This window comes from Pygocentrus nattereri, chromosome 7 (assembly GCF_015220715.1).
Source record: "Pygocentrus nattereri isolate fPygNat1 chromosome 7, fPygNat1.pri, whole genome shotgun sequence".
Lineage (NCBI taxonomy): Eukaryota > Metazoa > Chordata > Actinopteri > Characiformes > Serrasalmidae > Pygocentrus > Pygocentrus nattereri.
Genome location: NC_051217.1, coordinates 44249582 through 44321670, shown reverse-complemented (window position 1 = coordinate 44321670; position 72089 = coordinate 44249582). Strand labels below are relative to the sequence as shown.

Sequence of the window (72089 nt, the reverse complement as noted above, 5' to 3'; positions counted from 1 at the left end):
GTTGTCGTCCTCTCCTGCTTCCACACGTCACGCTAAAACAAGACGTGTCACATGTTTCATGCCGGTCAGACAGCCCTTTCCTGTTAAAGTAGGTGGTTCTTTACTATGTTAAGAGTCTGGTGTCCCCAAACTTTTGACAGACAGCGTGTTAAGGAGCTTTCCCTCATATTTGATTAAAAATCCCTAAAACAGTAACTTCTTTCGGTTCTTCGTCATTTCAGCCTGCTGTTGCAAGCGATTGGAAAACACTGGAAAACAGTGGAACTGGAAAAATGTGCAATTTTATGACGTATATCAAAGCCATATATGCATATATATGTATGAGCAGCGTTTGGGAGCGATGAGGAGGCGGACGCATGTGCAATCAGAAGCGAGATTCATTATGGGCAAATCCGGGGTCATGGTCAAAACAGTCCAAGTTCAATGAGCCAACATGAAGAGAAAGGTGGGCAGACATAACGTAAAAATAACACAGGGTAAACAAACAACGGAGAACAGAAAATCCAACAGAGGCTAGCAGGAAAAACACAGGGCTTAAATACAACAGGGAGAACGAGGGATAACAGGACACAGGTGGAAAACACAGGTGGTTACTATCAGGGGCGGGGTCTGAAAACAAGGGGGCAGGACCGGGAGGTAAGCACAACAAATGCACGTGGACATTAAAAGATAAAAGTTTAACAAAATAAAGTAAAATAAAAATAATGAAGCATTCCACTTTTTCAAAAGGTGCTTCTTCAAGGGTTCTTCAGTAAAACAGCCCAGTATAGAACCATGAACACTCAAAGAACCCTCATTATGATTAAGGGGTACTTCATAAAAGGGTTCTTCAGATTGATGGAGAATGTGTGTACGTGTGTCGTTCTAAATAGAACCTTTTTGAAAAGGGTTCTTTATGGCACCAAAAAGGGTTCTGCTATTGTTATGATGTCAAGCATGCAATGATGTAAGAACCTTTTCTTTGGTGCCCTTTTCAAAAGAGTAGTACCATCTAAAGCACATTCTCCACCAATCCAAAGACCCCTTGAATCATGCAAATGTTTCTTTGAATGTTCATGCTTCTGTAAAGAACCCTTTTCTTTACTAAAGAACCCTTGAAGAGCCATCCTTTTTTAAGAACATACCTCTTAAACACACCACAAAGCCCCACACAGAGATACATCGGTATTCCAGACTCCGTTTCCGGATTAGAACCAAACACCTATTAACTGCCCTTAAAACCCGCACGTACTACAGGGATCCCTCCGACTTTACCAGCTTCTCTATTCTCCTCAGACAATCCAGCTACAAGCAGCCGGAGCATGGCGGTCAAAACCAGTCGCTCTAATTAATGTTTACCAAACGGAATCAAAAGCCTGAGTTTAAAGTAAGCGGGGCAGCTTAGGGAGAGCCAAACGCGTCTCGGAGGAGAAAAGATGAGTTTTAAATCTTTCCAAAGTCAAGGTCACTGTTTTTTTCCCACTTTTCTCCACGTTAGCGAGTCTGAAAGGGCCTTTGAGCGGCAGATCGTTTTAGTGCATTGTGCTATCAGCTTTCAATGAATCCTCTGAACCAAAAGTGAGTGATTGGACTTTTTTTCCTCGAGCTGTTCAAAATGACTTTTTTAAATGCTCCACACTAAACAGCAGCTTCGACGTCTTCCTTTGTGCGCTTTTTAATTTTCCACCGCTGTATTTTAGCTTCATTTAAGATTTGTTGGAGGTGGTGTTTCTTCTGGGTGGTGGTTGGAAGACGACAGCTAAAGCAGGGTCAGAATAGCAGGAAATACATTGGCATTAAAAGTCGAGGGACAGCATGAGGTCGGAGTGTACTGTAATGTTGAAATTAATGCTGATAAAATATTTATCTCTAATCCAAATAGATCTGCTCAATGTATTTCAGTGTGGAAATTGGTGTAGTGTAACCATGGAAATTGGTGTAGTGTAACCATGGAAATTGGTGTAGCATAATGATGGAAACTGATGTAGTGTAACCATGGAAATAGGTATAGTGTAACCATGGAAATTGGTTCAGCATAACCAAAGAATTTGATCCAGTGTAACCAAGGAAATTAGTGTAGTGTAACTTATGGGTATAGCATAACCATCAAAATCTGCTTAGTGTAATCATGGAAATTGATTTAGGGTATCCATGGAAACTGGTATGGCATAATGGGTGCTTTGTAACCAGGGAAATTGGAAATAGGAAATTGTTGCAGTGTAACCATGGAAATTGATGTATTTTAACCATGGAAATAGGCGTAGTGTAACCATGGAAATAGGCATAGCTTAACCGTGAAAACTAATGTAGTGTAAACATGGACATTTGTGTAGCTTATTCCAGTGGAAATTGATGTAGCATAAACACGAAAATGAATGGGTGTAACAAAAACATGAAAATGTTGGCAACCACTGAAATATGCTTAGTGTAACCACGGAAACTGATGCACCCCCCATTTGATGCACATTAAAGGTGTAGCTGTATTGCAGATGTGGGGAAAAGTTGGAGGCACTTATAGCAAATGTTTTGTTGTTTTCCTGAATCTCCTTTTAGGTTGAAAACTTTGACAATGTTCTGTAAAGCTTGTCCAGCCTAGCAACCGTTGCTATGAAATAATGCATTTGTGTCCAGATCATGGACAGCTCGATTAGAGGGTGAGGTTTATAATCTAATCCAGTTATTTTATTTGCATTATCTTTCACAGAAACTAGTGGGCCTCCAAAAAAAAAGCAACCTCTCTATGCACAGAATTTCCTGTGGAGAAAAAATCATATCATCGTGTTTTTCAGTGTAAAAGCTACAGCGAGGTTTTAAACATCTCTCAGAGGAATGCAGCTCAAAGCACCTGTAGACAGAGAGAGAGAGAGAGAGAGAGAGAGAGAGAGACAGAGAGAGAGTTTGATGTTCAGGGTCAAGGGGAAAGCTTGTTCTGCAGCAGCTCTCTCTCTGAACTCACCCCTGCAATTAATACGCTGTTTTTTTCTGCTCTGATCCCTGGACATGGTCTCCTGGGTCACGCTCAGAGCCGAGCTTTGATACTCTGAAAGGTCACGGGTCTGATCTGAATGCAGCCGGCCGCTGTAAACAGAGCCGAGCAGCCGCACACAGAGGAGAGAGAGACAGAGAGAGAGAGAGAGAGAGAGAGAGAGAGAGAGAGAGAGAGAGAGAGAGAGAGAGAGAGAGAGAGACAGAGAGAGAGATAAAGAGAGAGAGAGAGAGAGAGACAGAGAGAGAGAGAGAGAGAGAGAGAGACAGAGAGAGAGAGAGAGAGAGAGAGAGAGAGAGAGACAGAGAGAGAGATAGAGAGAGAGAGAGAGAGAGAGAGAGACAGAGAGAGAGAGAGAGAGAGAGACAGAGAGAGAGATAGAGAGAGAGAGAGAGAGAGAGAGAGAGACAGAGAGAGAGATAAAGAGAGAGATAGAGAGAGAGAGAGAGATAGAGAGAGAGAGAGAGACAGAGAGAGAGATAAAGAGAGAGAGAGAGAGAGAGAGAGAGAGAGAGAGAGAGAGAGAGAGAGAGAGAGAGAGAAAGAGAGAGAGAGAGAGACAGAGAGAGAGATAAAGAGAGAGAGAGAGAGAGAGAGAGAGAGAGAGAGATAAAGAGAGAGAGAGAGAGAGAGAGAGACAGAGAGAGAGATAAAGAGAGAGAGAGAGAGAGAGAGAGAGAGAGATAAAGAGAGAGAGAGAGAGAGAGAGAGAGAGAGATAAAGAGAGAGAGAGAGAGAGAGAGAGAGAGAGATATAAAGAGAGAGAGAGAGAGATAAAGAGAGAGAGAGAGAGAGAAAGAGAGAGAGAGAGATAAAGAGAGAGAGAGAGAGAGTGACAGAGAGAGAGATAAAGAGAGAGAGAGAGAGAGAAAGAGAGAGAGAGAGAGAGAGAGAGAGATAAAGAGAGAGAGAGAGAGAGAGAGAGAGAGAGAGAGAGAGAGAGATAAAGAGAGAGAGAGAGAGAGAAAGAGAGAGAGAGAGAGAGACAGAGAGAGAGATAAAGAGAGAGAGAGAGAGAGAGAGAGAGAAAGAGAGAGAGAGAGAGAGAGAGAGAGAGAGAGATGGCATAAGATGAGAGTTAGTAGGAAAGAGAGAAAAGATGAGAGAGAAGCGAATGAGAGTGAAAAGAGAGAGAGAGAGAGCGACAGACGTGTGGCCTCGAGTCACATGACTTGGACACGAGTCCAACTCGAGTCACTAAACTGATGACTTGTGACTTGACTTGACAGCATCACTAAAGACTTGCGACTTGACTTAGACTTTACCTTTACTGACTTGGACTTGGAATCGGACTTGAGCTTTAAGACTTGAAAAGACTTGTCAACCCTATTTTAACATAACAAATAAGTAATGTTGAATTACGTAACTGGGTCATTTTGTATTACACGCACCGGCCACTTTATTAGGTACACCTTGCTCGTAAAAGGTTGGACCCCTTTTGCCTTCAGAACTGCCTTAATTCTTCGTTGCAGACTTTCAACAAGGTGTGTTATGGGTTTAGAATGGGATGTGATTAAAGCTCCTGTAGGTGTAATGTGTACTAATACCTCTAAATAGTGCAGTGTTTCTCAGCCTCGGCCTTCGAGGCCCACTTCCCTGCACGTTTTAGTGGTTTTTCTGCTTCGACACCAATGTTAACTCAGTAATGGGTTGGTAATGAGGTGATTAGTTGGATCAGGTGTGTTGGGAGAAGGGAAAACAATGAAATGATCTAATTTCATATGTAAACTATTTTTGTTATGATAAATACAAACTTTAAAAACATTTATGATTAATGTCAGTTTAATATACTAATAATCAACTGCATCAATTGTGTTAAATATTGAAATGATGGTACATCTGGTGACTTGACTAGGACTCAAAGTTTAGGACTTGGGACTCACTTGTTACTTGCAACTTAATGACTTGTTCCCATGTCTGGAGAGCAAGAGTAAGAGAAAGAAAAAGAGAGAAGATAGAGAGAGCGGAAGAGTGAGAAAGCAGATGAAAGAGACAGAGACAGAAATGACAGAGAATGGAAGGGAGGAAGGAAAGAGAAGAGAGAGAAGCAGAGAGAAAAAAGAAAGAAGCAACGTAAAAGGGAGAGAGAGAACAGAGAGAGAAAAGGTGTAAGAGATAAAGCAGGAGACAGAGATGACAGATAGTGAGAGAGAACTGAAGCGAAGAGGGAAAGAAAAAAGAGTGGCAGCAAAGAGAAAAATGAAAGAGAGGCAAAGCAAGATTGCAAAAGAGAGAGAGAGAGAGAGAGAGAGAGAGAAGCAGACAGCAGAGAGAGAGAGAAAGGAGAAAGATATAAAGAGAGAGAAAGAGCATGTGAAACAGGTGGAGATAGATGGCAAGAAAGGATGAAAGAGACGAAAAAAGAAAAGAGAAAGAAAGAGAACGAGTTGCAGGGAGAAAATGGGACAGAAGAGGAGGGTGAGAGAGAGAGAGAGAGAAGCAGAGAAAGAGAATAGCAGAGCAAGAGACAGAGAGGGAGAGAGAGGTAGAGAGAGAGAGAAAGGCAGAAAGAGCGAGACATAGAAAGAAGCAGAGAGAGAGAGAGGCAGAGAGAGAGAGAGGCAGAGAGAGAGAGAGAAGCAGAGAGAGAAGCAGAGAGAGAGAGAGGCAGAGAGAGAGAAGCAGAGAGAGAGAAGCAGAGAGAGAGAGACAGAGAGAGAGAGAGGCAGACAGAGAGAGAAGCAGAGAGATAGAGAGAAGGAGAGAGAGAGAAGCAGAGAGAGAGAAGGTAGAGAGAGAGAGTAGCAGAGAGAGAGACAGAGAGAGGCAGAGAGAGAGAGAGGCAGACAGAGAGAGAAGCAAAGAGAGAGAAGGTAGAGAGAGAGAGTAGCAGAGAGAGAGACAGAGAGAGGCAGAGAGAGAGAAGGTAGAGAGAGAGAGTAGCAGAGAGAGAGACAGAGAGAGGCAGAGAGAGAGAGAAGCAGAGAGAGAGACAGAGAGAGGCAGAGAGAGAGGCAGAGAGAGAGGCAGACAGAGAGAAGCAGAGAGAGACAGACAGAGAGAGGCAGACAGAGAGAGAAGCAGAGAGATAGAGAGAAGGAGAGAGAGAGAAGCAGAGAGAGGGAAGGTAGAGAGAGAGAGAGTAGCAGAGAGAGGGAAGGTAGAGAGAGAGAGAGTAGCAGAGAGAGAGACAGAGAGAGGCAGAGAGAGAGAAGCAGAGAGGGAGAGAGAGACAGAGAGAGGCAGAGAGAGAGAGAAGCAGAGAGAGAGAGAGACAGAGAGAGGCAGAGAGAGAGAGAAGCAGAGAGAGAGAGAGACAGAGAGAGGCAGAGAGAGAGAAGCAGAGAGAGAGACAGAGAGAGGCAGAGAGAGAGAAGCAGAGAGAGAGACAGAGAGAGGCAGAGAGAGAGGCAGAGAGAGAGGCAGAGAGAGAGAGGAGGACAGAGAGAGAAGCAGAGAGATAGGGAGAAGGAGAGAGAGAGAGAAGCAGAGAGATACAGAGAAGGAGAGAGAGAGAGAGAAGCAGAGAGAGAGGCAGAGAGAGAGAGAGGCAGAGAGAGAGAGAGACAGAGAGAGAAGCAGAGAGAGAGAGAGAGAGACAGAGAGAGGCAGAGAGAGAGGCAGAGAGAAGCAGAGAGAGAGAGAGAGAAGCAGAGAGAGAGAAGGTAGAGAGAGAGAGTAGCAGAGAGAGAGACAGAGAGAGGCAGACAGAGAGAGAGAGACAGAGAGAGAAGCAAAGAGAGAGAAGGTAGAGAGAGAGAGAGTAGCAGAGAGAGAGACAGAGAGAGGCAGACAGAGAGAGAAGCAGAGAGAGAGAAGGTAGAGAGAGAGAGAGAAGCAGAGAGAGAGAGAGACAGAGAGAAGCAGAGAGAGAGAGAGAAGCAGAGAGAGAGAGAGAGGCAGAGAGAGAGAGAGGCAGAGAGAGAGAGAGAAGCAGAGAGAGAGTGGCACAGCAGGAGATAGAGAGAAGGAGAGAGAGAGAGAGTAGCAGAGAGAGAGAGAGAGAGAGAGAAGCAGAGAGAGAGAGAGACAGAGAGAGGCAGAGAGAGAGAGAAGCAGAGAGAGAGAGAGGCAGAGAGAGAGAGAGGCAGAGAGAGGCAGAGAGAGAGAGAAGCAGAGAGAGAGTGGCACAGCAGGAGATAGAGAGAAGGAGAGAGAGAGAGAGTTTTGTCTCTCCACTTGACATTCAGCATGTTTGAGTGGTCAGCTGAGTGACCCGTTCAGTCTGCAGTCCAGCGGGTTCAAGCGCTTCATGACTGATCGATGTAGAATAAGGAGGAACTCGGAGAGCCGCTGAGTGTGAATGTGAACGAGCTCTCCGCTCAACAAAGCCTCCACAGGCCCACAGCTAACAGCAAACCCCTAAACAACATCCAGTTCACAGTCAGTCGCTGCTTTCCATGTGACTCTCTACTGTTACGCAACAGACACCCGGGCTGTCGTCCAGTGTGACCTTTCACACACAGGAGACTAAAACCATGAATTAATATCACTCATAACACTTTCGCCAACATTCAGGCTTTGCTAACCTAGAAACACAAACGCAGCACAGTGACAACAACATCAATAACAACAACAACAAAACAACAACAACAACAACAATAATAATTGTTGTTGTTCTTGTTGTTGTTGTTGTCACACCCACATACTGAATAATATAAAACTAAATGTAAAATGTATAATACTTCATACAGTTATGTACTTGTTTATTTTTCTGTAAGTTATTGATCTTTTTAAATTATGTTATCGTTAATGTTGTGTAATAAATAAATAGTCTAAAACAGTACATGTAATGGTACTACTACTAACATTACTACTACTACATTTGATTATGTATTTATTTATTTGTATTTATTTATTATGTTGTGTTTGGTTTAATTCTTTTTTTGCATTTATTTTTCTGTAATGGTTATTAATCTGTTTTCATGATATTATTATTATTGTTTTTGTATAATGAATAGCTGACAATACATGCAATACTACCACTAGTACTACTACTACTACTACTACTACTACTACTACTACTACTAATAATAATAATAATAATAATAGTTTATTTAGTTATATATATATTTTTTTCCAAGCAGTTTGTTTCATTGTATTATTATTATTATTACCATTATTATTATTACTGTTGTTATTATTATGATTATTATTAGTAGTAGCAGTAGTAGTAGTACTATTTTTGTTGTTGTCAAATATACAATGATATTAATAATACGATAATAATTCATTGACTTTGTTCATGTATCTCTCTGTGAGTGGTGTAGATGTAGAGTCTGACTCAGATTCACAGAACCGCTTTGTCTTACTGTATAATTACGGTGTATTCCTGTCTAGATTCCAGTCCTGCAGACTGTATAAGGGGGGGTATAATTCCGGGTTTGTGGTCAGTAATTTCTTGGAGCTCTCTGAGCAGCAGTCAGTGAAGCGAGCAGAAAAAACCCTGGGCCTGCTGTTCAGAGCTGTGTACACAATCAGAGAGCGAAAACAATCACCGAAAGAGAGAGGAGGGTTATATAGATACACCTATAATAACAGCTTTGACCTTAGAAAAGACTAATAGTAGCCACGAGCTGTTTTACTCAGTGTGTGGCTTTTAAATCACACACACTCACACACACACACACACACACACACACACACACACACACACACACACACACACACACACACACACACACACACAGAAGACTCTCCGTTTGTTCTCGGCACACTCCGGGCTGGACAATGGCTGCTGACATGATGTGAATAAGCTAATCGGGGGTTTGTTAAAGAGCGTGAACACGCGAGCTGAGCAGAGGCCTCTTGGTGTTAATAGAAGAGTGTGTGTGCTGCAGAGGCAGGCCTGACCCCCGCGTGGCCAGCTGCCCCCATACACACCACACACACACACACACACACACACACACACACCCAAGTGGAGAAGGATAATAGAACGTATAGAGTAAGAACAGACTCATGAAGCGTGCTTGTTCATTAGAACACTGACAGACCAAGCCCACCATCAGCCGTCGTACAGCGTCAGGCAGTCATTGAGCATTGGTGGAGAGATGTGTCCCCCGAACTGTTGGTTGTAGTCTGTTCTTATCAGCGCTACTTTGGCAGACTGAGTATGTTGAATAAACGTCTGATGTTGGGTTTCATTCCGTAGCCAGCGTCATGTTTATACGCTCTAGTCTGTTTACCTCTATGGAAGAAATGAATCGCCACTATTGCACCCTGAGATAAAGAGGAACGTTGCAAAGCCAGCGCGGTTGGTTCTAGTTCAGGGGTCGACAACATGCAGCTCTGTTACTGCCTGTTGCGGCTCCACAGCAGAATTAGTGGTTGGTTAGTGTAGTGGGCAACACCTCTGCTCCCTACGCCATAGGCTGTGGTTCAATCCCCGTCTGGGAAAATACCCTACACTATACCAGTAAGAGTCCTTGGGCAAGACTCCTAACACTACTTTCGCCTACCTGTGTAACAATGATCCAAATGGCATAAATGTAATTAGATTTGTAGGTAATAATAAAATAATCCTCCTTTACAGTAAAATATCTGTTGATCGTTCGACACAGTTTTAACAATAAATGGTCTAAAACGCTGGAGTTAAGGTAGAACTGCTAATTCACCCTGAAGGCTGGCGCCTGCTGGTCACCATGGCAACACAGACGATTACACAATCTGGCCAAGCTAGTATCTAACATAGAGGCAAAGAGAAAGATTTAAGACGAACATCTATAAATTGGACATGAAACTTATTTGCATGTATAATCTCTCCAGCTGGTTTCCTGATACGTTTAATCTGCAACGAGAAACTGTCAAACACTAAAGAGCTGCAAAGCTGAAGTCAACTTCTCTATCAAACAGATACGTTCTAGCACTTCAGGCACCATTTAAGGTGGAACGGGAAAAGTCGAACGTTCACAGACATTTTGCAAGAAACTATTCCACCTCAGCATGAAAGTTTCCTGCTGGAGATGTGAGAAAAGCAGCTATAGTTGAGCTAAAAGTCTGTGTTCGCGATTTCATTTGCGTTTTAGTCTGTATTAGCTCTTTAGCACATACTGACACATATTTACAGCCAAGATGACAAACGTTACTTCAATCAATGGACATAAAATGTTGTGGCTACCCCTGTTCTAGTGAGTTCTTGTCCGTGCTATTTTGGGTTTTTTCTAATGTTATATAGACCTCTGAAGTCGTGTCATCATTCTGTAGTTAGTGCCTTGCCCATATTAGGAACTCCAGGTCTAAGTTGGTTTTCTCACTGGGAAAAATGAAAGCCATTTTTGAAAATCATCACTCTTCCTCCGTGAGGTGTTACAAAGTCAGTACTAGTCAAAAATTTTGAGCGATTGCGAATGTTAAATAGCCCTGTAGTTGGAATCATGCCCATATAGTCGTGGGCTGGAGGTTAGGGAACTGGTCCTGTAACCAGAAGTTTGCCGGTTCGATCCCCAGAGCCGACAGTCCATGACTGAGGTGTCATTGAGCAAAACACCTAACCCTCAATTGCTCCCCAGGTGCCGTGGATTGGGCTGCCCACCGCTCTGGGCAAGTGTGCTCACTGCCCCCTAGTGTCTGTGTGCTCACTAGTGTGTATGTGGTGTTTCACTTCACGGATGGGTTAAACGCAGAGGTGGAATTTCCCTGTTTGTGGGATCAAAAAAGTACCACTTATATAAGGAACTTTGTGTTGAGATGCTTTCTTCTCTATGGGAAAGAATACAGAATACTGAAATGTTCCAAACCCAAAACTCTTTGTCATGCACACATTTTCCCAGAATATCCCTGAATCCTCTGATTTAAGAGGTTGGCAGTATATGAATATTGCTACACGCATGCTACAAACAAGCTAGCACTAGTGCACACTGAAATAACATTGCATGAAAGTCAACTAGTACATTTATTAATAGATAGATAGATAGATAGATAGATAGATAGATAGATAGATAGATAGATAGATAGATAGATAGATAGATACTTTATTGATCCCGAAGGAAATTTAGCAGACGCACAACACTGTACAGTAACCGTAAACAGGGTGTAGACATATAACAAGAATAAATATCTACAGGCAGATATACAAATAGAGAAAATACAACAATCTGTGATAATATCTATAACCAGGGATGAGAGATGCAGTGCAATAATGACTGTACAAGACGTTACAGGTAACGGCACATAATGACCACTGAATGAATAAATGTCTGCAGCGTGGTCATTATATGCCATTACCTGTAACGGCATATAAAGCTACTATATAAGCTGCTAAAACTGTAGCCTAAAACTGCCCAGGCAACTAAACTACCACATTTGACAAAGGGGGGGGGTATTTTGGTGAGGTTGCCAGTCTTATGATATCAATACAAAGTTCTGCAGTACCTCATTGTTTGATGGATCCAGTGATATTTGGGAAAAAATGTAGACAAGTCAAAATGTTTTGACTTTTTAAAGCTTTGGTTTACCACTGAGTACAGAGTACAGAGCAGCAGTGAAGGCTATAAAATTTTCCCATAGAGAAAAACAACATAGACTGTAATTTCCTTATTTAGGCATAACACAGAGTACAGGATGACGACGCATCTTCCGAGGTCCACGGTCTTCACCCACAACAGAAAGCTTTCTGATTGGCTGTTTACAGAGTCAGTATTTAGAATGTAATGCAACTTTATAAGGAAAGTGGGTCCAATGACCTCATAACTGAAACAATTAGATTATTAATAACCCCTTAAACTGGATAAAAGTATGTTGCATAGCTGCAAACAATAGTAGTAGCTGTGTTAAAGCTTGAATTTTCTCCATGTTTTTAGATAACAGTGAGTTATACAGTGTCAGAATCCACATGTTCAAGTCCAGAGATAATTAAACCACTCCGCCCTGTTTGAGGCAAGTGTGATGATTTATGCATACAGTTAGCACTATGCTAATAAGCTTGTATTACTGGCTACATACACTATATTTTCAAAAGTATTCGCTTGTCTGCCTTTACAAACGTATGAACTTGAGTGAAATCCCATTCTTAATCCATAGGGTTTAATATGATGTCGGCCCACCCTTTGCAGCTATAACAGCTTCAACTCTTCTTGGAATGCTTTCCACAAGGGTTAGGAGTGTGTTTATTTAGTTGGGCCGAGCCCAACTCCTGAAACACAGACCCCACGCCATGATCCCCCCTCCACCAAACTTTACACTTGGCAAATGCAGTCAGACAAGTACTGTCTCCTGGCAACCGCCAAACCCAGAGTCACCACTGCATTCCACACTTTGCATTGCGCTTGGTGATGTAAGGCTTGGATGCAGCTGCTCAGCCATGGAAACCCATTCCAAGAAGCTCTCTACGCTGTTCTTGAGCTGATCTGAAGGTCACATGAAGTTTGGAGGTCTGTAGTGATTGACTCTGCAGAAAGTCGGTGACCTCTGTGCTCTATGCCCCTCAGCATCCGCTGACCCCGCTCTGTCATTTTACGTGGCCGACCACTTCATGGCTGAGTTGCTGTCGTTCCCAATCGCTTCCACTTTGTTATAATCCCACTGACAGTTGACTGTGGAATATTTAGTAGTGAGGAAATTTCACGACTGGACTTGCTGCACAGGTGGCGTCCGATCACGGTACCACGCTGGAATTCACTGAGCTCCTGAGAGCGACCCATTCTTTCACTAATGTCTGTAGAAGCAGTCTGCAGGCCTAGGGGCTCGGCTTTATACACCTGTGGCCACGGAAGTGACTGGAACACCTGAATTCAATGATTTGGATGGGTGACTGAATACTTCTGGAAATATAGTGTATATTGGCCTCATAGCTCAAGAGCAAACTCAGACATGAATGTCTTGGCTGACTGGCTACACTTGATTTACAGAAACTCTGTATGTTAGATTTTCCCCAAACTATCACTTTAAATAATAGCATGCACTGTAACAATTGCTGTCCTCACATCGAGAAAACTGTCCAGGTTGAATGAGGTTAAGGTCTAACTGGGGTTCAGCCATGCCGACTGGCTACCTACAGTGTCCAGAGAGCACTCTAATCTTTCTTGACCGCCAAGAGAGAGCAGTGGAGATGGACTTGGCTACCAGCCCGTTATGCGCCGTGATCTCAGATAACTTTTACTGTGTGTACGTGACTCAAAGAAATAGGCTATGATTGAAAATTGCACACAGAACTGTGCAGAACCCAGAAAAAAATTACCCAGAAGGTTCAACAACTAATTCTGATATCAGCTGTTTTGTGTTCAGTGTGTGATTCTTCACCTTCATCACAGCTTCCATTCTCTTCAGGAGACTCATTTTCAGCTCCTCAAAGAATCTGCAGACACGCCTCCAAAGCTCAATCTGAGAAGCTGGTTGATGATTTTCTGAAGTGATCAAACCCATTCAGTGGTGCTGAGGTCTGGACTCTGGGGTGGTCAGTCCATCATTCAGCTTCTTTGTTTGATGTGCCCGTCTCCTTTTCTCAGTGAGGTTCTTCTTGATCAGCTACACGTCCTTTCAGACCCACAGTGCTGAGTGGTCTTCTCACAGTGGACGGATGGACAGAAACCCCTTTGGATGTTTTCAGATCTGAAGCAGCTTGATGTTCTCCTCTCTCTCAGAGATCAAGGCTTTCAGTGCTGTTTATCTGATCTAATGTCTATCAGGTCTTCCAGGTGGCTGTTAGGAGTCACATTTTCTTTGAAGCTTGTTTAGGTTTGTTTGTTGTCATAGCACAGATAACGAAACTTACCAGCTTCGCATAAAAGCAACTGAACTGAATTGAATCAAACTGAACTGAATTGAATCAAACTGAACTGAATTGAATCAAACTGAACTGAATTGAATGGTCTCACTGTCTGACTGAAAAAAACTGACTTCATTGAATTGAATGGATGTGAATTCATTTTACTTTAATGTATTCATTTGAACTGACTGATTGATTGACTAACACTTTGATTCACTGATTCATTGGTTGAATGTAACTTAATGGAGCTCATTCATTTGATCTGAGCTTACTTTTTGAATCACAAGTTCTTAACCATTCAAGAGATTTTCTCATCCTTTATCTGTGGATTGAAATTATTCATTTAAAATGATATTGTTTAATAATAATGTGCCTGTTTTCAGCAGTTTGATTGGCTGTTTCATGAAACCTGTTTTCGAAGCTTTCAAGTCCTAATAAAAATGACTCTAATTTCATTTTGAGCACCTAAAGTTTTAAAGAAACGTGTTAGGACTAAATACGTTAATGTTAAGCATTACACACACTGGCAGAGTAGTCCTATTACAAATAAGCTTTCAGTGCATAGAAAGAAAAAGAGAAAAAGAGAGAATGAAAAAACAGACATTCAAAAGCCGGTGTTTGGGCCTGGTGGGTGTCTGTGTGGAGGTCAGATGTGGATGGAGAATCCTCTTTGTGTCTCTCTATAGGGGACCATGGCTAAACTGTCCAGAAACACCTGCTCACACAGACGGACACATCCTCATCTCACACACCTACTGCGGCCTGCAGATCGAACCAAATACAGCTTACACTAACAGGTGACCTCAGATCAGCGAGGTCCAGCCCAAAGCACCTCCCATAAATAGCTGGATCTGGTCGGAGAACAGCATAAAAAGGGGCTTCCTCTGGTCAGGAGGTGGCTGTCACTTCCATTTTACAGTTGCAGGGGTCCGTAATTGGGGAACAATGCGCCGACTGATCAGCAGCTTTTGAAAGAGAAGCAGCAGGCCCTCCTAGAGAAGCACCAGCCTGTCCATAGTCATTATGATCAGATGGTTTGGAAGAAAAAGGCTTTATGATTTCAACCTCCACCAGCCGGTTCCAGAAAAGTTCCCTAAATCAGAGAGACAGAGCTTAAACACGTTCAGATGAGATCGCTGAGGTTCTGCTGCTTGTTGTGCTCACATTGAAAAGTATTAAAAACTTTTTTTGAACCTGTGTAATATTGAGGATCTTATATTGAGCAACCATCATTTTTATTATGCTATGTTCAATGACAACATACAGTATACAATATAGATTTAAATATAAATTTAAATATAAATAACTCACCAAATTACAACCCTATTTCCACAAACGTTGGGATGCTAATGTTATTCTTGATGTTTTCTCAGTCATGTTAGATTTGTCTACAGATCTGGCCACCATTCAATTCTTCTGCTAGACCTGGCAGACACCAACACTGCCCCCCATCAGATAAGAAGCACTTAAAGCTTTCATCTCTGAGAGAGAGGAGAAGATCAAGCTGCTTCAGATCTGAAAACATCCACAGGTGTTTCTGTCCATCCTTCCACTGTGAGGAGACCACTCAGCGCTGTGGGTCTGAAAGGATGTGTAGTTGATCAAGAAGAACCTCACTGAGAAAAGGAGACGGACACATCAAACAAAGAAGCTGAACGATGGACTGACCACCCCAGAGTCCAGACCTCACCACTGAATGGGTTTGATCACTTCAGGAAATCATCAACCAGCTTCTAAGACTGAGCTTTGGAGGCGTGTCTGCAGGTTCTTTGAGGAGCTGAAAGCGAGTCTCCTGAAGAGAATGGAAGCTGTGAGGAAGGTAAAGAGTGACATGAACATCTAAAGAACCATTCGCATGGTGAAATGGTTCTTCAACTCGATGGAGAATGGGTTGTACATGGCTCTATGTAGGACATTTTTGAAAATGGTTCAATATAGCCCCGAAAAGTGTTCTTCTATTGCCACAAGCTGACAAAGCAGAACCTTCTTTGGTGCTATAAAGAACCATAAACAACACATTCTCCATTAATCTGAAGAGCCACCTTGCAAAAGCAGACAAATGAAGTTTCCATGAATGCTCATGGTTCTCGACAAAACCCTTGTCTTTACTTAAGAGCTCTTGAAGAACCATATTTTTGATTAATAATGTGGTGGGTGAAGGTGGAATTCAGTTAGTATGTGCTGTCAGATGTGCTCGTCCAAACGTGGCTCAGCCAATCAGACCGTAGAACCTATATGCACTGCAGTCCTTGATATTACAGTGTTACAGATGTTGAGACTTTGTGAGCTTCATTAGTGATAATTATAATCCAGGCAGTCAGTAATAATGATGTTTTGAAAGCGAAATCCATGTGTAGGCCTCTGCTCAACCCCCCACTGCTGCTCTCCCCAGCCCACCAGACCACTGCTCCCCCACCCCCACCCCCCACCCTGCACGCCCCGCTTCGGTAGAGTCCTGTGCTGCTTCGATGAGATTGGAATCGATACTTTTTGCACTGTCATTTGTCACATATTTACAAGGCTGAGAAGCAGTCCATTCTGAGACAGGCTAATCTATCAGTCCAGCTGCTCTCTCTCTCTCTCTCTCTCTCTCTCTCTCTCTCTCTCTCTCTCTCTCTCTGTCTGTCTGTCTCACCCATCGACTCATCTCTCTTGACAGATGAGGATATGAGAACCCCTAAAAATGGACAGAACCCCGAAGCGTACATGTCTCTTCACCTCAGACCATTTTTTTCTCTGTTGTTCTATAACTGACCGAATCTCAAACACATATTAATCACCATCTGAACTGTATGAAAATATAATTACAGTTTGACCCCGAGGAGCTACAATAACAGCCATTCTTTTGTCGCCGCTGACAAGAGAAGCTCAGTCGTCTTTCGCAGATGAATCATGACTGGACAGGGATGAGGAATGCATCAGTGCATTGCAATGCACCAGCCTGAAGGCGGCGATTGAACTGCATTGATTGTGAAATGTTAGATTCAAATATAATCAATCAATCAATCAATCAATCAATCAATCAATCAATCAATCAATCAACCAACCAACATTTAGTTAAACACAGATTACATTGAGTGTGACCCTCACTGACAAAGTAGCCAGACCAATACAATAATAATAATATTAATAATAATAAGTAAATGTAATAGTAAAAAATCAATAAAATCAGAAAAAAACATTTAAAATCACCAAAACTAAAAGGATTTCATTAAAACAGTTCAGGTAGTGATAGAATATTAAAAATATAATTTAAATAAATAAAAGAATAAAAAATTCTCATGATATTCAATGAAGTAGACCCATTTTTTTTGGCCGAACACTTGACTGTAGGGCAAAGTTCATGAGGCTACATTATGACATAAACCTACACAGGTGTTTATAAATGGCTAGAATACGGTTTTAGAAATGTTCATCTATGTTTATGTCATAAAAGACTTATGTAGGTGCTATGTAGCCTCATATTCACCCTCCCACAGTAAAGTGTTACCATTTTCAAACACAGAAATCCAAAGACAAAATCACAGAAATCCTGGAGTCTGGTTTTTATTATAGTTTATTACTTTCCTCTAGTTAAATTTTATGCTCAGTATGAAAGAAAAATACCGTTTTATTTGAAGGCTACCTACATAGAGGCTACATAACACATGCATAAGCACTGAACCACATATTTATGAAGCAATGTTTATTATTCATGACCAGCTTATGCCAGTAACCATGGCAACACAATACTTGAAGGGTGTCTTCATAACACAATCGTAACATCTCACATAAACAGTTCATAACATGTTCATGAATGTTTGAATCAACATTTATAAAGCATACATGTTTTACATGATATCAAAATGGTCTACTGTGTCAATTTACTCACATTGCTTTTCTTTATCAAAATAAAAGTCCCCTTTTTTATTTTGAAAAACTATATTATTTTAAGTGAAGCACCTCATTTCTGGACAGCCAACATAAAAATGACCTCGCTTTACCCCTCAGGTCATTAAATGCTTTAGCACATACATTTCGCCTATACTGTCCACTTCTTTTTAAATATTTACTTTTCTTAAATTATTTTGCAGTTTTTTATTCTTTCTCCCTTATACTTTATACATTAATTCAACAATTTGTACTGTTTTTGAGAAAATGCTATTTATTCTTACACTGTTAGAAAACAAGGGACCATGCAGGTACTTGATTCGTTCATTAAGGTACAAACAGGGTAAACGCTCCCTCAAAGGTACAGCAGTGGTTTTAAGGTCTTAACGTTTTTCCCAGTGGAAAAGTAGATATTCGTATCTTTTTATAAACTAATGTTTTAAAACAGAACTATTATTAAAAAGCCTGGAGGCGAGGCGGGGTGTGTGGAGTCAACACAACTTAGAAAATATCATTTCAGGGGATTATGGTTCAGTTATGTTCCCTGACTAAAAAAAAAAAAAAAAAAAAAAAAAATTTTCCCCGACTAAAGGTGCCGAGATGTACCCCTGAGGAGACCACCCCAGTGACAAGAAGGGAACTGCCCCAGTGACAGTGCCATACCTTTTTTTCTGAGAGTGTATTGAGAGCACTGCTGTCCCAAGCATTAGTTAACGTTTTAAAGGTTATATTTTGATGTTCCTCCTCACTTATTGCCCTGGAGAAGGCATAAGCACAATGATAAATGGGTTATTCCATTAAACCGGCACTCCTTGAAGCTAAATTTTGCACTGTTATCCCAAAGATTAAAACATTCAGTTCAGCCTTTACCTCTAAAGTGCTGGACGTTAACCAGACTGAAACACATGTTATGTGGATCTTTTAAAGTGCTGTGCAAAGTAGCTGCCCAACATCTACATGAAATGGATTATTATGGCCCTGGAAAGTTCCTTCATACAGAGATTCAGTCGTATGATTGTTTACAGCATATTTATGAGAAATTCACTGTCCATATAGTAAAGTGAGACATATACTTAAAAAAAAAATACATAAACAGAAGGAAAAAGAAGTTGAAAGTACAGGTGAAACGTACCCAAATGACCAAAGGAGTAAAGCAAGGTCAATTTTTATTTTGGCTGTTCAGAAATGATGTGTTTTACTAGAAATAATAAAGTTAAACAAAAACAAAACAAAACAAAACCTTGTATTTTAAAAAAATGTCTCGCTGTAAAATTACACAGTACTTCATATTAATGTCATATACACTTTAGAAATGCCCAATGAAGCATTCATTAACACGCTATGAGGTGTTCATTTAAGATGTAATGAATCTGTTATGTTGATGCCTTTTAAGCAAATTGTTACTGTAACCATAAGACAGAAGATGCTCTATGAAGTAAATGCCATCGCACTGACATAAGCGACTGCTATGAAGCATAATACTCAGGTCATGGAACTTAGGAAGATCTAGAAGTTTATATCAGCTCTATGCGAGTTATATCAATACAGCGTCATTGGCTTCAGCTTATGATGATGTTTTATAAATGCTTTATGTAATGCTTATGCAGGTGTCATGAAGTCCTTATGTAGGTAGCTTTCAAATAAAGTGTTGCAAAAAATAATTCAAGGTCAGAATCCTAATTTTATGATGCACTGCATTGGGTCAGAGATGAAAAAGGACATAGAAAAGAGTCTTTTTCACTGCACTGCACAGCTTCCATTCAGAACCAGAAACAAGATCTTGAAGGTTTTTCCGAGATACTTTAGCGACATAATAAATTTTTCCGCACGTTACAGGAGACCTGTGGTGCACATTAGCGAGAAAGCCTGACTCGATTTTACTCGTCCAGCGGAGGCAGACGGCTACGCGTGGTAAAGGATGACCACTCGGGTTTTATCAGGTTTGCTATCACTCAAGATGATAAACATGATCTCTCATTCAGCCTCATTACGGCTCCGTTTGCACTTCACATTCAACCCCATGACATCACCTCTATAAGCCCTCACAGCACCTCAGTAAAGGCCCTCCTGAGATGAATCGGATTTTAGAGGTTTTCTGTTGGGTTTTTTTCCAGGAACAACTCAAGAAAACTATTACCCTGTACTTCCACTCACTGGCCACTTTATTGGAAACACCTACCTTATAGCTCTACTATATAGGTGTACAATTACAGACTGTAGCCCTGCACAATTTATCAGCACCGCTCTACCCCATTCATCAGTTTCTGACCACAGGACTGCTGATGACCAGCTATTATTTGAGTGGTGGGCCATGCTCAGCGCAGTAGTGATGCTTACATATGGCATTAACTCTCTTAGGTCGACAATGTTGTAAACATCAATGGATGTTGCAGAAAAAAACAGAAAAAAATATTTTTGGAATGTTGTTTGCTAGAGATGGATTATTTGGCCGGGAAGGGTAACATTGTTCTGGTCGGGAAGTCGGGAATACAGTCTCCAACTGGTCAAGGAATCAAAAACACAGCCTCTGATTGGTTGAAAAGTCAGGAACAGAACCTGTGATTGGTCAAGGAATCAGGAATGCAGCCCAGTGTTTGGTCAATAAATCAGAAACACAGCCTTTGATTGGTCAACAAGTCAGGAATACTGCCTTTGATTGGTCAGGAAATCAAGAACACAGCTTCTGATTTGGAGACTGGTCAGAAATACAGCCTGTGATTGGTCAAGGACTCGGGACCACAGCCCCTGAATGGTCGGCAAGTCGGGAATACAACCTGTGATTGGTCAAGGAATCAGGAATGCAGCCTCTGATTGGTCAACAAATCAGAAACACAGCCTTTGATTGGTCAAGGAATTGGGAACACAGCCTCTGAATGGTCAGCAAGTCAGGAATACAGCCTTTGATTGGTCAAGAAATCATGAACACATCCTCTGACTGGTCCACAAATCAGAACCACAGCCTCTAATGGGTCACCAGATTTGACCTAAGGCATCAGTGGACGGCTAACAGCCCAGATAACAACAACATTAACTCTTTTCAACAGGGAGAAATGGATAGAAATGGATACATAATCACAGAAGACATTCAATCATTATGGATTTACTTTACAACATCTCCAAAGTGACAGTTCAAGGCTGGATTACAAAGCTTCTGAAAGGGATGCAATTGCACCAGAACCTTCACTGAAATGGCAAAATGCTAGCCATCCAGGTAAAAATGAAAGTGAGTCTGTAGCATGCAGCATTCTCAAGATGTCTATTCTTTTATGTACGGTGTGCTTTGATGTTTCATCATTTTCACAACATCATTTACCTGAGATTTATCACTTGGCCACGTGCGCTCAAACTTTTGCATACAACTGTATATCATACATTGCCAAATACAACCCCATTTCCAAAAGCATCGTTCCAGAAACAAATCCTCTGAGCTACAGGCCACTCAGCTTATTATCAGCGACAGTTGTAAAGCCAGTCTTCATGATGGTGTATGAACCAAATATATCCACTATTCCTCCTCAACACATGTCCAAACCATCTCAACCTGGCCTCTCTGGCTTTATCTCCAAACTGCTCCACCTCCACCGTCCCTCTGATCTGCTCATTTCTAATCTTGTCCATCCTGGTCACTCCCAACGAAAATCTCAGCATCTTCATCTCCGCCACCTCCAGCTCAGCCTCCTGTCTTTTAGACATCAAACAAGGATGTAAAAACATTCCACTTTCAAATCTGCAGCAGTGTCTCCTCAGTTCCCAAACGCTGACAGTGTTATTAAAAGGAGACGTGATAAAACACAGCGGGGTGAAACTCATAGAGGTCTATAATAACCTTCATTTGCATTGATATTTAAATATGACATGGTATAATAAAATGAATACAAAGACATTTAACATATTACATTTCCATTTTCCATGAAAATGTTTGAGCTGACCTTTTCTCGTTGTTGTGGTGGCAAAAAAATGACAACAATGTGGCGAAATGCAAAGGATACATTCAAAAAAAGCAACAAAAACTCAACAATAACTACTTACAAACACAGACGTGCTATAGATTAAAACGTTCCACACAACTTCTCCACTGTTTCAGTTTAACAAGACCTGAAAAGAAACATTTCTACTTCTAAACAGAATTTGTGACCGTCTTAAATGGTGAATATGGTCAAACAGGATAAGTGCAACTGACAGTGCAAGCTGCAGCGAATACCAAGGGATCTGCCCAGTGACTTCCAGTAAGTGTTAGATTGGAGGAGGGGGGGCAGCTGATGAGAGTGTGTGGGGGGGTGGGCAAGGCATTAGAAGATCCCCCATTAACGTTAGTTAAAGGGTCACATGACCCTCTGATGGTTTCACACCATTCAAACGAGGAGGCAGGTGGTTTCTGGTAGTTGTTCCGCCGTTCGAACTGAAACACGCCCCTGGGTCTCTTCGGGGGCGACCGCAGCTTTTAGTCATTACAGAGAGAACGGAAACCATCCGGGACTTAAACACAGACAGAGTCGCTGGGAGATTTACAGGAAACTTTGGCGCCTATCAAAAAGAGACGGGACTGTGCTGCCAGAAAAGGGCCTTGAGTAGTTTCCTAGAAGAGGCATCCATTAATAATGGATTTGACGTTCTGAGCTTCGTGACATATAGATTTTTCCTGTTGATGTGAGCGGCGGGTCCGGCCGTGTTGTGAGTTTAAGAGCCTGTGGTGTCAAGGAAGAGAGAGAGTGCTGAATTTTAAATATCGACTAAAGGTATACAGCAGTCTTGTTGCAACAACGTGTCGGACAGGACCGATTTCATCCCACGTCTCTAAGCCTGGCTGCCAAGTCCTCTGCGAGATATTTAAAGTTTAACCAATGAACCGACTGACCGGTGCACACATCTGTGCTCAGATACACACACAGACACAGAAAAAGAAAGTCACACCTAAAGCCTGTGGGAGTCTCGCCATAAAAGCAACACCGTTTAGCTTAGAGAACAAGTTTTCTCCATTTAAGACATCGATTTTGTCTATGACACATGTTTTGTCCCTGTTGTGATAAAATGTTGCTATTTTATGGCCTTTCTGTTTCATATCTGATGCTGGACAAGCTAGAGAGCCTTAAGCGAATCTGCTACGACACGTTAAACCTATAGATTTTAAATATTGCAGACAATTCTCAATAGGTCAGAGGACAATCGAATCTGAGAAAGGGCTCTTTGTGGACACTGTGGTCATTACAGTGGAGTCTGGAATCTGTATCCCTTGGCTTACATTGAGATTTCTAAAATTCCTTTGAACTTTGGCAATCCTATACCAGCATATCAGGACAATGGACAACCCCATTTATCTTTACCTGTATATTTATGCCAATTAACCTTATACGGGAGCGTTTAGTGCAGACGTAGCCGCTGACCCTGCCTTGCTATATTGAAATGTCATGACTTGGAAAATGTCAGCCACTGCCGTAATAGCTATGATGCACTCTGTCATCTGGGAGAATTGGATGGTTAAACTGACTTCGGGCCGACATGCGCTGCGGTTGAGTTTGTTTTAAATGAGCCTTCTGAAGGCCGTCTCTCTTCTCCTCTTCGCGGCTGGGTAAGTAAAAGGCCTCTGTCGGCTGGTTAAACCCACAGACAGTTCAGAGGGTGCGTTCGTTTCACTTGAAGAAACACGTCAAAGGCGAGGACGGTATGAGAACCAGGAGGCTCGAAAACCTCTTTGCGGTGAGTAACGTAATGGCTGAAAAGTTACCCTGAGCTAACAAGTCCAATAAAAGCCAATTACCCACAATCAAGCCGGGAAAATACTCCACAGGCAATTTATGCAAGTGTCTCTCTCTCTTTCTTTCTCTCTCGCTCTCACTCTTAAACTGCAAAGTCTTTTCAAGCCATCATTTGTCATCATTACATGACAATGCAGGCAGCTGTCTCAAAAGCCATTACCAAAATTGCTGGAGATGATTTCTAGTGTCCTCTTCACAGGGTACTGAGAGAGAGAGAGAGAGAGAGGGAGAGGGAAGAAAAAAAATAATTTCCCCCAATGGAGACACTTGCCCCCTTCTCGGCAGGCTCTCGATTGCAGCCCTTTATAAAGACAGAGGAAAATGAGACCAATCTCGGGAAGAACCGAGGAGCTTCCTGCCCGGCATCCTGGGCGCACAAACTCAGGCAATCAAAACTTTCTGCTGGCGTGACAGTGGGATATCGAGGCAACAGGCCAAACTGGGTTATTCTTTATGACAGCCTTTATGAAATTGTGTCCTGGAGAGCCACAACACCGCAGACTTTAGTGGTCACCCTGAATTTCAGCCCTTTTGTCAAGTTTATCCCTGTTGAAATGGTGATATATTCAGAATTTGAGCCTTTAAAACTTGTTTAAAGCTGCTGCCAGAGGAGCTATGATGCATGCATGACCACCAAGGCAGAAGGGTAATCGGCGGAATTCCCAGTCGACCTGTGGCGTTTTGGGATAGTTACCATGAGCTAATGTATAACTCATGCATAAAAACAAAGCACAGTGACTACATGCTGCAGGCTAACTCCAAGTGTTTATCTGTAGTAATTTAAGGTTTAGTGGATCCCGTCTCAAGGGGCACAGAGCAAGTTTGCTGATTGAGTCTCGTACAGTGAATAGAGATTAGATAGAGATGAAGGGAGCTTATTATTCTAAAGTTCTCTGAAGTTATTCTCATTATTATTATTTATTATTATTCTGTGAAGTTCCATTCAGAGGCCTGGGCGGGCACTTGGGTTTGACTGCAGCGCCACTTAAGGTGAAACAACTGCCCATCCTGTGCTGCTGCTTCATCTGTCCAGATTGGGTGCCCACTGCTTGCCAGCCTTCTGGACCAGTTTGACTACCATGAAGCATCCTGCTGTACAACGCTGTGCAAACCTCACATGCATCAACTGATTTTTGCATTATTAATTGTAGACATTACTTCTCCCTGCCATACTATACTGGTGGTCAAACCTTATTCTCTGCTGTCATTGTTTGCTATTTCGTGTGGACCGGGGAAGATGGGTTCCTCTTGTGAGTCTGGGTTCCTCTCAAGGTTTCTTCCACTTGTTTTTAGGGAGTTTTTCCTTGCAACTGTCACCATCGGGGATGCTCATGGGGGCTTAGACCCGGCTTAAACTTCGACTTGACTCAGATAAGAAAATTCAGCATGATGGTATCGTTTTCACACACAAGCAGCACTCTACAGCGTTTATCAATTTTTTTGTAATTTACATATATGAAATTGTAAAAAGGGGGAAAAAAGGGAAAAACTCCAAAAAACTAGGTGTCTCCAAGGACGCAAGAATGAAAAGCTACTTAGGCTGGGCCCATCCTCCACAATTATTTACTCGATTTGAAGCCTGATTTGCCCCTGAGTCTGAAGCAATTCTCAGGTTGGGATCTCGATCGGACGCGACTGATGGTGTGGATGATCTGATAATGTGATTTGAGAAACGGGTGAATATTTAGCCCTCTGATCAAACTCTAAAGTCCCTCTGATATTATCAAGCATGTTTGATATTTACGACTCAAAATGTTCATGAGTCCTGCAGTGTGAGAAGGTCAGAGATTTGCTGATTCAAACAGCAGCCAATCAGAGAGCTAGAAGAGTGGAGAAAACGGTGCACCACCTGAATAGTGGAGCGGAGACAGAGGAGCTATCATGTTAGGAATGCTGGATCCAGGCGTCAGATCACTCTCTTTACAGCTTCAGCTCGGCTGCCAGCTTGTAGTGAAATATATAGTCCTCAATTTGTGCTTTCACTATGCAGAAAAGCACAAACATGCCCAGTAAGTTCAGCTTTGTTTGTGTCATGTGATCTCTGAGGATATCTGGGAGTTTGAGTTCTTATTCATCGTCTCTATATGTGTACTATTCTCTTTCTTATTCTCCAGGACCATTATTCAACATCTGTTGCTGGGTTTTAAGACACTGGCCAACAGCAGCTCTGTGGTCAGAAACTGACCATTGTTGAAGGACTAGAGCCCATGTGTAAAACACAAAGCCTGTGACACACTTCTATACGGCCCAAGAAATTATTTTTATTTTCTATTCTTCTTTCACCTTGAGATGCACTACAAGGGTGGTTACACAAAAAAGAAATCATGCCTGGTATCTGGTTCAAGCAAATAGGCAGTTTCAGAAATCTACCCAAAACAAATGATTTTTCTTTAGAATTATTTTTGAATAAGTGTTAAATGGCTATTTTGTTGTTGCAGATTTGGTACATATTGAATAAACAATGGCCAGTTCAGGTCATGGCAAAATTAAACAAAAAGTTAAAATGAAAACACAGCTGATCTGCAGATTTGCTGAGATTTTTTTAATATGGCCCTTTTAGTGGTTGAGTTTGACACCCCTGGACCAGAGGATGGACCAGTTTCTAACTGTATATATAAATAAAGTGGAGCTACCAGAGAGGAGTTTCTAATAAAGGGGCAGATGAGTTTAGTCTCTTCATTCTTATCTATTTTTTAATATAATTTTGTTGTTTATTACACTGTTATACACAATAATATGCATATCGCTCAACAAAACCATGTATCTCCATTTTTGTCATTTTCCAGTTTTTGACATAGTTTGAAAATACCTGTTGCTCTTTACATTGTGTGTAAATTTCATGATGTACGGACTGAAAGAAACGGCCCAAAATGACTTGGACAAAACTCTGGTACTGATTTTGGGAGAGACCCGACAACCACCCCCCACCCCACCCCCCCACCCCCCATCGCTGACATGCAGAATAGCAGCACAGTTCATACTTTCCCTTCGATTGGCTCCCCCTTCATTTCGGGCGATAGGCTCCGGAGTGATTTTGGGACCCGCTGACCTTGGCTGAATTCCATGTCAGTGTTTAAAATCCTCGGCTGCCCAGCTCCCCTTTTGACAGATGAATCCAAACAAGACCATCTCCAGCTCGCCGCTCACTCTGGCCATTGGCCGGACGCTCTGCGGCCAGCCTACCTGCCTGACACCTAGGAATCATGATGAATCGCCCCCCTCCGCCGGCCCAGATTGTTTTTTAACATTTAATTCAGTTTCTTCCTGTGCTTGGATGAACAGGGCCCTGCGTTATGGATTTCTGGCCTAATGTACTTCAGCAGGTAGGGAGAGCCGGGGGTCTGGGCTAGCTGGGAAATTATGGAAGCTTGGATCAATACTCAAGGTCACAACCTCCCAATGCCCCGTGTCTCTCCCCCCAGTCGCCAAACATGTCCCCCTACGCTATCCGGCCTTTGATTCTGAGTTTCAGCCTCTGACCCCTCCTCCTCCTCCTCCTCCTCCTCCTCCTCTCTTAAAGCGATGGCTCATTTTGACAAAAATCAAATGTACAAATTTTCCTCCAAAAATTCCAAAATGTCTTTGGTGTTTGAAGTTTGCTTCTTAAAATTTAAGACTGGAGCAACGAGGCTAAAGTAGCTAACGAGCGATGGAACACCAGTTTTATGATCATGCAGTGTCCGAACGTCGTTAGAGATCATTAACAACTCAGGTATGCAGGAATTCACCTAATTGGTGGGGCATCAGCTTCCAGTACCTGTTAGACACATTAGTCTTGTAGCTCCAGTGTTGGAGAGAAAGGGAGAGAGAGAGTGGGGGGGGGAGAGAGAGAGAGAGAGAGAGAGAGAGAGAGAGAGAGAGAGAGAGAGAGGGAGGGAGGGAGAGAGAGGGGGGGGACAGAGAGAGAGGGGGGAAGAGAGGGGGAGAGAGAGAGAGAGAGAGAGAGAGAGAGAGGGAGAGGGAGGGAGAGAGAGAGGGGGAGAGAGGGGGGGAGAGAGAGGGAGGGAGGGAGGGAGAGAGCGAGAGAGTGAGAGAGGTTGGGGTGGAAGGGGCAAAAGGGTAAAGTGAAAGAGGAGGGAGTTAAGGTGATAAAGAGAATAAGGGGAGCGAGGCAGAAGGATAAATAGTAGAGTAGGAGGGAGAAAGAGAGAGAGAGGACAGGAGGAGTAAGAGGGGTAGCAGTAAAGTGTGAGATAGGAAGGGGGAGAAATAAGAGGAAGAAAGGGTGAGTGTTAGTAGATGAGTGAGAAAAAGATAAAGTGAGGCAGATAAAGGAGAGGAGAGGAGGAGAAGGAGGGGTAGCAGTGAAGTGTGAGAGAGAGGTAAAGAGAGGGAGACAGAAAGAGAGGGATATAAAAGGAGAGATGTTGTAGAAGAGTGAGAAAAAGACAGAAAGGAGAGAGAGAAGGAAAGAGAGAAGGAGAGAAAGGGAGAAGGGAGATTAGGAGTAAGAGGGGTAGTAGAAGTGTGTGAGAGAGAGAAAAAGAGAAGGGGTAGAGAAAGAGAGGGGAGCTAGAAGACTAAGAGATAAAGAAAGGGAGGAGTACAGAGAGAGGGGTGGAGAAAGAAACACTGGGAGAAAGAAAGAGGGAGGAGTAGGGTGAGAGAGATAAAGACCAACTGACAGGAAAATTGGAAGGAGCTTCTTTCTTTCTTTCTTTCTTTCTTTCTTTCTTTCTCCTTTTCTTATTGCTCTTTCTTTCTTTCCCTTTTCTTATTGCTCTTTCTTTCTTTCTTTCTTTTTTCTTTCTTTCTTTCTTTCTTTCTTATTACTCTTTCTTTCTTTCTTTCTTTCTTTCTTTCTTTCTTTCTTTCTTTCTTTCCCTTTTCTTATTAGTCTTTCTTTCTTCCCCTTTTCTTATTACTCTTTTTTTCTTTCTTTCTTTCTTTCTTTCCCTTTTCTTATTACTCTTTCTTTCTTTCTTTCTTTCTTTCTTTCTTTCTTTCTTTCCCTTTTCTTATTAGTCTTTCTTTCTTTCTCCTTTTCTTATTACTCTTTCTTTGTTTCTTTCCATTTTCTTATTAGTCTTTCTTTCTTTCTCCTTTTCTTATTACTCTTTCTTTCTTTCTTTCCATTTTCTTATTAGTCTTTCTTTCCATTTTCTTATTAGTCTTTCTTTCTGTCTTTCTGTCTTTCTTTCTGTCTTTCTGTCTTTCTTTCTGTCTTTCTTTCTTTCTTTCTATTTCTCATTATTCTCTCTTTTGTCTAGAAGTCCACTCTATGTTTATTATAAAGAATCCAGATGTTTGTGTTTAAATGCAGGATTGTTTATTCACACAGATCATAAATGAAACTCTAATCATCTTTTACCTTCCAGAAAATAATGACAGCCTGTCTTTAGTCTAAACAGCAGCGTGAATTCATTTAACTGATATGTATCTGTTGCTCTTTGTCTGCTCCTTCTCTTCTTTCTTAAATTGAGAGGCTTTCTGGCAGAGCGAGAGAATGGAGAGAATGGGGGAGGGGGGTGAGAAAGAGGGATCCTTTTGAGTGACACTAAACCTGTTAAAACCTTTAGCAATCAGCGTGGTGTTTTGACAATGCGGGTAAACCATCTAAATTACGGCACGTTTTGTCCTCCATGCAGCCTCAGCCAGCTCGCTTTTCAAAGCCGCCCGCACGCATTACTCAGAGCTGTCAAAGCGGCCTTTCTTCACCACACACCCTCATCATCATCACCATCATCATCGCCGTCATCATCATCATCATCATCGCTGCTGTTCGACAAACTTTTTCTTTCTCTTTTTATTCCCCCCCCCTCCTCCTTTTCTTCACGGCTGCGATTCTTCTGCGCATCCATTGCGGTGCGAAATTACCCTTTTATTTTGTTGTGGCCGTAAAATTACGGGGCTTGGTGGGGGGAAAATTGGGCAGTGTTTTCTGTCGAGGAAATCAATTTTCTTTCTCGCCATATATGATCAACGTGTCAGAGGCGTGGAGGGACGGGATAATGACAGAGTCGGCCTCCAGAAATGGCCACTAATGCAGGGGAGGGGGGCCAGAAATAACACCTCTGCCTGACCGTCCACTGCGCCGGACTCATGGCCGAGATGCCGTGGCCCCGGTGTCATGGAAGAGTCCGTCCACGGGCCCAATTTAGCCTCCGAAATGTCCGAAAATGATAGCGGCCCTGAAATGGGTGCTTTGTTGAGGGGCTGGTGATGGGTCTTTTGTTTGAGCCGTTTGGATACCTTTCAATCAAACGGCTAATGGGGTTGAGATGGGGCTCTCCCTGAGGCGTTCTGGTGAACGGTCTGTGTGTGGGGGAGTCCATCACCGGCTGAAGGAAGCTTCCGGAGCAACCTTGGTTCTGGTGTTAATGGTTTCTCTCCCCATTAAGCTGCTGTTTAGAGACTGGTCAACACGGCCCTGATGGCACCCTGACAGCAGAGAGCATTCATTTAGCACACACGCACACACACCACCACACACACACACACACACACACACACACACACACACACACACACACACACACACATACATGGACAAAAAAGACTTGCATGTACGTTCACACATTCACAAAGATACATGCAGACCACCTTAAACTGATTCTCTCCGTGTGACGGCATTCAGCTGTCGCTAAATCGCAGTGTTTATAAGATAAACTGTCCACCATCCACTCTAAACTCCAACGCAATAACATGTTCTGACTAAATAAAGCAATGTCAGCTTAAGCCTGACATACTAAAGCCACACTGGAAATTCTAGAACCATGTACATTCACACTGACGAGTCATATAACCCCATGGATCATTCTAATACTGAGAAATCTAGAGCCTCATTAAAAGTTCTGCAACACCACTGAGAAATCTAGAACCACGATGAAAATTGTAGAACCACACTGAGAGGTTCTATATCCCCAGGAAAAATCCTAAAACACCAAGAACCATATGTACATTTCTATTATTAAACAGATAGTTCTGGTCCTGAAACCAGATTAGCTGAGCTGCATTCGAAGCTTTTTTAAAACCCAAAATATACCACAGCTCTGACCGCCTCACAAAGACTGAGCTCTGTATTACTGCACCACGGCACAAAAAACCCTTCTGCTGTACGTAGAATAATCTTTGACTCCAATGCTGATCACACGGAGCACCAAATGTACTTATAACCCATTTTTTGTTTAAACGGAGGGGCTGACAACTTATTTTCTTTACTAGAACTAGGCTGGTCAGCTAGCTAACAGGCTAACAAATGGCAAACATGCTAAACAACTACAACATTAATATCACAGGATTAAATTAAAGTACTATCAATATGATTTATAAAAGGATAAAAGAATGTCACCTGAATGTCTTACACGTTTCAAATATGCACGTTTCAGTCAGACGTATCATCAAAACCAGGCTGAATCCCAAACGGCTCTGGACTCCCTAGCGAAACGTTGTGCTGTGTGACATTAAGCTCAGAAATTTTAGCTTCTTCTGTCAAATAGTGCACTGCTTGGCAATTATGAATGTGGATGAATGACTGTTTTTAATGATATTTTGCATCGGTGGGGTGCAAGAGTCAGTATTTAAATTCCTATGTAGTGCACTATGTAGGGAGCAGGGAGCCATTTTCAGCCCTAGTGTGAGAAAAGTGGCATCATCAGACCGGCAGAAGACTTGCGGTGGTAATTTGAAGACCCAAAATTTCTTATAAACTGAAAGTTTTTGCTTTACCCATTGCTGTGTTATCTGTAGTGATTGACTCTGCAGAAAGTCGGTGACCTCTGAGCACCACACGCCTCAGCATCCACTGACCCCGCTCTGTGGCCGACCACTTCGTGGCTGAGCTGCTGTCGTTCCCAATCGCTTCCACTTTGTTATAATCCCACTGACAGTTGACTGTGGAATATTTAGTAGTGAGGAAATTTCACGACTGGACTTGCTGCACAGGTGGCGTCCGATCACGGTACCACGCTGGAATTCACTGAGCTCCTGAGAGCGACCCATTCTTTCACTAATGTCTTTAGAAGCAGTCTGCAGGCCTAGGGGATCGGCTTTACTACAAAGTTCCATATCCCCAGAAGAAATTCTGAAACCCAATTGAGAATTCTAGAACCATACTGACATTTTTTTTAGAACACAACTGAGAATTCTAGAAATATATTTAGAATTCTAGAACCACAGAGAAAATTCTGGAAACACACTGAGATTTGTAGAACCATACAAAAGTTACATATCTCTATGAGGAATTCTAAAACCACTTGGAGAATCCTAGAAACATTCTGAAATTTCAGTAGCACAACTGAGAATTCTCAAACTGCTCTAAATGACTGGACACAGCACCCAGAGTTCTGGAATCACACTAAGAATTCTAGAAATACACTGAAAATTCTGGAACATCACTACTTCTTTGGGAATGGCGCTGAGATTTCAAGAAGTACATTGAGATTTCTAGAGCCACACTAAGGATTTTAACACCAACGTCATGAAAAATTCTGAAAACACACTAAGAACTTAAGAACCACACTGAGAGTTCTAGAACCTCAATAGTTCATTAGGAACTACGCTGAAAATTCTAGACCACATGTTTTAATTTCCACCAAGAGATTTCTAGAACCCTGCTGAAGGATTAGAATCCCATGAATAATTCTAGAAACATACTAAGAAAACTGGAACCATACTAGTTCACTGGAAACAGCACTGGAGGTTTTTGGGAAAATTTATATGGAGAAATTTACAAACACACAGATTCTAAATCTACAAGAAGATTGATACTACACTAGAATAATTATTTAAAAGGTTCACTACCCAGCATTTAAAATGAATGTAAAGTATAGAAGTTGCTTATAAATATAATAAAATGATACATATAATATAGAAAGAGAGAATGAAATAAATGCATACTATGAAGACAAACAGGATGGAAGAAGGAGGGAAGGCTACACTATCAGCCTACACTACACTGCCAGGGTCTCCAGAACTTCTGACACTCGCCATTCATTTGAAGAGATGGAAGTGTCGTAATTGTTCATACATTGTGGAATGATCTTCATCAACACATCATCTCCACTTTATCTTTACTCTGTAGACCCTTCAAGCGTGGTGGCCCTGAAATCCATAGTGCTGTGTTGTCATAGATTAATGAAAAGGAAAGAATGCTGGGAAGAATTATTGTTGATGTACTAGAGTGCAGTTCTAAAGATCAGTGATTAACACCTGGCCATATGTTGTGGTATGGTGGTGAAATACAACACAATGACTGCTGGATAAAAATGCTTGAACGCTTTAAATCATGGAGAGCAATGGTTGAAAGAAGTCTACTCTGAAATGAAATTAGTTTTCTCCAACTCTTCTCACAGGCATTCCAGCTCTCACCCTTGACATTTACTATTTTACTGCCAGGCTTTGGGGCAAAATATATCCTTGCGGAAGCAAGGATGTTCTGAAAGGAGTCAGGGTTTGCAGATCCACTTTACGTACACTTTATTTCCAAAAGTATTCGGCCACCCACCCAAATCATTGAATTCAGGTGTGTTCCAGTCACTTCCACGGCCACAGGTGTATAAAGCCGAGCCCCTAGGCCTGCAGACTGCTTCTACAGACATTAGTGAAAGAATGGGTCGCTCTCAGGAGCTCAGTGAATTCCAGCGTGGTGCCGTGATCGGACGCCACCTGTGCAACAAGTCCAGTCGTGAAATTTCCTCACTACTAAATATTCCACAGTCAACTGTCAGTGGGATTATAACAAAGTGGAAGCGATTGGGAGCGACAGCAGCTCAGCCACGAAGTGGTCGGCCAGGTAAAATGACAGAGCGGGGTCACATGGATAATAACACATGAGAATTCTAGAACCACATTGAGAATTCCAGAACCACACTGAGAACAATGTTGAGTCTTTTAGAACCACACAGAAAACATTGAACATTCTAGAACCACACTGAGAATTCTAGGAGCACACTAAAAACAACACTGAAAATCTGACAACCACACTGATAACAGCATTGATGTAACGTGTCACCAGAAATCAGACGCTTGTGGATTGAAAACACAAGGAAGGCTTTAGTTGTAGAAGCAGGGGCATGCAACATGATCAGATAACAGGCATGGATCAGTTCCAAAAGACACAGCAGAGTAACAGTGACAATCATAACAAACAGGAATCCAGTAGATCAGGCAAAAGTACAAAAGGGCAGAGCAAAAAGTCAAAAACAAACAAGCAAAGGGTCAAACACACAGAAATACACAGCAGAATAAACACTCAGTAGTTTCACAAAGAAATCAACACTACTTCACAACTAGTTCTACCCAAAGCCTGGGCTTATAAACTCGATGACCTGAGTCATATGACACAAGCACAGCTGAAACATATTAGTATTCAGACTTCTCTGAGAATTCTGGCATTGGAGTCTGAGTCAGATTCCAGGTATGAGGGAAGTATCTCCGTCACGCAATCCCCCCAGTGGATTCTGGAAGATGTAGTTATAGGATGTGTCCTCCTGAGGACTGGCTGAATGCATGACAATTGAGAATCCTAGAACCACACTGAGAACAGCACTGAGCGGTGCAGCTTCAGTGATCTACAAGAACCTCAGCCTTGATTCCAGTCACTGTGAAGACGCTTGGACCTGCTGTAGTGTCAATGTGGAATTCAGCGGAGTGGAATTTGCAGCATCATGCAAAAGACGCTAAATCACCAAGTTTTTAGTGTTTATGTGCCTCAGTGGTCAGTCCAGGCAGGAGGGAGCAGTGAAGATGTTCTGACTCAACACTGCAAAGCTAGTTTAGTCCGTTTGTGTTGGTTGTATTTGAATACGAAATGCAGCAGATCCAAAGAAAACTAATAGTCTATTAAAGATGTGTCTGTTTCATTGCTAGAAAAGCTTTCAAATTGTTGGTAGACATTTTTGCACTGTTTTCTCTTTCTTGGTCTGTCTGACCAGGACTTTCCTCAGCGTCCACTGGGGACCACTGTAAAATGTTCTCATTCTTCAGAACATCTTTTCTCAAGTTGAGGGACTTCTGTTTTAAAGTTTGTAGCATGGAGGAACCACAACAACCTGCGTTTCAGTGGTTTTATGTAAGCTCTCTCTCTCTCTCTCTCTCTCTCTCTCTCTCTCTCTCTCTCTCTCTCTTTCAGGCATCTCTAAGCATTGTCTTGAACAAGAACAAGGACATGTCCTCTGTGCTCTGTTTGTACAAGTTAAAAGGGTTGATTCTTCATGCAGCACCCAGCATGACTTGTGGGAAAATACAAGTAATAGAAAAAAGGAAAAAAAAACGATGAGGGACAATGGCGAAAAATATCATTAAAGAAATGCCGGTTTGTCCATCCCCACAACCCATGTTTCTCCAACAAACGCAGTATTCTGTCATTATAACCACAGAAATCCAGATTCTGGGAAGGCCAGACTTTTTCAATAGCAGCAATTACAGCAATTCGACTACTAAAACCTCCGGCTGAAAATGAATTAAATAAGCCATGCTCTCTGCCCTCGGCTTGGTGTTTGTACAGTTGAATGCATTGCATGCCATGAGCAAACGACATGTTCTGTTGATTTTCTGAGCGAAAATAAGTAGGTCATCCTGTAACAAAAACAAATTAAATTTGCCATGTTTAAAGTGGCAGTGAATTTACAATATCAGTAAATTTAAGCTAGTGCAAACTTAAGATATCACTACATTTCAGGCAATAAATTTAAGGTAGCAGTAAATTTAAGTTGGCAGTGAATTTAAGGTAGCAGTGCATTTAATGTAATGAGGCATTGGATTTAAGGTAACCGTGGCATTAAGGCAGCAGTGGTTTGGAGGTAGCAGTGTGTTTAAGGTAGCAACAAATTTAAGGCGTCTGTAAATTTAAGGTGGCAGTGTATTAAGATATCAGTAAATTTAAGGTTGCAGTGAATTTAAGGTTTAGGAAACTTAAGGTGGCAGTGAATTTCAGTTATTACATTTAAGATGGTAGCAAGTTTAAGGTGGCATTGAATTCAAGGTGGCAGTGGATTTAAGGAGGTTTAAGGTAGAACATGGGACCATATCACAGACCACCTTGGAAACTTTAGCAACCGCCTAGCAACATCTAAGCAACACTCTAGCAATGATCTTTCACCATTTTAACTTTTTAAAGTAATTTGCTGACTTTTTCAAGCCAACTTAAAGTTTGTTCACAAACTTGTGCTTTCTAGTTGTGTCTATTCTTGCATTTGCGCTGAGAGTGTTTAGTTCCTTTTGAAAAAAATTCCTTCAATGAAAACATACAAAAATCTGGCTTAGGGCCATGTTAGTCACAAATCTGGAATTTCAAGTAAAACCTGGCGTGTACTTTATGTACTTTATGTACAGTGGAAGAATAGAGGGTTTATTTTGTCTTCTCTTGTTTAGGGAGTTTTGCCTCAAGGTACATCATTCTTACCAACATGTCTAACTGTAAAAATGCTTCTCTGAGCCAAAATCAACAGTCCGAGTGTAAGACTGACATTCTTATTACACTATGAATTAAAAACACTCACTCAGTGCAGATGATGAACACATTACACTCACCGGCCACTTTATTAGGTAGTTCAGTTGCTTGTTAACACCAATTGCTAATCAGCCAATCACACGGCTGCAGCTCAGTGCATTTAGGCCTGTAGAGGTGGTCAAGACAACTTGCTGAAGTGCAGACCGAGCATCAGAACGGGGAAGAAAGGGGATTTAAGGGACTTTGAACGTGGCGTGGTTGTTGGTGCCAGACGGGCTGGTCTGAGTATTTCAGAAACTGCTGATCTGCTGGGATTTTCACGCACAACCATCTCTAGGGTTTACAGAGAACGGTCCGAAAAAGAGGAAATATCCAGTGAGCGGTCAGTTGTGTGGACGAAAATGCCTTGTTGATGTGAGAGGTCAGAGGAGAATGGGCAGACTGGTTCCAGATGATAGAAAGGCAACAGGAACTCAAATAACCAACCAAAATCTCTGAGGAACGTTTCCAACACCTTGTTGAAAGTCTGACATGAAGAATTAAGACAGTTCTGAAGGCAAAAGGGGTTCCAGCCTTTTACTAGCATGTAATGAGTGAGCACATCACAGTCATATACAGCAGTCACAGAGAACAAGACCATCGACTCGGTGTTTTAACATGATTTTATTTATTTTAAGTAAATCATACTTATTTGCAAGATGCTCTTCAGCTTTTGATCAGACGAACAGAGACTCAGATTGGTCACTGATTTCAACCACAGTCACATTTGTGCAGTTGTAACAAACTCAAGATGTAAAGATCATTCTGACGTCAAACAAGCAGATGTATAACTGTCGGTGCAAGTATAAAGTCAAATCCACACTGGTGTCCCGTGGATCGTTAGAAGTTACATAAAGAAATGAAGAAGTTATGTGAATACATGATTTCATGGTGCATCAGTTAGTGCTCCACTGGAAAGAGTAACAATGGTTTTTAAAAAAATGCATCTTGCCTGGTGATAAATTATGGTTCAGGGCTTTGTAATGGGAATGAGTTTAGCCAAGATTTCTGACAAAATCATCCTGAAGGTCAGCCCCACCCATTTGTTTTTGAGTATCAATAGGGTCAAATTTCAAGAATCTTAAAAAAAAAAAAATAAATCATCCCAATTCTCCCCAAACCCAAAAAAGTAAGTTTAATGATTTCACTGATTACGATTGATTAAGTGATCACAGCTTGGATATTTGTCTGATTAGCATTGCACCTCCAGTTGTGTAGGCTCAGAGGTTCAGCGGCGCCTCCTTCAGGCCAGCAGGAACACTCAGCAAGCCCTTCTTGCAGGACACTGAGCCGTCACACTCGAAGCCAGATTCACAGCAGTGCTTTCCGTCCTCACAGCACTGACCCTTTAAAAAATGACCACGTCACCGACTCAGCTCTACAGTGGAGTAACTGCAGTACTCAGCAGTGGCATCGATGTGAAGGTAGTGATTCAACTGCACTGCTTTTAGAAGGCTCAAATGACATTGTTATGAATTCTTTGATCATAGGCTACTATCAAATGTGGAAATCCCTTAAAATGCAAGTGTATTGTACAGACATTTAATCAAGTTGGGCTGTGAAATTTGAGATTAGTTGCCTTCATAAATAATTGTAGTTATTGAATGAGTCCTTATTGATACTGTACTACCATGTAGTTACTGTGTAACTACACCATAATTACTGAATAATTATTGTTGATACTGTATAATGAACTGCAGGGTAATGAATCATTCATATACATTGTGCACCTTGATATACAATATACACAGCTGCTGAACAATTTCACTGCAATACAAGGATATTTAATATTATTTATTGATATCATTTCTATTACTCCCGCGACCCTTACGGAGAAGCGGCTTGGAAAATGGATGGATGGATGGATTTCTATTACTTATTAAGTGACACGCTAAAGACCATGAGGTCATGCATCTTTACCAGTATTTACCTCTGTATAAGGGCAGCATCCCCACTCTCCATTCAGCATCTTGCAGCAGGTGCTTCCCGCTGGGCAGCCACTGCGGGCATCACAGCGAACAATCTCGGCATCCACTGGGGTCTCTAGAGCTTTGTTTACTGGCACCATTGGAGAAGACTCAGCTTCTTTAACCAGTTTGGATCTCACTTCCTGAAATTACAGATCACTTTACTGGCCAAAAATATTAATAAATATAGACTCACCAGCCTCTTTATTAGGTACACCTGTTCCGTTGCTTGTTAACACAAATTGCTAATCAGCCAATCACACGGCCGCAAGTCAGCGCATTTAGGCCTGTAGAGGTGGTCAAGACACCTTGCTGAAGTGCAGGCCGAGCATCAGAACGGGGAAGAAAGGGGATTTAAGGGGCTTTGAACGTGGCGTGGTTGTTGGTGCCAGACGGGCTGGTCTGAGTATTTCAGAAACTGCTGATCTGCTGGGATTTTCACACACAACCATCTCTAGGGTTTACAGAGAACGGTCCGAAAAAGAGGAAATATCCAGTGAGCGGTCAGTTGTGTGGACGAAAATGCCTTGTTGATGTGAGAGGTCAGAGGAGAATGTGCAGACTGGTTCCAGATGATAGAAAGGCAGCAGGAACTCAAATAACCAACCAGAATCTCTGAGGAACGTTTCCAACACCTTGTTGAAAGTGTGGCACGAAGAATTAAGGCAGTTCTGAAGGCCAAAGGGGGTCCAACCTTTTACTAGCAAGGAGTACCTAATAAAGTGGCCGGTGAGTGTAAGTTTTTTGGTACAGGTGCCACATCAAAGCCCAACAAGAGTCAGACTAAGTACATTTCAACTGAATACAACTACATTTATTTTGTAAACTACAAGATCGTCAAATTATCTGCTTCAAATTTTGATCTACTGCTCTATTCTTACTTTTTTTACAGCTTCCAGCAATGTTTTGAAACTTTCTGTATTGTACTGTAAGCAATTATCCACAAAAGAATAAGTTTTACATCACTGAAAACATGTTTAGACTTTCTAGTGATTCCACTACAATTAACTTACTAATATGATTTTTTATTTACCAACACTATTATTTATTATCATTGTGAATATGATATTGTTGATATTGTCTTATACAGAATGCCTCACCTCATAGTCACGGTGTACGGTGCTGTTGGCAGTGATAGCTGGACGCTGGGGGGATGAGGGCAGACTTAGTCCTCCTATCAGACAACGGGAGGACTTGGAATCGCAGCGGTAGCCATTAGCACAGCAATGCAGGCCATCTGGACAGCACTGACCCTAAAGCACAGCATGATACTCTTACAGTGAAAGCTGCAAACACTTCAGCCCCAAAACACTGTGATAAAACAATTTGCATGACGCAAACTGCCTTTAATCATTTATAAGAAATATCGACACTTTACTGCCCATGCTGATTAGAGCCTGACCGATACATTTGTTGGTAATATATTGGGTGATATTGATGACTTGTGGTTTTACTGGTATCAGCAAATAAAATACGAATAATATGCTGATTGTTGGAGCATAATTATGAACTCTTAGACGACTGCAGGCTGTATATGAAGCAAATATTTTTGGGTAATTTCTGTTGGTCCATTTTTCATGAAATTTACATACATTATAAAAGGCAACAGGCCTTTTCAGATTATGTGAAAAACTGAAAAAACAACAAAAAAAATGGAGATAGATTTTACTGACAGCAGTGAAATGACTTTCTCTGCTATTACCGGTTATCATTGTTTTTATATCATTATCAGAATAGCAAAATGTTAATATCAGCCAGGCCTGAATGCATACAGCACATGTAAATAAATACATTAATTAATTAAATAAATAATAATAATTTTAAAAAGTGGGGCGCAAAGTCTGAAAACACATTGAAAACCCATGAAACCTGAATAAACAACAGAAAACAACAGGACGTTTAAGAATTGTGTAAAATTTCATATTTAAGATTCTTATTCAAAATTCATAACTAAATGTTTAACAATCTGCGTTCATGCTCAGACGACTCTCAGGTGGATCTGATCTGCTGATCAGAGGTTTTTGCACAAACGTATGGAGTTCATGCTCGATTTAGTGCACACTGTCACTGACCTTTGAACCCCCCAGTATGTTTGTATATATTGGCATATTGCTGTAAATCCACTTGTGGGCAGCAATGCTTAGTTCACAAAGAAGAGTAATGATGTTCTGTTAATGCTCTACTATGCATGTTATGCATGTTATACAGCTATACTTCAGGAAGTGCAGTCCTTTTCTGGAAACACTCTACATTTTGCAGAGATGTAAAGGTGATATGAGCTGGAAAATTCCCCACATTATCATTTGAATAATTACAGTGGGGTGGAAAATTCTGAGCACACATTTAAAAATTTGGATTTTTGTTTTCACTTAAATTTAAAAATGAACAACAGAATTGTTTTAGAATATGAACATTTAAAACAAAGAAGATTTGTGGATGTTAAAATGAAGAAATATTCGTGAATTAAGTTGTTTATGTGAACCATGTCTCACTTCAGGCTCACCAAAACAAGCACAGAAACGATCAAAAATACAAATAAACGAGAGGATGGAAGAAAATTTACTAAAAAGTTACTGTTATTGTGTACAGGGAATTAGAAATAGAGAGATGTGAGTGGAATAAACTCTCTTTACATTAAGTTACATTAAATATTAAGTTTTTTTTCCCTTCACTTATAAATTTGGAGGTGCTCGTTTTTCTTTGGACAGGGATGACATATCATCTCTGTCAAAAAAAAAATTATATATATATAAATATATATATATATATTTAATTACTTAAAAGGAGAGACTTACGTTGGAAAAGACACAGCAGCTCCAGGAGCCACTCGGTGTCCTGCAGCAGGTGCTACAGTCTGGACAGTAGGTTTTGAAGTCACACCACTGCACTGAGGGCTCTGCAGATTCCAGGGCAGATTGTGGTGCCTCCGGCTTTCTTGGAAACAGCTGAAATTTGTAAAGATGTAAAGATGAGCTAGAAAAATGTGTGTGTCTGGGTCTTTTCATTATCATTCTTTCCTCTGTGTGTAAAATACCAGTGGAAAGTCTGACAAGCCAACAAGGGTTTTTCCACAATTTACAACAAACCTGAGCACAGTATTACACTCTGAACCCCCTTACATCTCAGATTGATTACACACTGAAGTTCACCATTCAGTAACTACAGGGACTTCAATGCAACCTTGTTGAGCTATTCGTAGTTTACAGAAGTGTGTAATAAAACTTTGGGCCCGCTTGCGAGCCCTGGCCACTTAAAGGGTTAAAAAAGATGATTCTTCAAAAGGTTCCTCAGCAAAGACAGCAGTTCTATAAGGAATTGTTTGCATTAACCTTAAGAACCCTAGAATTTGGGGGGTTTTTTGCATATTTTGGATCAAATTTGACCATAGGCTACACCGTAAAAAATCAAACTTAAGAAATAGTTGTTTATACTTGGAATCGTAAGTTGGGGACTTAATTCAAGGAGGCGAACATTCATCTAACTCAAAATATATAGTTTTGCTCAACTTTTGTGACAAAATAAGCAAAACTTAAAAAATCGAGTTCAGACAAATTAATTCAGTGAGTTTGTTTCTGAAGATTCAACTGCGCACGCTCTGCAAGAGGCTCAGCCAAGAAGGACGGAGGTGGTTTCTTTGCCCAGTTTGAATTTTGGTCTCAGCTCAAGACTCAAGTAAGTAGCTAACTGGTTCATACATGTTTGATGAATAAGTGAGAGGGAAAATGCCATTAACTTCATGGAGCTAAGTTAATGGTTCTGTCAAGGCTTAGCTTAGCTATCCTAGCTAGCAAGCTAGGTTACGCTAGCTAGTTTGGCTAACTTTGCTTTTCACTGTTTGTTGTGGCTCATGATTTAAGTTAGTGCTGTTCCCACCGATTATCTGTTCTACCCATTTTAGAGGTTTGTCAGTACCGAATAAGACACCGTTAACTTGCTTCAGTGACAAACGGTTTCTGCAGTCAGCTAAGTTAGCTAACTAGCTAGATAGGTTAGTTAGCTAACCACTAACCGTTAGATAGCTAGCTAGCTAGCTCACGTTAGCTTGTGCTCAAAGTTAAATTTCCCGCCGAGTTCGTTCCCTCAGCGCTTGGGTGAACGTGGCTGTATTTTCTACATATAAAACTTTTTTCACCGCAAAGACAAACACAGAACGTGACGTGAGAAACAGCATAAAATGCGAAGTAGTCTGATGAGACGCGATTCTTTCCAATATTTGGAATCTTGCCAACATAAATTACCAAGTACTGAGGATTCTAAATGTTATTTGATGAAACACATTTAAATGAGTTTGGTGCACTTGAGTTAAAACTTGCTTTTTTGAGTTTATTTAACAAAGTTCTGCTTACTAGAAAAACTGATTGCAGAATGTTGACTTATTTTTTTTTGTTGATGTTACCTCAGATTTTTTACAGTGTACTCAGATATGCCATTGTTTGGCTAACTTAACTATGAAATATTTACCCAGCGCCTGCTAAATTCTGTAATTTGTTTATGCATGGAATTCTTGAAAACAAGTGGAATTGCAGATACCTTTTCAGAAATCGTTAGTCTGGAGTGTCTGGGAGCTAAAAGTTCAAGAATTTTGATGGTGATTCATTCTCTTGGTTATCATGAGCAAAAATAAAAGGCAGGCATGTTTTTTACTGATTTCCTGTCCTCTTGGATTCATGCTGAGTGCTAAACCACTGATATACAGCAAGACAGGCTTTATTTTCAAGTATAAATTGTGTTGCATATTTAATTTCAGATCTTTTTAATACTCAAAATCAATGTGAACTGAATATTATTTGTTTTATAATCATATTTGTCATATTTATTGTTACTTATCTGTTTTAGGGCCTGTTTGTGTGGTTCTGAGGGAAAGAGTGTTGTGTAGCAACAAGTGAATGTGAAGCAAAAACAAAGATAAGACTGAAATGAAAATGAATGCTAGTCCTTTGATATGATAAACTGTTTTGATTATGTCCTTTGATAGAGTAAACTGTAGTGGTTGGGTTAGTGTAGTGGGTAACACCTCTGCCTTCTAGGCTGTAAACTGGGGTTCAATCCCCACCAGGGCAAACACCCTACACTATACCGATAAGGGTCCTTGGGCAAGACTCCTAACACCACCTACCTGTGTAAAATGATCAAGTTGTAAGTTGCTCTGGATAAGAGCATCTGCCAAACGCCATAAATGTAAATTTAAACTTTTGAGTAAAACAGTGTTGATTTGTTCAAATATGAGCTATTCATCATGGTGGTTTGCTGGTCTATGCTGGTTTATTCCAGTTTGGTGTGGGTTTAGCTGCTCACCCAGCATGGTCATACTGGTAGACCAGCATACCAGCACCCAAAACACATTTCATTGTCGTCCAAAGAAAAACAAGTATCTCTGAAATGCTAACTTTACAATAAAAGGCAAAAACTCTTTTATCGTTCAATGTAAGTTAATGTAAAGAGGTTTTATTCCAAGTGATTTTAGAGGATTTCTATTGGTCCATTCCTCATAAAATGTTCACGCAATGCAAACGACAGCTGGTGTGTTGAAATGATGGAGAAAACTAAAAATCGACAAAAAATGAAGATACATGGTTTCTTTGGACAGCGACAACATGCTGGTTTTGCTGACCAGACACACGTTTTTTTTGTTTTTTTTTCTAGCAAGAACTTAAGCAATAAATAAGGCAGTAAAATGTTATCATTAAGCTGGAAGAAGCAAGTCATAACTATGATACGTGATGACATATCCAAAAAAAAAAAAAAATCAATCGAAAGAAAGATTTAATCAAACAATTTGATGATGTTCTACTTCGGGAATCAAAGGTCGCCTGTTTTCAGTGGTGAGCCATTTCAGTGGAGAGCTGATTTTGTCAACTGACCTTTCATCACTCATTTCTCAGCTGCTGATTCCAGCACATGTGGCTTCATTTTCAGCTTGTTCTAATTGTTCATTTTACCCCTCTTGAATAAAAAAATATGGCTTTTTATTAAACTCGGACCCACCTGACCTCTCGGCACACCCAACTGGCTGACTGGCATACCTTCAATCCTGTGTGTCCAATAACGTGATTCCTAACCTGAACCTTAGGTGTGTCCACCATGGTGGCTGGCTGCTGGGGGGATGATAGAAAGCTCAGACCTCTGGATCCTCCAAACAGACAGTGACTAGATGTGGCATCGCACCTGGACCCATACGGGCAGCAGTGGAAACCATCAGGACAGCAAACCTGGAACAGAACAGAATAAACAGCATCAAGAGCTTAGAGGAGAATGTGCTAATCAACTGAGATTGTTTGAATTCAGTTTTCTACTCAGAGTATTTTTGAAAATAATTCTGAATTTTGAGATTTTCTGATTACAGCAGTTAATTTACTGGTGTTTTTGACTTCTTGCAAATTCTTCTGAGGTCAGTCAAGTTAGCTACGTTTATGTTGTATGTAGCCTTGGTGTGTATGTTTGATTATGTCTGTAGTTTGGGGAAAGTGTCTCCAATGTTCTCTGTCATGAGAAGTCAGGCCATGTGCATTTATGTATTTTGAGGGGGTTGGCTTTGGAAGGAAGGCTGAAAGAAGGTGGTGGGATTTTTTCGGTTAAATTATTTCAAAAACAAGTTCAAACTTTCTGGTCCCTACAATAAATTACCTACTCCAGCTTTAGGAGATGTTGACTTTTTTTACTATGGTATATATCATGTAGAATCGTGTAGAGTCAGTCTTGACTTGACTGTACTCAATTTATCTCGATCTTGATATGTCCAGATCTCAGTCTGGCCTGTAATGGTCTTGCCATAACACTAAAATCTCAATAGCTGATGAACAACCATTGAGGACCTACTTAGTCTGTTTTCATGGACATGATGGCATATGCTGTAAAATAAACCAAACAGATTAAGTAATAGAGCTTTACCATGTTGTTTCCACAGCAGCCATAGGTTCCATCAGCCCTCCTGCAGCAAGATGTGCAAGATGGACAGTAGTAAACGTAGCTGCACCACTGCACCCCTGGGATGACCTGGGATGAGTCCAGAGGGGGTTGGAGACGCGCCTCAGGCTTCACCACGGCACTAGACACCAACTGTGCCATCAGCAACACCAACACAGCAACCATCTACAACAGGAGAACAAATATTACCCTGTGGCTGAAGAGAGAACTTATGCAAAAATATTACATCTTGGCATTTCTAATTTTGGCAATATGTATAATATGTTTGTCATAATAGTGTTAAAAGAGTTTTCAACTTATTTCAAAACATTAATCCAGATTTTGAGTCATTTTGTCAATTGAAAGCTTATCCGAGTGGAAAGTAATTTTACTTTTTTTTAAAATAATGCTTGGAGGAAGACAAACTTTCCAATCATATTTCCAACTTCTTGTCTTGAAACAGGTTAAACAATCTTAGAAAAATCTGTCAATTAGATATATTCCATAAATTATCCACATTTAAGACAATTTTAGCACTAAGGCAGCTTTGCAATATAAAATCAATTTTCTTGATTCAGTAGTTTTCTAAAACGCTCACCTTTGCTCTTGTGGTAGATTTCTGAAGGAGTGAAACAGAGCTTCTTCTTCTGTTCTTAGCGAGATGTGGTCAGCTATTGCTGCTGTGTTTCAAATGCTCTTTTATATTCTCAAATTTGGCTCAGGAATTTAGATCCTGCTCCATGAACTGGATTTACAAGTTTGAGGTCAGCTGATGTGTTGAAGAGGACAGTGTGTTACCTGATGAAGCAATATAAACTTGTGTACCAGTTGCATAACACTCAGCAACATTTTGTCACTTTTGGAACAATAACTCATATCTTGAGAAGGGAACTATACAGGAGAGGGAAAAGAAATACATGATTAACTTTTAATGGAAGTCAATAGAGAAATTATTTATGCCAACTCATTTCGTAGCATTTCTGTTGGTCTATTTAGGATAAAATTTTGACAAAGTATTAAGGGCAGCTGATGATTTGAAAACATGTTGAAAATCTTCTGCTTTATTTGATTTAATATAAACTTTAATATAAAGAAGTCATTTGCAGTATATAAGGCAAAACAATATATACACTTCTTGAATATGTACACCATTAGCACAATTATTTGGAATACCTTTATATATATATATATATATATATATATATATATATATATATATATATACGTCAAATGATATTTCATCATGAGTAGTATTTAGATTTTCTGCAGTTGCTTTTAGTCTTACTTAAATTTGACTCCAAAGATATTTTTTCTAATTTAAAAGCTGTGCATTCTGTTGTAACTGTATGTTTTTGTTACCTTCAATAAATCAATAACATTCATTTCATTGTGTGATCACAGAAAATCTGCATGTTCCAGCCAATGAGTGTATATATCACATACAGGTCAGTTAACACCCTTTACTGATTTTAACATGCTGGGGTAAAATAATACATAAAATGTAGCCTGTGCAAAAGTTATGACACAATATTTAAATTATGTTTTATTTTATTAATTTTATTAAGTAACCTTGTTATGAGTTTATTAACCTTCTACACAGGACCTTTGGAAATAAATATTACAATTAAATTTTATGTTTTCTTTTTTGAAAACATAAAACATTGAATTTAGCAAATCATTAGAAATTATGTATTAAAATATGCAGAAATGTGTTCAGTGTACAAAATGTGTTAACTTGTTCATATGTTATTACTAAGCATGAAATTTGACCAAACTATTGCATACAATGCTATTTATACTTCACTTGCCCTTTATTTTGTGTAATTATTTCAAAACAAATGGACCAGCAGAAATGCACCATTGGAGTAAAACCTTGTAGTATTAACGTAATTTTTTTAAGATACAAGATTTTCTTTCAACTATAATGATTAATTATGATGACACTTGTAGGCTTTCTCAGAAGATTAATCCTGGGTTCAAAACATGTGAATTATGCAGTGTAATAACGGAAGGTTTTCTTTGGCATTATGTATCATCTGTCAACTTTAGGACACTGTATAAAACATATCTTAAGCTGAGGGTAAGACACCCCGATGGTTCATTACAAGAAATGGCTGAAACCTGTCCTTCCCCATTCCTTCCAGACGAGCTTTTACTTTTGCTTCATTATTGTTTTGAAATGTTTGAAATATTTACCTTGAGAAACTTTTTAAGCAGAGACAAAAACCGTCAATGAACAACTGCAATTTGTCATATCGTTTATATAAACCAAACGCCAACCAAAATCAAATCCAAACTTTTTTATTGAATGATAAAAAAAACATGCATGACAATATTGTCCTTCTCAGAATGGAGTAGTTGTTAGCGTAAATAAACATTTCTAACATGTAACATGTAAACGTTTTGAAATATGTAGGGTGATGACAGCACTGCTGTTGGGAAAAGCCTGATGTAATGATATTGCTTGACACAGTTTGCCTACCCACGTTTTTAATTTTACACAGTGCTCAAGACTTCGCAAATAAACAGAAACTGTGCACTATAATTAGTTAAATATCAGCTATTTCAGTTAAATATATCATATAGCAGACGAACACAGTGATATTTAAAAGTGAAATGAATTTTATAGGATTTACAGAAAGTGTGCAATAATTATTTAAACAAAATTAGGCAGGTGCATAAGTTTGGGCACCTTTGTCATTTTATTGATTTGAATACCTTTAGCACCAATTATTGGAACACAATATTTGTTTTGTAAGCTCAGTGACCCTCCATCCAATTATGAGAAAGGGTTAAGGTGGACAACTGCAAGTGTGTCTCCTCTTTGCATCTTCTCTGAAGAGTGGTGACATGGGAGCCTCAAAACAGCTCTCAAATGACCTGAAAACAAAGACTGTTCAACATCATGGTTTAGGGGAAGGATACAAAAAGCTCTCAGAGATTTCAGCTGTCAGCTTCCACTGTGAGGAACGTAGTGAGGAAATGGAAGACCTCAGGAACAGTTCTAGTTAAGGCCCGAAGTGGCAGGCCAAGAAAAATCTCAGATTGGCAGAGGCGAAGGATGGTGAGGACAGCCATAGTCGACCCACAGACCAGCTCCAAAGACCTACAACATCATCTTGCTGCAGATGGTGTCACTGTGCATCGTTCAACTATTCAGCGCACTTTGCACAAGGAGAGGCTGTATGGGAGTAATGAAACTAAAATTGAGTTATGTGGACATAACAAGGGGCGGTATGCATGGCAGAAAAAGGACAGAGCATTCCAAGACTAACACTTGCTACCCACAGTAAGATTTGGTGGCGGTTCCATCCTGCTGTGGGGCTGTGGGGCTGTGTAGCCAGTGCAGGTACTGGGAATCTTGTTAAAGTTGAGGGTCGCATGGATTCCAGTCAATATCAGCAGATTCTTGAGAACAATGTTCAAGAATCAGTGACAAAGTTGAAGTTGTGCCAGGGCTGGATATTTCAACAAGACAACGACCCTAAACACTGCTCAAAATCTACTAAGGCATTCATGCAGAAGAACAAGTACAATGTTCTGGAATGGCCATCTCAGTCCCCAGACCCGAATATTATTGAAAATCTGTGGTGTGATTTAAAGCGGGCTGTCCATGCTCGGACACCATCAAACCCGACTGAACTGGAGATGTTTTGTAAAGAAGAATGGTCCAAAATGCCTTCAACCAGAATCCAGACTCTCGTTGGAAGCTATAGGAAGCATTTAGAGGCTGTTATTTCTGCAAAAGGAGGATCTACTAAATATTGATGTAAATTTTTCCGTTGGGGTGCCCAAACTTATGCACCTGCCTAATCGTTTAAATAATTATTGCACAGTTTCTGTAAATCCTATAAACTTAATTTCACTTCTCAAATATCACTGTGTTCGTCTGCTATATGATATATTTAACTGAAATTGCTGATCCGAACAACCAATGATTTATAAAGGCAAATCATGAAAATGATCAGGGGTGCCCAAACTTCTGCATACCATTGTAGGAGCACTTTGTAGTTCTACAGTTACAGACTGTAGTTCATGTGCTTCTCTGCATACTTTGTTACCCTGTTCTTCAATGGCCAGACCCCCACAGGACCCCCACAGAACAGGTATTAATTGAGTGGTGGGTCATTCTCAGTACTGCAGTGTTATGTGTTGAATTTAACTGAATAAACTGTGGCCTGTGTGAAGAATGGCACATTTTACATTTTATTAACTTGCTTAAAATGAACAATCAACACAATATATTGCAACTTTTGCTTTTGACTAAATAAAATGTTAACATTTGTGTTGTAGTCATGGTGACCCCTGGTTCCATTCCCCAACACCTAAGAAATCTGAGTTTGTAAGTTTTTTTACAATGATTTCTCAATGACTTAAATATGTAAATATGTAGAAAACCACTAAAGATCACTCAAATTATTTTTTACATGAATCATGTGTGATTATTTAGGGAGAAATCGTAGGTCAGTTCTGCCTTTTTTATGCTGTAGAATAGCCTGGTTACCACCAGACATTCCGTGCCCATTATATATTTGACTTTTTTTTATCAACTATTACATTGTTTTGTATTATATAAATTTGCCTCTTCTGATACTATCAGTATTAGAATCCACTATGTTTCAGATCAACAAGGTGTACTAAGGCTCCTTTCAGAAGAAAAGAAACAAAGTGGAATCCTAAAGCATGTTCAGTTCATTGTTTGATATCAATCACAGTTACATTCTTCATGGTTTGAACAGCACAAATGCTCAAACAGAACTGAATAAGTTTCATGTTCTCCTTGACACTTGGCATATACCAAACAGCCAAAACAGTAGCAGTCTGTTTAAAGGATCTTCAACTTTGTTGCTGCTTTTGCTTTCATTTGTGAAGCAGACGAGAAGTATGCGCTTTGTTTGGTTTATAAGACTATGCTCATTAACATTGGTGCTGACATGTGAGTGACAGTCAGGTGAACTTTGGCTAACTCTGCTAGAAGAGCACATGACAAGCAGCACATTCAACAAATAATGAAAGATTAATGAACGATTCAAATAATACAATTAGCAGACAAATAAACAAATGTTTGACCCATAGGTATTTTTTGATAAAAAAAAAAAGTGCTATTCATAAGCATACTTGTCATTTTAAATGTTTACCAACAATTAGTCACAGTTAGTTATAAGCTAAAAGAGACAGAATTTAATAATAACTTGAATTATAAAATATTTATGTGAAAATTATGATGTTTTTACATTTAGGAATGTTGTTTTTTTGTCTCTGTCTCTCTCTCTCTCTGTCTCTGTGTGTACATATATATATATATCACTGCTGTCAGAACAAAACCTTGTGTATCCAAAATACAGAAGAAGGAAAAAAACCTACTTTACTTTTAATGTAAGTCAATGGAACCAGACTTTTTTACAAGTCTTCTGGGCCATTTCGTTTGGTCCATTCATCACGAAATTTACGCGCAATGTAAAAAACAACAGATGTTTCAAATTATGTCAAAAACATTGAAAATGTTGAAAAGTGGAAGTATGAGGTTTTGTTCCAACTACAACGATAGAGGAAAAAGACATACATATATATTGTCCATCTCACAATAATATAGTTTTATACAATACTGTAATTTCATAAAATAAAATAAAAAACATGAAGAAAAACACATTAGCCTTAAATTTAGCATGTACATCAGTGAAAACAACCTAAATGATCTTGATTTGTGTTTCAGATTCAGGTTTCAGAATTTTGCCCACTGTGCTGGAATAATGGGAGGCCATTTGTTTCAAGTTAAATATGTAAAGTTTAAAGTAAGTCATATCCAGAAGCACCAGAGAAACTTCTGAAGTTCTCTAAAGTCTCCTGAGTTTATATAGAATGTTATACAATAAAAAGATTATTTTGTGATCTCAAGATAGCAAAGCTGTTTTCTTGAGACAAACTATTTTGTAATCTCAAGATATCAGGGCCTTGTCATGGCAGAAGGGCTTGTGTGGTCTAGGGATCTTCAGAGCTAAGTTGTTGGGAGCAATATACTCCTGGTAGGGTCTCCCAGGGCGAACAAGTCTGGAGTGAAGACCCAGACCAACGATCCAAAAATCGTGTACCCTGCCCAGGATAGGGTCACTGTGACTTACCCCTGGAGCCAGGCCTGGGGGTTGTGTACCCCAGCGAGCGCCTGATGGCTGGGCAGCCCACGTAACCCAGACGGGCTCAGCCAGAAGAGGCAACGTGGGGGGACCATGTCGGCCCACCACCCACAAGGTCCAGCACGGGGGAGCAGTGCAGTGCCGTATAGGGAGTGGGAGATTACCCTTGGTGTCCTAGGCCCTTGCGGCAGAAACTGCCTCTTGGCACATGGAATGTAACCTCACTGGGGTGGAAGGAGCCAGAGCTTGTGCAGGAGGTTGAGAGGTACCAACTAGATATAATTGGGCTCACCTCCACCCACAGTGTCGGCTCTGGAACCAAACTCCTTGATAGGGGTTGGTCCCTCTCCTACTCAGGGGTTGCACAGGGTGAGAGGCACTGTGTGGGAGTGGGGATACTCATTTGTTCCCAGCTTTGCGGCAGTTGGAGTTTGTCCCGGTGGACAAGAGGGTCGCCTCAATGTGAATTAAAATCGCAGAGAGGAAAACTCTGACTGTTGTGTGTGCTTATGCACGAAACAACAAGTCAGAGTATTTGGCCTTCTTGGAGTGAGTGGGCAGGGTTCTGGAAAGGGTCCCGCCTACAGACTCCATAGTCTTACAGGGGGACTTCAATGCTCATGTTGGCAATGACTGGGAGACCTGGAAAGTCTTGGCCTGTCCGATCTAAACCCGATCTGGTGAATTGTTATTGTACTTCTGTGCCAGGCATGGATTGTCCATAATGAACACCAAGTTTGAACACAAGGATGTTCATAAGTGTACATGGTACCAGAGCTGCTTGGGTCAAAGGTCAATGATCGACTTTGTTGTTGTTTCATCTGACTTGGGACCATATGTTCTGGACACTCAGCTGAAGAGAGGTGCTGAGCTGTCAACTGATTACCATCTGGTGGTGAGTTGGATCAGATGGCAAGGAAAACTGATAGTCAGACCCAGTAGGCCCAAGCAAATAGTGAGGGTATGCTGGGAACAACTGTCAGAGGCCCCTGTTTGGAATGATTTCAACTCCCACCTCCAGGAGAGCTTTTCTCATGTCCCGGAGGAGGTAGGAAACATGGAGTCTGAATGGAGCTTGTGGGTGCCTGTTGGGGCGGTAACTCAAGAACCCCCTGGTGGACACCAGTGGTGAGGGAGGCAGTTAAGCTGAAGAAAGAGGCCTTTAGGGACTGGATGGCCCGAAGGACTCCCAACTTAACAGAAAGGTACTGACAGGTGAAAAAGGTGGCAGCCGCAACAGTGGCAGAAGCAAAATCCAGGGCGTGGGAGGAGTTTGGCAAAGCCATGGAAAAAGAATTTCAGTCAGCCTCAAGGAGGATTTGAACAACTGTCCGGCAACTCAGGAGTGGTTGGGGTGGCTGCACCCAAGCTGTATTCGGCAAGGGTGGAGAAACTCTGACTTCAAATGAGGATATTGTCAGTCGGTGGGAGGAGCACTTTGAAGAACTCCTTAATCCAGGAGACATGCCTCCCTCACAGGAGTCAGGACCGGAGGGCTCTGGTGGGTCAAGCTCCATTTCCCTGGTGGAGGTGACTGAGGTAGTTGGCAAGCTCTTCAGTGGCAAAGCACCTGGGGTGGATGAGATTCATCCGGAGATGCTTAATGCTCTGGATATTGTGGGGCTGTCATGGTTGACACGCCTCTGCAATATTGTATGGACCTCAGGAACAGTACCCTTGGACTGGCAGACCGGGGTTGTGGTCCCCATTTTTAAAAAAGGGGACCAGAAGGTATGTGCCAGCTATTGGAATATCACACTGCTCAGCCTCCCTGGTAAAGTCTATGCCAAGGTGCTGGAAAGGAGACACTGACTGATAGTTGAACCTCAGATTGAGGAGGAACAATATGGATTCCATCCGTGGAACATTGGGCCAGCTTTTCACCCTCTCGCAGATTGTTGAGGGGGCATGGGAGTTTGTCAACCCAGTCTACATGTGTTTTGTGGATTTCGAGAAGGGTTATGACTGGTTTCCTCGGGATATCTTGGGGGAGGTCCTCTGGGATTATGGGGTACCGGGTCTACTACTTTGGGTCATTTGATCTCTGTACTCCCAGAGTGAGAGCTGTGTTTGTATACTCAGCATTAAGTCAGACCCAGTGTTAGCGTTGGGATCCGACAGAGTTGTGCCCTGTCTCCACTCCTGTTTGTGATATTCATGGACAGGGTGTCAGGGCGTAGCCAAGGTCAGGAGGGCATTATGTGTGGAGGCCGGAGGGTGGCATCTCTGCTATTTGAAGACAATGTTGTTCTTTTGGCTGAATCACATGTATGCTTCCAATGCTTACGGGAGTGGTTTGCAGGTGAGTGTGATGCGGTTGGTATGTGGATCAGCACCTTCAAATCTGAGTCCATGGTCTTAGCCTGGAAAAGGATGGCATGTCCACTCCAGGTAAGGGGAAAGGATTTGCCCCAGGTGGAGGAGTTAAAGTATCTCGGGGTCTTGTTCACGAATGATGGGAAGAGGGATCGTGAGATTGGCTGCAGGCTGGAACAGGCGGCAGCAGTAATGCGGCCACTGTACCAGACTGTAGTGGGGAAGAGGGAGCTGAGCCATAAGGCAAAGCTTTCTGTTTACTGGTTGGTCTTCATCCTGGCCTTCACCTATGACCAAAAGAATGAGATTGTGAATACAAGCAGCGGAAATGAGCCTCTTCACAGGGTGACGGGCAACACTCTATTTGCTAGGGTGAGGAGCTCAGCCATCCGGGAGGTGCTCAGAGTAGAGCTGCTACTCCTCCGCATTGAGAGGAGCCAGCTGAGGTGATTTGTGAATCTGATTCGAATGCCCCCTGGACTCCTCCCAGTTGGGGTGTACCAGCCACGGCCTACCGGGATAAGACCCCAGGGTCGTCTTAGGACCCGCTGGAGGGATTACATCTCCAAGTTGGCCTGGGAGCGGCTTGGGGTCTGCTTGGGGTCCATGGGAATGAGCTGGAGGAAGTTGCAGGGGACAGGTTGATCTGGGATTCTCTGCTCTCCCAGCTGCTACTGTGACTCTATCTGGATTAAGTGGTTAACGACAATGATGAAGATAACAAAGTTGTTTTATTGAGACAATGTAATTATTTTGTAATCTCAAAATGATCAAAATTGTTATCTTGAGACAATGAGGTCTATGTCTTGTGATCTCAAGATAAAGTTGTTTTCTGGAGTTAATTATGTTGTGATCTCAAGATAACAAAGTTAATATCTTGAGATAACAAGTTAAGGACAACAAATTAATTATCTTGTGATCTCAAGACAACAAAGTTTTTTAGACAATTTAATTATTTTGTGATCTCAAGGTAACAAAGACATTATCTTGAGATGAGTTAATTGCATTGCTTTTAGCAGACGCTCTTATCCAGAGTGACTTAGAAGAAGTGCTTTGTTCATCTAGAGAAAGTATCTTTGCTACTTACCAAGAGGTTAGGGGTATAAGACAAAAGTCACTGTACATACCCAGAAAAAAAGACTTCTGTGCTGTACAATGCAATACAATACAATACAATACAATACAGTAAACCACAATACACAGCGCAATACAATAAAATATAACATAAAAGTGTAGCACAATATATTGCAAACAATACTTTATTTAGTGAATATTTAATAAAAAGCTAATTGTGTCTCATTATCTCAAGATGACACTCCAGAAATATATAGCAATAGCTCATGGCTTCTCCAAACTTCCATAAATCAGACACTCCTTTTTATTCATTTTTCAAAATGGATTTGAGCCTCTAGTTAATTCTTTTCATGCAACCCCAACTTTAATTATCCCTGCTGATTTGGCATTTTAGTTTTTTATGATGTCCACAAAGTTTTTGAGTTGTTGTCAGAGAGATTCAGAGCGGTTTGGTGTAAAATGGCTCAGATGTCTTTACAGTGGTGGAGATAGGAACCAGGCATCGCCATGACTAAAACAAAAATATAGACATTTTATTTACCATCCAGAGCCTCCAGTGAATCCACATGTGTCTTGAGTTTATATGGAATGTTAACGATGGAAAAAGTAAATCATAAAAAATGGGGCGTTTCTTTTTAGGGAGGCATTTGCAAAATAGCTTTTAATGAGTCACTATACACTGTGGAAGTCTGATTCCCATCACCACCAAAAAGTTAGGATTTTGAGAGAGCAGGCTCTTTACAATGCACTTCACATTTCTCTTTAAAATGGTTTCATAGGATCGGAGAAAATACTGGAAGTGTACAGTTATGCAAGTTTGTATACAGTACATTTTTTGACATAGTTTTTAAAGACGCAGAGAAAAGTATTTGCAATGCGAATTTATTGGAGCAACATGCGTTTGACATTTTCAGCAGAGTTACTCCATCGCTGCTCACAGCTGACTAAATGAAGTCACAGGAACATAACGGCTATGAAATAACCCAGGAGATTATTTGTGTGTGTATATAGACGGAAGCCATCGCAAATCATTATAGATCATCAGGAAGGTCCAAGAGCAGCAGGACTCAGTCAGAGCAGCAGAGCTTTAAAAGAAACACCAGTTAGACAAAATCCAAGACATGAGAACCTTTTGCTCACATGCAGCTGTTCAGCAAAATCCCTTCACTCGTTATCTGTACACCTTAATCAGCACAAGCACAGGAAAACCAATACACATGTTTTACGCACTCACTCTTCACCTTCATTCACGGCTTGTGCAAGTCAGTACAGACGGCCGGAGAGGCCATGAGGTAGTTGAGATTTTATGGGTTGTTAGATATTAAGTTAACTTTCTTGTGATCTCAAGATAACAAAGTTGTTTTCTTGAGACAAGTTAATTATTTTGAGCTCTCAAGATAAAAGAGTTGCTCTCTTGAGACATGTTAATGAACCTGTGATCTCAAGATAACAAAGTTGTTACAAAATTTGTTAAAAAATTGTTGTTTTGAAATTTTTATTTAATATTTTTGATCTCAAGACAGCAAAGTTGTTTTCTTTTCTTGAGACATTTTAATCGTTTTGTAATGTCAAGATAACAATGTTGCTATGTTGAGACATGTTAATTATTTTCTCAACTAAAGAAAACAACATTGTTATCTTGAAACAATAAGTTAATTTGCTATCTTGAGACAATGAGTTAATCATCTGCAATCTCAAGACAACAAAGCTGTTTTCTTGAGATTACTTAATTATTTTGTGATCTAAGGATAACATTGTTGCTTTCGTGAGACAAGTTATCAACTGAATATAGGTTGAAAAGGATTTGCAAATCATCGTATTCTGTTTTTATTTATGTTTTACACAACGTTCCAACTTCATTGGAAGTGGGGTTGTATGTTATATTAAGGTGTTCAGGTTTTAATATAACAGTGACATCATGCTCTCACATGTATTACTCCAATAAATGAACTGAAAGATGATATAGTGCTTCACTTACTTGTACAAGGACTGTCCATCACTGGTCAGTCCATCACTCCTTAAGTTGGGGTTTTTCCTTTAGGACAAACAGAAAAGGAACAGTTGTAAATAAAGTGGTAAAGGGTCCTAAAGGACTAGACAGCATGCTTTTAGAACCTTCAGTGTCTTCACCAAATAAAACAAAGACTACTACTGTAAAGTGATTGATTTCCTTTGCTTTCATTCCCGACCACTAGCCTGTGAGCATCGCTAAAGACCAAATTCATGTGGTGAATCTCAATTTGTGATAATTCCTCAGTCTTAAAACTCAAACATCGTATGTTACCATCAGATTGGAAGTTAATGATCAATGATTGATATCATTATGTTCGCTTCTGTTATTGTTTTGCCTTTGTGGAAAGCACTTCACTGACCGGAATCACCATTCCGCTCCAGATGCATGTGCCACTGGGACCACAGGACCATCCAGAAGCTCGATTACAGCAGCTGAATCCATCATGACAGCATTCTCCCTAGAATAAAACAAGAGATTTAAGGCTGGGATGCCCAGGACTTCTTCTGGAGATACGGCAGTAGTGGAACACATGTTTACAAGAAATTGAAAAGTATTCTAGGGACTTTTGTCTCCCAATTGGAAACCTTCAAGTTTGCAAATGATGTTGCTAAAGTTTAAAGAACCTCAACATAATAAGATAAAGGATCACATAATTAAAATGTTTTTTTCCTTAGAACTGTGAGCGTACAAACAGACAGTACAGTCTACTTTTTTACCAAGCTGTCTAATAATGAGTTTATCATGAGTGTGTCACGTGGAGCATACTCGCATGCCACGTTAATCTTTGACGTGAAATGGCCTGATGCACGTGTGCGGTGTATGGGTAGGACTTCTATGGCCGATTAGAGTACATTAGAGCAGATGCCAGCTAAATAAACACCTTATTGCTGCTGTCGGCTCAAAACCTTGTGTCTCCATTTTTGTTTGTTTTTTCAGTTTTTTGACATAATTTGTAGATGAATGGACCAAAGAAACAGCTCAGAAAGACTTGGTTCCATTGACTTACATTAAAAGCAAAATGAATTCATTAAAATATTTTCCTTCTCCTGTAAAGTTACCATTCTGGAGATACGAGGTTTTGTTCCGACTGAACGATATGTTGTCTTTTGTTGTTGCTATTATTCCAAATAGATCAGATTTATGGAAATGTATGTATTCAGTTACTGTTGAACAAAGACTGAGAAGCTCCACACCCACATGAACATTATTATGATCCTTATCTGCTGCCAGCATGCTAACAAGCTGCCTTCATTAGGTGAAGGCGACACTGATATGGGCAGGAACACTGATATAACACAGTCCTTGTCACATCGGCACATAGCAGATGTGCGTGTGGTAAGGGATCATACATGAAAGTCTACCTGTGGGCAAATATTGAAAATTCAGAGATTTGAAAATAAAAAATAACAAAAACAAATCTGTGTCACATAAACAATTAATTCACTCATAACGTATAATGAATAGCATAATGAACGTGGCCATTGTTACCTCAGGAAATGGGCAGCATGAATAGGTGCCTTTAGGGTGTTTGCAGCATGTTTGGCCACTAAGGCAGCTTCTGTCTTTATTACAGGTTACGACAGACAAAGAGGGTTTCACAGGATTAGCTGGAATGTATATTGGAGGTGGCTGTAAAGACAAACAATAGTTAAGGGAAAATTCAGATTCACACAGTTTTGCTAATAAGCTAAAATGTAGTCAACCAGGTAAGACACCTCAGCTTTGCCTTGGAACTAAGAGGGTAACTAGCAATGGAAGGTTTTACTTCAACCAATTATCATCAAGCAAACAAGGGGCGTGGCCATGGGCCTACCCAGACTGATTTCAGGCCTACTTAATCAAATGGGGCATACAATATTTTATTAAGCTGTATTTTTAATCTGTCAATCTCAAGCTCTGTCTTATTTTCTTAGCTCTCTAATTTGTGTTTAGCAGCCATTCCTATCCAGCATTGCCTCAAGCCTACAGCAGGCCAGCGTTTGAAGCTACGGCTGTGGTCAAAAGATGTGTTGAGTGTGTTTAGGTGAATTCCAGTTCATTTCTATTGCTCTGATTTGGCGTAGAGATTGAAACTGTTGACTGCATTGCTGCCCGTTATAGGCAGATATTATGACTTTGCGGGACATCAGTGCATTTGGAACTAATATCACTCTAACCACTTTTTACAGATCTACCCAAAAGTCTTCTTCATCTTAATGCATATTGCATACCTACATCATCACATTCTTGCTTTAAACCATGTTGAGTCATCAAGCACACCAATAGACTTATGTTTCTCACACTTTTATCTTCACCTGTCAAAGCCAAATACATTAGTAGCAGCCAAAAACCATATTTTGTCTGACTGTCTATTTTTTGTTGTGAGGTAACAGGAGGAAAAATGCTTTTTAACTTTTTTTTTCTCACACATGATTCCTTTAGTATTTTCATCAGGACTTGGCAATAAACAAGGTAATATGAACAGAAAAGATCTGAAAAGTAGCTTAAGGTCACTCACGGTTGGTGTACAACAAGTCCATCCACTTTCCGTCATGCAGCACTTTTTACTAACTGGACAGGTAGAACCATCAGGACAGTACTCCCCGATATTGGATCTATTGCGTGAGCTGATAGAGTCCAGCTTTTCTTGTACCCCATAAGGTACCTGCAACGTGTTGAGAGATGGAAGAAAATCTAACCCCACCTTCTACCCAGAAATTACATGTAATAATGTTGCGGACCATGAGAAAACCTTCATGCCACAGCATAAAATTATAATATTTAAGATCTACTAAAAAGCTGTATATGTATCAACACTGCAAAAAAACTAAAAAAAATAATAATAATAATAATAAATACAGTGTGCAGCCCTGAGTGCAAATCATTCTGAAGGTGTTCAATGTATCAACAAGAGTGAGTCAATAGTAGAGATGCATGATGACATGGGAATCGTAGTCATATTGGCTCAAAATTGCTTTTAAAAAAGCATCAGGCGAAAGTTTAGAATTCACCGATATTTCAAATTGAGGTAGTTTGATGTTGAAATGTTACAAGTGGTAATATAAGTGTTAATAATGTCATAATGATGTAATAACATAATGCTTTTGTGTGTGTGTGTGTCACAATTGGCTCCTCACAGTCTTCTTTGTGCTTGTGTTTACCTCACAGTCTTGTCCATGTGCTTTTTGTTTTGATTCTTCACTGTCCTGCCCTCTTTTTTTTCGTGACTCCACTCTTGATTGTTTTCATCTGTGTTGTCCCCCTGTGTATGGTTACTCTCATTGTGTCCCTGTATTCAATCCCTGTGTTTTCCTGAGTTTCTCGCTGGTCTTTGTATTGTTTGATTTGTTTGAACTGTTTGACGTGTTTACATTGTTTGCTGTTTGTTATTCAGGCTTCCGTTGTTTGTTTATACTGTGTTTCTTTCATTATGTCTGTCCCTCCTGCTCTCTGTGTTGGCTCTCTGACCCTGGACCGTCTCGACCCTGATTTTGGATTTGCCCTTAATAAATTTCACTTTTCTCCGCATATGCATCTGTCTCATCATTGCTCCCCACTGTTACAGTGTGTGTGTGTGTGTGTGTGTGTGTGTGTGTGAGTGTGTGTGTGTGTGTGTGTGAGTGTGTGTGTGTGTGTGTGTGTGTGTGTGTGTGTGTGTGTGTGTGTGTGTGTGTGTGTGTGAGTGTGTGTGTGCTTCATCTGATGTTGACTCTTCTACTCAACTATGGTTGAAATTATGAAGTGAAATATGTTTTTTATTTTGATATTTATGCATCGACACCAGTACATTAGTTTATGAAAACCATCAGAAATCAGCAGTGATTAACGGTTTTTATATGAGTGAACTGTGGATTTGGCTTGAGATGTACTCACATACGTTGAACAGCAAGACCAACCCTGATCTGTAAAGCAGCAATGTGAACCAAAATTACAGAGTCTGCCATTGGGACATAAGTAGGGGGGTGGGCGAGGCCGCGCATGTGCTCCAGTGGCAAGGCGAGGCTGCAGTGCCTTCTTGGCAGCAGACTGGTGGCAGAGAGAGAGAGAATGTGTATTATTCACATGTACAGGGGCCAAAATTACAAGTTCCAAGTGAGACACTTCTGCACATTCAGCTGGAATCACACTTTACCTTTATTACACTATAAATACCTATTTACTGCAGCTCCTACGTATGACAATAGAAGTACACAGGGGGCATTAAGGGAGGGAGGCACTGCATATACAAGACAGATATTGCAGCTACAAATATGCCAGAAAACAGTAAATAAACACTTTATAATAATGTTCATAATAATAATTATATTTTATAATAATATATTATATTGACTATAAAGTGGAGCAGCTGTGCGTTTTCAGTTAATGATAGATTGTAACCATGAGTAAATGTTGCCATGAGTACTAGCTTTGATTATTCTTTTGATTTTAGAAATTCAATTTACAGATAGGAAAATGTCATTCTTGATATTGAATTAAAATTTACTAGTGAGAATAGAATTTTCAGCAATACAAATTTAATTTCTATTACTCTATTATTATTATTATATTATATATAACAATATATATATATATTATATTATATTATATAATATATATTATTATATTATACTATTATAATTATTCTATTACTAAGAACTGAATTTTCACTAGTAAGTTTTTGATATTAAGAAGACAATTTTATGAGTGAGTATTCAAGTTTCACTAGTTCATTTGTTTATTTTTTCAATAGTTTATTTTAACTAGTAAGAATTGCATTTTTACAGTACAAATTGAATTTACATGTTCTAATGTTGCATGTAGATGTGAAGGCAAGTGTGATTTGCATTGCAAGACAACATCAAGTATGACAAATATATATCACATTTAAGAAAAAATAAAGCTTACACTTAAGGGACTTGGCAATACATTCAAACACTTTTCTTAAAAACATTTAAAATGTAATTGTGTTGGAAACATTCAAAGAAACTTCTCCTTTCTCCACTGTGAGATGCACACAACAGTTAGTGAGAGTATGGTGGCCAGAAAGCTTTGTAAGTAATGTTACAGATGGCAAAATCAAAAGCTCATAAAGAACCAAGACTCGAAAATATAAGCTAAAATGAATGTATAGGAATATGTCAACATTAAAAGTACACAAAGTGAATAACTTTGTTCATCAATGTCATATTATTTTAAAAACCAAAATTCTAAGCAGGCTGCAGACTTGGCAACCTTGGATTTGTTGAGGCACTCCTACTAGCAGTGACAAAGAGCCACTATTGGATAGATCTAATTTAACAATTAACATGTAATGTAACAATTATATTTTTACTGTTAAGAATAATCATATATAATAATTATCATACATGATTCAAAAAATGAATTTTCACTAGTGAGAAAATTATTTTTGATGGCAAGAATTAAATTCTTGATATCAGTGATTATTTAAATTTCTATATTTAAAAATTAAATGTAATTCTTATTAGTAAAATATTCCGCTCATATAACGTATTGGGAAATTCATAAATTATAATTAGTAAAAATTTTATTTAAAAATTTTATTTAATTTTTAAATGTAATTCTTGATTTAAATAATTGCATTTTTACTAGTAATAAGTAAATTCCTGATATCAAGAATTGCATTGTCACCTATAGAAATATAGATATTTTTTCATATATATATGTGGTTTATCTGTGGTGACTCTATGCTATGCTGGAGTCATATACTGATATGGCTGTGTTCTGGTGATGAGTCATCCTCAGCTGGTTTTAGAGATTGACCGATCTAGTGTCTGCTAGTTGAGTCATTTTAGGTCCTAAAAACATTGTAAGATGTACTCACTGAATGGTAGCAGCAGCTCCAATATGGCCCAATCAGGCAGCACGTTGTACCAGCACAGCAGTAGCTACCATCCTTACAGTATTGACCAGGACAATAAAATTTGGCCTTCCTTTCCAGGACCTCAGTTCCAGGAACTTTGTCCACCCTGTCGCACGAGTGATTCTGTGCATTACAGCTGAACCCTTCTGGACAGCAATGGGTCTCTCCTGGACAACAGACAGCCTGGACAACAGAGAGATGATTCAAAGTTGGTTGTGGTGTGACTTTAATCGAAGCACTTCTGTTTACCGACAGTCTCATTTCTTTTCTTTATTTCATATAAACTTTGAAATATTCATTCATTCAAATCAGTGCTCTCTATACATGTTAGTCTTGTTGTAGCTGGTTTTGACCAGAGGAGGACGGGTCCCCCTTCTGATTCTTGGTCCCTCTCAAGCTTCTTCTTGCTCTTATGGAATTCTTATCTTTTCCACTGTCGCAGTTGACCAGACTCATCTGAGGCCTGGATTTATGCAAAGCTGCTTTGTGACAACACTTCATGTAAAAAACACTATATAAATGGGATGAGACTGGCATTGAGTTTCATGTGTTCTCTCATTGGCAGTACTTTCCTATAACAACAGTACAGAGCTGCACTAGCTAGAAATCTTCTAGAAAAGCAGTACTGCATTTTGTGTTGTGGTGATAAACCATATCATAACTATAAATCCGCATTGCTTGTTTTTTTTATTATTAATTGTTTTTTAAAACACATTAATAAATGTAGTGAGGACAAAGCACAAGCTAAACCTGTTCATGCAAATGATGCTCCACTGTTAATACAACTGTGATATGAGAATCTAATGCATAATTGTATTGAGAAATAATTAAGAAATGAATGTTTCATGATTACTTACATTGGGATACGCACAACAGCTGTGTCCACTTTCTTGTTCACAGCAGGTTTCACCATCTGAGCAGGTTTCTCCGTCGGTACAGTTTACGTCTCCGGAAACCAGCACTGCCATGAGCAACACCAAAACAGGAGCCATCTACAGCAAAACAGGAGAGCCAGGAGTAAGTCTGGTGAGAAGCTAAGCAGCAATGGAGGGGTAAAAGAGGAACAACTCACACTCTGCATCAAAGACGTTTTGACCCTATAATACCCTGTAAATGTCTATATTCTTTACAAATTGTACATATTCACCTTATCTTTATTAATGCCTTGTAAGATCCCCCCTGTCTGCCTTTAAATAGGCCATAAAACAATCCTTGTAAATATCCAAGATCTGAATACTAGCTATTTTGATTTTTTTTTATAATTAATTTTTATTCATTATTATTATTCATTTATTCAGTTTTTCTAAAAATGAATTAGACTCAAATGATTCGTCTTGCTAGTGATATCAAAGTTGGAGCCTTACCTCTCTCTACTCTCGCTGGGTCTGTACACTCAGCAAATCTAAACTCAGAGCTTGTGTTCTCCAGCCCTTTTACAATGTTGTCAACGGAAGCGTCAGTTCTTATTTGGAAATATGTGGATAGAAGAAGTTGAGTAACACTGTTCTTCCAGATGTACCAACACGCCCCACTTATGGTTGGATGTCCCAGTAAAATAAACATTTGATTTGACTGTAGATGTTTGGCACAGTCAGCGTTTTCCCCACGAGGTGAAGGACCTCATCTGAGCAGAGGGCAGCTAACATTCTAATGTTGCCTATGAGTCTTTTTGAGATACAGTGTGAATTTAGTCATTTTCATAAGTTACAGTGATAATAACATTATTATTACTAATGGTATTATTGTTATTATTATTCATTATTATTATTATTATTATTAATAATAATAATAATTATAATTTTAAATTATTATTATTTATTATTAATATAAAAATGCACACACTACATTTGTGTGTGAAAGATGTATAACCCCACTTACAAAAGAACTGGGTTGCTGTGCAACGTTTACAAAAAAAACATTTACAAAAAAAATTAAGTGGGCATGCGTGGGCCGTGCATGCAGCCTGTTATAGTAGCTCCTGTTCATGTTTTTCCTTTTTCTTTTCAACTATTATTTGACAAGGTACCTTAGTGAAGCTGTGCCTTATCGAAACATGCTAGTAGAGGGAGTCTTGGTCTGTTTTTCCGCCGTGAAAGTACTTTTTTCACTCTCCTGGTCCACTGCTGTGTAGCAACATGGACGCTTTGTTTACACCCGGAATCAGCTGATCGTGCTGAAGCCGGCTGGCATAGCGACCAGGACAAAAAACACCCCTGAAGAGCTTTCGAGATGGACACACAGGGGATGCAGAGGAGGAACAAAACAGCGCACAGAGAAAATGAAGGTGAGACAACGGAGGCTTATGGGAAGAAGGGATATAAACTGCATCTCCTCTCTCTCATCACAGACAACATGAGGTCGCTGGCTAATAAGATGGACGAGCTAACAGCACTAGCCAGGAGTCAGAGGGAATGTAGTTTAATGCACTTTTTAGAGACATGGCTACAACAGGACACTCTGGATGACAACATTTCCTTCGATTTCCTTCGATTTCATTTTTGTGCTATTCCGGTCTATCTGGGGTGCACCGAGAGTGGTAAGCGTAAAGGAGGAGGGCTTGCTGTGCTAGTTAATCACCGCTGATGTAACCCTGGTTACATTACCATCAAGGAATGTGCCTGTTGCCTGGACATTGAGCTGTTGGCTGTTGGAATCAGGCCATATTACTTTCAGGAGGAGTTCTACCATGTTAATATCATGGCTGTTTACGTCATGATATTATATGAGTTCTCCCTCTGCCAACCTGATATTGGCATATGACGTCATTTATTCCAGCATAGCACGTCTCCAAACTCAACACCCGTGTAACTATCACCATATCAGGTGACTTTAACCACGTCAAAAGGGCCAAGGCGCTACCAAACATCACTCAGTATGTGGACTGTCCCACCAGAGAGGAAAGAACACTGGACCAGCTGTATGCTAATGTTAAGGATGCATACAACTGCTCCCCCCTCCCCCCTCTGGGTAGGTCAGACCACACCTTGGTGAACCTCAGAGTCAGCCTGTGACCACGCGTCCAGTGAGTACATGGTCTGAGGAGACTTAAGAGGCACTCCAGGACTGCTTTGAGGCTACTGCTTGGCCGGTACAGACTACATCATTACAGACTACATGAACTTGTGTGTACTCCACTGTCCCAACCAGGACTGTTAAATGTTACCCAAACAACAAGCTGTGGGTAACAAAGGACATTAAAGCTTTACTTAACAACAAGAAGGGGGCCTTCAGAGTTGGAGTGCAGCCCACTCCACTCCCCCTCCCTCTCCCTCCTGATAGCATGTCCCCCTTCTGTGACTGTCCATCTCACACCTCCACCCCTCCCCCAACTGTCATCTCTACAGTGAGTTTCACTGCTGACCAGGTGAGAAGACAACTGAAGAGACTCCACACAAACAAGGCTGCAGGCCCTGATGGGGTCTCCCCCACAGTGCTTAAAGCCTGTGCCACCCAGCTTTGTGAAGTACTGCAACATGTCATCAACATGAGCCTAAGTCTCATTAACATTTACAACGTTTAGCAGACGCTCTTATCCAGAGCGACTTACAAGAAGTGCTTTGTGAATCTAGAGAAAGTATCTTTGCTAGTTACAAATAGTTTAGAGAAAAAGACAATCCTGGGCTCAGATACTGCTAGAAAAAGCAGTATCTGAAAAAGGAAGAGTTGAACACAGAACTCTGTGCCATTCAATGCAATACAATTACAATAAGATACAACACAATGTGTTGAGCTGTACTCAAAGCTCGAAGGGCTTGTGATACAGTTCGAGATTTCACCATTGCCACCAAGTAGGTAGGGGCTGGTCCATTTTTGGCTTTGTAGGCAAGCATTAGGGTTTTAAATCTGATGCGTGCAGCTACAGGGAGCCAGTGAAGGGAGCGCAGCAGTGGGGTGATGTGGCTGAACTTGGGCAGATTGAAGACGAGCCATGCTGCTGCATTCTGGAGGAGTTACAGAGGCTTGATTTACATTTACAGCATTTAGCAGATGCTCTTATCCAGAGCGACTTACAAGAAGTGCTTTGTCAATCTAGAGAAAGTATCTTTGCTAGTTACCAATAGCTTAGAGAAAAAGACAGTCCCGAGCTCAGATACTGCTAGAAACATATGTCACTGCAGACACCAAGAGAAAAAGAAAGAGTTGAACGCAGAACTCTGTGCCATTCAATGCAATACAATAACAAGAAGATACAATACAATAAGCTACAATACAGAGTGCAGTACAATAAAATAAGTGCAGCCTATAGTTCAATGCTCATTTAAGTGCTGTATAAAGAGAAGAGTCTTCAGTCTATGTTTGAAGACAGCAAGAGACTCTGCTGTTCGGACAGCCAGTGGGAGTTCTCTCTACTGGCACCCAGGTGGTGGAATGAACATTCTCGATGCTCGTCTTCTGTGCACCTTGAAGGATGGCGGGTCAAGCCAAGCTGTACTCGAATCTTGAAGGGCTCGTGGTACAGTTCGAGATTTCACCATTGCCATCAAGTAGGTAGGGGCTGGTCCATTTTTGGCTTTGTAGGCAAGCATTAGGGTTTTAAATCTGATGCGCGCAGCTACAGGAAGCCAGTGAAGGGAGCGCAGCAATGGGGTGACGTGGCTGAACTTGGGCAGATTGAAGACGAGTCGTGCTGCCGCATTCTGGATGAGTTGGAGAGGCTTGATGGTCTGCATGGGAAGACCAGCCAAGAGTGAGTTGCAGTAGTCAAGCCTTGAGATGACCAGAGACTTCACTAGCACCTGGGCGGCCTCTCGGGTGAGGAAGGATCAGATCCTCCAGATGTTGTACAATAGATACCTGCATGACTGAGTCAGGTTCGCAATGTGAGTCGAAAACGATAACTGGCCATCTAGGGTCACACCAAGACTTCTTGCCTCTACAGATGGAACAATCAGGGAGTTCTCGAATGAGATGGCAAGATCATGATGAGGACCTGTAGTCGCATGGATGAATATCAGCTCAGTCTTGCTGGGATTGAGCTTCAGGTGGTGGGCTGCCATCCATGTAGAGATGTCAGACAGGCATGCCGAGATGCAACTGGAAACCTGTGTGTCAGAGGGAGAGAAAGAAAACATTAGTTGAGTGTCATCAGCATAACAGTGGTAAGAGAAGCCATGAGAAGATATTACATCACCAAGAGAGCTAGTGTAAAGAGAAAACAGAAGAGGACCCAGGACCTAGCCATGGGGGACGCCAGTGGAGAGCCTGCATGGAGAGGATGTGAACCCTCTCCATGTTACCTGATAAGAGCGATCCTCCAGATAGGACTTGAACCACTTCCACACATAACCAATGATTCCGAGGTTGGTGAGGATGTCCAGAAGGATTGTATGGTTGACTGTGTCAAAAGCTGCTGAGAGATCAAGAAGGATCAGGACAGAAGACAATTTGGCCGATCTTGCGGATTGGAGGTTCTCAGTCACTGCGATGAGGGCAGTTTCTGTAGAGTGTGCTGGTTTGAAGCCAGACTGATTGGGGTCTTGGAGCTGGTTCTGTGTGAGAAAGAGAGAAAGTTGATTATAGACTGCATGTTCAAGAACTTTTGAAAGGAAAGAAAGAAGTGATACCGGTCTGTAGTTGTTGACATCAGAGCTGTCAAGCATGGGTTTCTTCAAGATGGGGAGTACTCCTGCCATCTTGAAAGTTGCTGGAACTTCATCCGACGCCAAAGACTCGTTGATGAGAAACATGATGAAGGGCAATAGGTCCTCAGAGATTGACTGAAAAAGCAGATGGGATTGGATCCAGTGGGCATGTGGTTGGGTTACTGGATTTGATCAGTTGAAGGACAGCATCTGTGGAAAGAGAAGAAAAACAGTTTAAGGGATCGAGAATGAGATGATGCGGTCTAGTGTAAGGTGTGGGGACAGAGGGAAAAGACTGGTGGATTCTATCAACCTTCTCCTCAAAGAAGGTGACAAAATCCTCAGGGGTGAGAGAACAGAGTGCAGGGGGAGGAGGAGGGTTGAGAAGAGATTAGAAAATGTTGAAGAGCTTGCGTGGATCACATGCTGATGCTTCCAGTTTCCCTTTGTAAAATGATGACTTTGCAGCAGTAACTTCAAGTGAGAACTTGAAAAAGGAGAGATTGATAGGAGTGAAGATCTGAGTCAAGCTGGGATTTCCTCCACCTTCTCTCAGCCTTCCTTAGATCTTGTCGGTTGCTGCGCAAGACACCTGTCAGCCAGGGGGCAGGTGGGGAAGATCTTGCTGGCCTGGAGGATAGAGGACACAGGAGGTTAATTGCGGATGAGAGTGAAGAAAGGAAAGCATCTGTGACCTTGTTCAGTGAGAGAGAGGAAAATGAGTCAGGATGGGGAAGGGTGTTCAGGATGGTTGAGGTGAAAGATGAGGAAGGAGTGGAGTGCAAGTTGTGCTGAGAAGAGGAGTACAAAGGGGTGTAATGGACAGGATTAACAGGGAGGGCAAGTGAGAAAGATAGGAAATGGTGATCAGAGCGATGCATGGGTGTTACGGTCACATCCAGCGCAGAGATAGGTCTGGTGACTATCAGGTCCAAAGAGGTTGCCTGCTCTGTGCATCGGAGGAGTCTCGTTGAGAATGAGGTTGAAGGATGATAGCAGTGGTAACAGGCAGGATGACTGCAGCTTGTCTGATGGCAGGTTGAAGTCTCCCAAGAGTATGAGTGGGGTTTCGTTGATGGAGAAAAGACTCAGTAGAGTGTCTAACTCATCGATGAAGTAGCCTAGAGAAGAGGGAGGACGATAAAGAACAATGATGTGAAGTTTAGTGGGGAAAGATACAGTGACAGCATGGTACTCAAAGGAGGAAATTGAAAGATGAGAAAAAGCAAGTGGAGTGAAACGCCATTTTCGAGACAAGAGCAAACCTGTGCCACCACCCCTTCATGAGGGTGATCCAGGTCTCTGTCAATGCCAGGAAGTGCAGTGAATGGAAGGATGCGAGGGCTGAAATGAAGTCTGTCTTCTGCACAACTGATTGGCAATTCCAGAGCGCACCTGCAACCCTGGTCAGAGAGTCTGACAAACGTGGGGGATAGATGAGGTTACTGGAATTACGGGTCCTGTGATGAGTAGTTCTACATGATCTGTGGGATGAGTAAACAGGTATTGTAAAGCACATGACGGAAGCAGTAATTAGGATATAAAAGGTAATGAAAGATAGTAAAGCAATACTTAGCCAAGTTAGGGAGACATATCTTCATTGATGAATTAGAGCTGCTACAGACTAGCGGAACACCTCCTCAATTTATCAGCCTTGTGACTGATAGTCCGGCCCCTACAGTTCACACCTTTCACTAACCCAAAACCACACCTGAAACTAGTAATTGCAATTAAGCACTAGGTACAACAAGACAGCCTTGTAACTAACAGTCTAAGTAAAGAAAATCTTAACTCAGAGCCTACCTTTACCAGCAGAAAGACAGAATTCAGAAGACAAATACACTTGATGGCCTGCATGGGAAGACCAGCCAAGAGTGAGTTGCAGTAGTCAAGCTTTGAGATAACACGAGACTGCACTAGCAGCTGGGCGGCCTCTTGGGTTAGAAAGGGTCGGATCCTTCGGATGTTATACAGAAGAAACCTGCATGACCGAGTCAGGTTCGCGATGTGAATTGAGAACGATAACTGGCCATCCAAAGTGACTTCTCGCCTCTACAGACAGAACAATCAGAGAGTTCTCGAATGAGATGGCAAGATCATGATGAGGACTTGTAGTTGCAGGGATGAATATCAGCTCAGTCTTGCTGGGATTGAACTTCAGGTGGTGAGCTGCCATCCATGAAGAGATGTCAGACAGGCATGCCGAGATGCAACTGGAAACCTGTGTGTCAGAGGGTGAGAAAGAAAACATTAGTTTAGTGTCATCAGCATAACAGTGAAAAGAGAAGCCATGAGAAGATATCACATCACCAAGAGAGCTAGTGTAAAGAGAAAAGAGAAGAGGACCCAGGACCTAGCCTTGGGGGACGCCAGTGGAGAGCCTGCATGGAGAGGATGTGAACCCTCTCCATGTTACCTGATAAGAGCGATCCTCCAGATAGGACTTGAACCACTTCCACACATAACCAGTGATTCCGAGGTTGGTGAGGATGTCCAGAAGGATTGTATGGTTGACTGTGTCAAAAGCTGCTGAGAGATCAAGAAGGATCAGGACAGAAGACAATTTGGCCGATCTTGCGGATTGGAGGTTCTCAGTCACTGCGATGAGGGCAGTTTCTGTAGAGTGTGCTGGTTTGAAGCCAGATTGATTGGGGTCTTGGAGCTGGTTCTGTGTGAGAAAGAGAGAAAGTTGATTATAGACTGCATGTTCAAGAACTTTTGAAAGGAAAGAAAGAAGTGATACCGGTCTGTAGTTGTTGACATCAGAGCTGTCAAGCATGGGTTTCTTCAAGATGGGGAGTACTCCTGCCATCTTGAAAGTTGCTGGAACTTCATCCGACGCCAAAGACTCGTTGATGAGAAACATGATGAAGGGCAATAGGTCCTCAGAGATTGACTGAAAAAGCAGATGGGATTGGATCCAGTGGGCATGTGGTTGGGTTACTGGATTTGATCAGTTGAAGGACAGCATCTGTGGAAAGAGAAGAAAAACAGTTTAAGGGATCGAGAATGAGATGATGCGGTCTAGTGTAAGGTGTGGGGACAGAGGGAAAAGACTGGTGGATTCTATCAACCTTCTCCTCAAAGAAGGTGACAAAATCCTCAGGGGTGAGAGAACAGAGTGCAGGGGGAGGAGGAGGGTTGAGAAGAGATTAGAAAATGTTGAAGAGCTTGCGTGGATCACATGCTGATGCTTCCAGTTTCCCTTTGTAAAATGATGACTTTGCAGCAGTAACTTCAAGTGAGAACTTGAAAAAGGAGAGATTGATAGGAGTGAAGATCTGAGTCAAGCTGGGATTTCCTCCACCTTCTCTCAGCCTTCCTTAGATCTTGTCGGTTGCTGCGCAAGACACCTGTCAGCCAGGGGGCAGGTGGGGAAGATCTTGCTGGCCTGGAGGATAGAGGACACAGGAGGTTAATTGCGGATGAGAGTGAAGAAAGGAAAGCATCTGTGACCTTGTTCAGTGAGAGAGAGGAAAATGAGTCAGGATGGGGAAGGGTGTTCAGGATGGTTGAGGTGAAAGATGAGGAAGGAGTGGAGTGCAAGTTGTGCTGAGAAGAGGAGTACAAAGGGGTGTAATGGACAGGATTAACAGGGAGGGCAAGTGAGAAAGATAGGAAATGGTGATCAGAGCGATGCATGGGAGTTACGGTCACATCCAGCGCAGAGATAGGTCTGGTGACTATCAGGTCCAAAGAGGTTGCCTGCTCTGTGCATCGGAGGAGTCTCGTTGAGAATGAGGTTGAAGGATGATAGCAGTGGTAACAGGCAGGATGACTGCAGCTTGTCTGATGGCAGGTTGAAGTCTCCCAAGAGTATGAGTGGGGTTTCGTTGATGGAGAAAAGACTCAGTAGAGTGTCTAACTCATCGATGAAGTAGCCTAGAGAAGAGGGAGGACGATAAAGAACAATGATGTGAAGTTTAGTGGGGAAAGATACAGTGACAGCATGGTACTCAAAGGAGGAAATTGAAAGATGAGAAAAAGCAAGTGGAGTGAAACGCCATTTTCGAGACAAGAGCAAACCTGTGCCACCACCCCTTCATGAGGGTGATCCAGGTCTCTGTCAATGCCAGGAAGTGCAGTGAATGGAAGGATGCGAGGGCTGAAATGAAGTCTGTCTTCTGCACAACTGATTGGCAATTCCAGAGCGCACCTGCAACCCTGGTCAGAGAGTCTGACAAACGTGGGGGATAGATGAGGTTACTGGAATTACGGGTCCAGTGATGAGTAGTTCTACATGATCTGTGGGATGAGTAAACAGGTATTGTAAAGCACATGACGGAAGCAGTAATTAGGATATAAAAGGTAATGAAAGATAGTAAAGCAATACTTAGCCAAGTTAGGGAGACATATCTTCATTGATGAATTAGAGCTGCTACAGACTAGCGGAACACCTCCTCAATTTATCAGCCTTGTGACTGATAGTCCGGCCCCTACAGTTCACACCTTTCACTAACCCAAAACCACACCTGAAACTAGTAATTGCAATTAAGCACTAGGTACAACAAGACAGCCTTGTAACTAACAGTCTAAGTAAAGAAAATCTTAACTCAGAGCCTACCTTTACCAGCAGAAAGACAGAATTCAGAAGACAAAT

The 72089-nt window shown here is 41.1% G+C and overlaps 1 protein-coding gene and 2 long non-coding RNA genes across 4 annotated transcripts; all 3 read right to left on the bottom strand.

The window, feature by feature from the left end:
* Positions 1 to 36268: 36268 nt before the first annotated feature.
* LOC108444070 (progranulin-like) lies at positions 36269 to 45216 on the bottom strand. Its single transcript, XM_017725046.2, has 7 exons — positions 45132 to 45216; positions 44519 to 44719; positions 43690 to 43839; positions 40426 to 40575; positions 38731 to 38883; positions 37594 to 37773; positions 36269 to 37009 (listed from the first exon to the last, which is right to left on the bottom strand). The coding sequence occupies exons 2-7, from the start codon at positions 44717 to 44719 to the stop codon at positions 36884 to 36886; spliced, it is 960 nt and encodes a 319-aa protein (XP_017580535.1). The 5' UTR covers positions 45132 to 45216; the 3' UTR covers positions 36269 to 36883.
* Positions 45217 to 54927: 9711 nt separating this feature from the next.
* On the bottom strand, positions 54928 to 58706 carry LOC108444067. The gene is made up of 5 exons (XR_005130450.1): positions 58566 to 58706; positions 57557 to 57697; positions 56427 to 56525; positions 56033 to 56089; positions 54928 to 55139 (listed from the first exon to the last, which is right to left on the bottom strand). It is a non-coding gene; the product is annotated as an uncharacterized LOC108444067 (long non-coding RNA).
* Positions 58707 to 59922: 1216 nt separating this feature from the next.
* LOC119263675 lies at positions 59923 to 63366 on the bottom strand. 2 transcript variants are annotated; one of them, XR_005130449.1, is made up of 5 exons: positions 63272 to 63286; positions 63055 to 63094; positions 62765 to 62899; positions 61869 to 62090; positions 59923 to 60073 (listed from the first exon to the last, which is right to left on the bottom strand). It is a non-coding gene; the product is annotated as an uncharacterized LOC119263675 (long non-coding RNA). The 2 variants fall into 2 exon arrangements; XR_005130448.1 differs by lacking the exon at positions 63055 to 63094 and having other exon boundaries at positions 63272 to 63366.
* Positions 63367 to 72089: the final 8723 nt, after the last annotated feature.

Excerpts from the sequence above, each read along its gene's own strand:
- LOC108444070 (XM_017725046.2), bottom strand. The coding sequence starts at position 44,719 with ATGGTTGCTGTGTTGGTGTTGCTGATGGCACAGTTGGTGTCTAGTGCC. Across the intron at positions 38,884-40,425 it reads GCTGCTGTGTCTTTTCCAAC|GGTCAGTGCTGTCCAGATGG; the intron begins GTAAGTCTCTCC and ends GCTGTGCTTTAG. Across the intron at positions 37,774-38,730 it reads CCGTACACCGTGACTATGAG|GAAGTGAGATCCAAACTGGT; the intron begins GTGAGGCATTCT and ends CTGTAATTTCAG.